At 50.6% G+C, this 62,000-nt stretch overlaps 1 protein-coding gene across 1 annotated transcript; it reads left to right on the forward strand.

The window, feature by feature from the left end:
• Window positions 1-5,590: 5,590 nt before the first annotated feature.
• Window positions 5,591-56,561, forward strand: LOC306955233 (protein phosphatase 1 regulatory subunit 12B-like; the record flags this gene model as incomplete). Its single annotated transcript, XM_079546480.1, has 16 exons — window positions 5,591-5,878; window positions 22,788-22,918; window positions 23,772-23,890; window positions 25,816-25,975; window positions 28,010-28,154; window positions 29,504-29,578; window positions 32,055-32,134; window positions 32,678-32,823; window positions 33,639-33,748; window positions 34,825-35,022; window positions 35,950-36,071; window positions 53,904-53,994; window positions 54,444-54,605; window positions 55,290-55,473; window positions 55,993-56,105; window positions 56,463-56,561. The coding sequence occupies 16 exons, from the start codon at window positions 5,591-5,593 to the stop codon at window positions 56,559-56,561; spliced, it is 2,223 nt and encodes a 740-aa protein (XP_079402606.1).
• Window positions 56,562-62,000: the final 5,439 nt, after the last annotated feature.

The raw sequence follows: 62,000 nt of genomic DNA on the forward strand, positions 1-62,000 counted from the left end.
CCGACGCTGCCTCTCAAAGTGCCCCATTCCACCTGAAGCAGGACAGCTGTCAGGCCCCACTGCTGCATCCCACAGGCTCGATTTCAGGGTCCCATAGCCCTGGATTTGGGGTCCCACAGCCCTGGTTTCAGGTCTCATAGCTCATTTTGTGCTCAGAGAAGATTGCTAGGGAACAGGAGATTCAGGCTGTGTGAAAAGTGGGGAGATTTTTTGCAGTGAAAGTATGAATACAAGGAAAGGCAGGAAAGCACTGGCGCTGCCTGATATTCACTCTTGATGCAGGATTGTTACATGGTCTGGCAAAAGGACAAGCAGTAGGTGGGAATCACAGTTCCTGGGGTGAGATAGCTGCCTTCCACTTCAGAGAGCAGCTGGCACAGCCATGATGTGAGCAGGGAGAGAAGGAGACGCCTGAAGAGAGCAGAAGGAATCAGCTCATGGAGATGGGTGGGAAATGGGCAGGATGGAGCACTGGGAACTGCATTCAGGCCATGGGGATTCAGCCCCAAACAAATGGCATCGTGTATGGAGCAGCTGCCACAGCACCATGCATGGGAACAGCCCTACAAGAGGGGGACTGGCACTGTGCTCCTGTACCCCCATGTCACAGCAGTGACATAAGGAGACTCTGGGATGCCAGTGGTGTAACTGGGGATAAAGGATGATACAGTGATGCTGATCTGGTGAGAGAATGGAGTCCTGAGAGCAGTGAGTGCTGGGATGCAACAAAACACTGAGCATCAGCGCAGACACCAAGGAACAGAGCAGCAGCTGTGCTGGAGCTGAGAACTCCGGGAGCTTTGCCTGAAGAGGAGGGAATCAGGGGGGGATCCGAAGTCAGGAGCGACCCTCACACACACACTGTGCCCCCAGGTCCTGCAGTGGGACGTTGGGGTACCACTGCTGCCCATCTGAGGTCTGTGGCAGGGAGGAGCAGTGCTGTGCCACCCTGCTGCCACGCGCGGGTATCAAGAGCGCAGAGCTGCCTGCTGCTGCCTGATGGCCACATGGCTCCCAGGCTGAGCTTACAAACTGGAAAGCTCCCTATCACAGCTGGGCATTCAGCTCATTTCTCAAAGAAAAGCCCGATTTTATGCAGAACTCTGCAAAGCACTTTCATGGACGCTAAGAAAAGCTCCTGGCTTCCGTGGGGATCAAACCTCCTGCCCGACACAGCTCCCTGCAGCTTTGCAAGGCTTTCTGCCTGATGGAGATGGAGATGCAGGTGGGGGAAGAGGGATGGAATCACGGCGGGGAGGGGACCGCGCTGCCCCTGCTTTTGGCGATGCGCTCTGTGGATGGCAAGCAAGCGCTGAGCCGCAACCACAGCAACGAGGAGCAGCAACAACCCCAGGATCCAACCCCACAGCTGGCAGCTGCTGCACCTCCCGGCCCGGCACAGCCCTCCCTGCATCCCAGCACAGCGCTGCGTCCTCGAGAGGAATTCAAGCGGCTGCTCCGGAGCTTCCCCAGCGATCGCTGCCTCCTGGCAGCATCCGCGCGTGGTGCTCAGCGCTGACCAATGCCCGCTGCCACGCGCGGCCCCGCTGCCACCTGCGGGGTTTGGGGAGCCCGGAGCCGGGGTTTGGGAACCGCTGCGCAGTGATGGGGGCCGCTCTCCCGGTCCCCTCGGCTCCCAAAAGTTATCCGCTCTGAAAGGCAAAACGACGCAGGGCACGGGGAGAAGGAGCGCGGCGCGGCCGTTGGGACTTCCCGATGAGCATCACCGCCAGCACCCGGCCCGGATGGGGAAGTTCTGCGATTCTGTCCCCGGGGCCAAACTTCGCCCTCCTCCTCTGCCTACCCCCCCCAAGTCCCCCGGTGCTCCCCGTGCCCCTCCGCCCACCGAGCAGCATCGACCCTCGCCCACCCGCGGGGCCGCAGCCCTCCGGGAGCGCCGGGCGCGGAGCTCCCCATCCGCGGGCGGGGTGGGATGTTGGGGTCCGGAGGCCCCGGTTCGTACCTGCGGCTGTGGGCCGGGCCGGGCCGGGCGGGTCGGGAGGCGGCGGGTGCGGCGTTGGGGCCCGCAGGGCGCTCGGGGACTTTTGTTGGCGGCGGGGGGAGGCGGCGCTTCGCGCTCAGCGCCAGCACGGCCTGATGTCACTGCCCCGGGCGGAGGAGGAGGAGGAGAAGAAGGAGGAGGAGGAGGAAGGCACGGAGGCCGTCAGCCTCGCGGCGCCCATCACGGCACGATGCCACCCCAGCGCTCCCAGCGTCACCCCCAGCGCCCTCTGCCACCTCGCTGCCACCCGCTGTCTCCTCTGCACCCCGCGCTGCCCAACCATCACCCAGCACTACCGCGTCCCAGCGCTGCACCGCATCCCTCGGTGCCACATCCGCACAGCTCCGACGCGGGGAGCTCCTCCCCATCCTTCATTCAGCCCTTGCCGACGCTCGGCCATCCTCTCTGCAAATAAATGCTCCCTAACATTCAATCTCAACTTCCCATCCAAAGGGACCGGAATGCACTCGAAATGGGGGTCTGTGAACCTTATGGGGTTCAGCAGGACCAAGTGCAGAGTGTTACAGCTGAGCCAGGGCAATCCCAGATATATGTACAGACCGGGAGAACTCCTTGAGAGCAGCCCTGCACAGAAGGACTTGGGGGTCCTGATGGACAAAAGGCTGCAGGTGAGCCAGCACTGCGATCTTGCAGCCAACTGCAGCCTGGGCTGCATCAAAAGAGGGGTGGTAGAGAGCAGGAGCGGATTGCCTCCCCTCTGTTCTGCCCTTGTGAGGCCCCATCTGCAGAGCAGAGTCCAGATCTGAGGCCCTCAGCTCAGGAAAGATTGTGGAGCTTTGAATTTGAGGAGCTGAGAATTTGCTCTATCAAATCGTGTTATTGTGTTCTTTGTATCTATTGTGGTTTCCCTGGAAACAAATAGGAGGCACTACTTATAGAGCAACCCACACGTCACCTGTCCCTTGAGAAAAAAGGCTGATCTCTTCTCACTGCAGCTCCCTGCGGTGGTTGCAGAGCGATGGGTTCTCCCTGCCTCACACAGGGAACCACGTCACTGAGCGGAGCATCCCCAGCTGCCACCACGCAGGTTGACACGAGCACCAGGTGGTCCTGATGGCCACGGATCTCCCTCCAGGCTCTCTGAGTTCCTGCTGAGGGCTGAAGCCTTACCCCAGCTCTGATGCAGCCATGGGGACGTGAGTCCTGCCCCGTGGGGCAGGGAAATGAGATGACTCATAGGAAGTGTGCAATGCTCAGCACTCTGGTGCTGCAGATGGCTGCAGACCTGGACAGAGCCACCCCCTCCTGCTGAGTTCCCAGAGATGTGCAGCAGGGCTGCCGGGTTCTGGAAGCTCACATATCCCCGCTTCCTTCCTCCAAAGATGGAACGGATGAATGAAAAGCTGAGTGACACCTTCAGAAAAGGGCCCAGCATCGTGAAATTTGGGCTCTGCTGCTGCAAATCTCAGCTCTGCTCTTTGCTCCAGGGCTGTTCGCTGCGGGGCTGGAGGAGTGTGCAAGGGTCAGCATCCCTGGGGGAGTTCGGAGCCGCGGAAGTGGCGCTGAGGGATGTGGGCGGTGCGGGGGGACGGGCTGGGGTTGGGCTTGGGGAACTCGAAGGTCTTTCCCAACCTTAACGATCCTAAGGTTCTCTGCCTTGCTGTCCTCGAGGGGGAGGGCTTTGGCTGGCCGGTCCCTTCCATCGAGGGAGCCCTTTAGCGGCCGAGGATGGAGGCGAAGCCGTCCCGCAGCTCGGCAGGTGCCGTGGGTCCCCGCGCCATCTGCTGTCGGGTCGGCGCTGCGATGCTTCGCACCACGGGGCGGGAAAGGCTGCGGTGAAAGGCGAGAGGCACAAATCCGGGCTGTGCCAGAAAGCTTTGTTTGTTTCATAAATAAAGCACTTATTTATCGTGGAGCAGTCAAAGTTCAGGAGAAACTGAAGGGAACGAAAACAGTACTTAAAGATAGCGGCAGCTGGAGGCACACGATGCGGATTTTGTTCTGGATGTGGGGGATGAATGAATGGTGTGTGCTCAAACTGATCATCTTGGGAGCACACCTGCAATAAGAACTTTTTGTTCAAAAGCTTCGTGCTCAAAGACCAGAGCTGGGCTAAATTCGAAAGAGCATCATAGGAAAACAGACAGGGATGTGGTCAGCAGTGTGAGGGACCCCGGGGTGTCAGAAAGATGGGAAGATGGCAGCAGTGTCACAGGCACAGACAGCAGCCCCTTCTTGCAGAGTTGTTCATTCTGCTGAGGATAAATTCCACTATGGAGTCCAACCTGTACACCCAGCTGTGGTTGCTGCAGGGTTTGCACACAGTGCCCATCATAGTGGACGTTGCCAGGAAGGCGCTGTGCTGATTTAGAGGCAGCCAGAGCAGATCCCACAGCTTGGGGAGATGTGAGAATCTGTGCGTGAGCAAAGCGGCGTCCCAGAAGTAACGGCACACATGCCAGAAGTTCGGGGAGCACTGTTTGCATGGATTACTGCCAGTTCTCATGAGCGGTGCCTCTCGGTCTTGTTAGCACTCTGAAGCTCGTTCAGACAGCCAGGAATCCTGGATGTAGAAATCTCTGCAAAGATACTTGGCCAAAATTCCTGAGAGGAAAACCAAAGTCTTGAACACACCGACATCCAATGGCTTTTTCCGGGCGGTTTCCATAGGAGCACTGTGTGCTGCTCCAAAGAGCGCAGGGCAGCCCGCAGCTCCATGGCTGCACTGCACAGCTCACGGGGGCATTAAGTCCATGAGCTGCACCATCGGCGCACAGCAGTGCAGCTCCAGGCCTGGTCCAGCGTGGCTTCAGCTCATCACCGCGACTGCGGATCTCAGCGTCCCTTCCCAGCCCGAAAGATCCGCTGGGATCCGCCTTCAAGACGCGACGGAACGGCACCGGGAAAGCGCCGTGCTGCGCTGCGCCACCAGGGGGCGCCCGAGGACGGCACAGAGGCGGCCAAAGCCGAACCGCGCTGCGCTGCGTTGCATTGCATTGCTTTGCGCTGCATTGCTTTGCGCTGCATTGCATTGCGCTGCATTGCTTTGCGCTGCACGGCACGGCGCCGCACGGGGCGGGCAGAGCCTCGCTGTCCCCTCGGAGCGGTCCGTGAGTTTAACGATGGGGAAAACCGGGCACTGCATCTCCGGGCACACCGCACCGCCTGGCACGGGCGGGGCCTGGCAGGTGCCGCTCGCTCAGCGCGGAGATGGGGAAGGCGCGGAGCCGCCGCTCCTCCTCATCCCCGCCCTCCCCTCGGCCTTCAGAGCCGCGGCCCCCGCGGGCGGCGCTGCCGGCGGGGCGCGGCGATGGCGGCCGGCCCCGCCGGGCGGGAAGGCGGGCGGGGGGCGGGGACGGGCGCGGCGCGCGGGGGATGCCGGGAGTCGTAGTCCGGCGCGCGCCCAGGTGCGGCCGCGCGCGGGGGCTGCCGGGAGCCGCGCGGTGGCGCGGGGCAGGTGCGGCGCCCCCCGCGGGAACTACAAGTCCCGGGATGCCGCGGGGCGCGGGCGCTCGGGGCGCGGCGGCGGCGGCGGCGGCGTAGCGGCGAAGATGGCGGCGGGGGCGCCGCGCCCCGCTCCGGGCTGAGGCTCCGCGCCGCTCCCTGCGCCTCAGTGCGGCGGCGGCGATGTCGGAGCCGGAGCACCTGGGCGGGAAGCGGGCCGAGTCGGCGCGGCTGCGGCGGGCCGAGCAGCTGCGGCGCTGGAAGGGCTCCCTGACCGAGCAGGAGCCGGTGGCGGCGGGGGGCGGCCGAGGGCGGCACCGAGGGGCCGGGGGATCCCGCGTCCGGTTCGAGGAGGGCGCCGTGTTCCTGGCCGCCTGCTCCAGCGGGGACACCGAGGAGGTGAAGCGGCTGCTGGGCCGCGGCGCCCGCGTCGACACCACCAACGTGGATGGGCTGACGGCGCTGCACCAGGTGCGGGCGGGACCGGACGGGTCGGTGGGATCGGATCGGGTCGGGTCGGACGGGACGCGCGGCGCCCCGCGGGCTGTTTGTAAACAGAGCGGTGTCGGAACCGCGCGGAGCGGCGGTGCGGGGCGGGACGGAGCGCCGTGATGAGAGCGGAGCCGGGATGTGCGGGAGCCGCGGCGGTGTCACAGCGCTGCCCTGCGAGCCGCGAACGGCCCCGTGCAGGGCTGTGCTGAGGGCGGGCGGTGCCGCACCGAGCCGCCCGGCTCCCGTTGGGACGCGCGGATTTTGCTCGGGACCCCGCGGCTGCAGAACGGCGAAGCCTGCAGGGAAACCTGCGCTGGGTTTTGCTCGCACGGCGCTGCGCGGTACTGAGGGCTGCCCCTCGGTGCCGGGAAACCGCGGCCGGTTCGGAACCAATAGCAGGGTTGGTGAAATTGCGACCGTAGAACGGCTTTGCTGTTCGTTTCCAACCCTGCTGTGGCTGCGCTGCGCCCACCCGGCCTCGAACGCCTCCACAAATGGGGGCAGCCCGTTGGAATCCCATCCCACAGCACTGCGTCTGACAGCGGGATCGACCTGCCGGCACGCCGCGCAGGAGGAGGGCTTGGTGAGCTGGGGGTGTCGTGGGCTGAGTGTAGCCATAGGATGGGGAGAGCACAGCCTGGGAATAACACCTGTAATAACATCGTTGTAGGCACCGGTGCTTTAATAGCACAAACAACCACCCAACCCGGTTACTGCTCTCTTTTTTGCTTGTTTGGCATCAAACTGAAGCACTGGGATGTCAAAAAGCTCCATTCACAAGCTCACCTGCTTGTGGCTGTCACTGTGCTGGGCAGAGGTCTTCATATTCTACTTGAGCTCCAAAAATAGGCAAATGGCACGGCGTTCACAGTCTGCTCTTCAGTAGTTTGTTGTCATGTAATTAAGCAAACTACAGATGTCAGAGTCAGTAATGGGAGGTGATTGGAACTGGGAGAAGACTGAAGCTAAGGTGGGGTCGTGCGGTGGAGCTGGGATCCCCTGGGGGGGTTTTGCTGCCGGAGCTGTGGTGGATCTGCCCAGAAATGTCAGCACATCCCTGCTGTGCAGCACGGGACGCACAGCCAGGAGCGCATCATGGGGTGCGTTGGATCCGTCAGACATTGATCAATGGGCAATTATTGCTGCAAGGTCACGTTTCTTGAGTGTGTGGCAAGCAGTCATCACCAGGCAGACCACAAATACAGCTCTGTACATGGGAAGAATTTGTGTCTTAGCAGCCATCAAGTGATGGCAGCACCTGGGCCCTGGTGCTCTGCAGAGCCTTCAGGTGAATGAGATGTTGAGCAGATGCTCACCCCCAGAGATGGGCTCTTACCTCTGAAACCTCTCAGGAAGGAAGTTGGTTTTCTCGATCTCATATCAACTTTGTTCCCTTGTCTCACTGAAGTTTTCTCATGTGTGTGTTGTAGCAGTACTGAAGCAATGCGTGGCTGAAGAGAGGCTTTGTGCACCCAAAAGGGGCGGGATGTGTTTGGTGACAGGTTCTGCATGTATCTTAATGCTGTAAGCTTGTGTTGGATGAAAATGTTTGCTGTCACTTTGTTATCTCCGATCAGGTCTGAAATACCTTTGGTCCCGTGTTATGGGGAATTCTGCTATTATGGGAAAGCATTAGCTGAGGTGATTTGACTAGCGGACTGCATGGGAGGATTTTCTTAATATCTCCTCTGAGCATTATGCAGAGTGGAGCAGATGATGGTGAGCATTGACTTTGGTTTAATATTGGTAAAACCAAGCAGCCACGCAGAGAGGTGCAGCTACCAGAAAGAGTTTGCTTTGCAAAAAGGGTGGGTAATCTTTATTTTTTTTCTTTGTTTAAAGAACTTAGTGAGGCTTGCTCTGTCCCAGCGCATGTCCGTGTAGGTAATGGAAGGCTTAATGAAGTCAGTTGTCTTAATTTGTCAGACTCAGCATCTGCTTCTGTTAAACAGGAGGCCGATCTTACAGATGGGAAGTCATCTCCCAACCTTGTAGGCAGTGCTGTTCTGTCTTTAAGGGCTCTTTCAGGGAGGATGACAACATAAAAGATTGTTTATCCTTCGTCTGCCCTTTGATGATGTACCGGTTGTTTTCCTCTTGTGTTTTCCAAGGAGAACTGAACTGCTGATGAATCTGCTCCCAGGGCTGTCATTTGCAGTGCCATTGAAGTAGTCTGGCTCTTCTGATGGCTTTGCAGGACAACGCACAGCCGTTCAGAAGCTGCTCTGTTAGAAGCTGGGTACTTTGCACAGCGATTCTGCCTCAACCAAATGATTCTGGAGCCTCGCTGGCAGTCCCAAATTAACCGAGTCCTGTTCCTGAGTCAGGGCTGTAAAACTGTGAGCGCGTCTGGTTGCTTTGCAGAGCTCACCAAAGCAGTGCCCACGTCAGCGGAAGGCGGCCAGTTGTTGATTGCTGTTAAGCAAATTTGGCCTTTTATTTGCTTTCAGACACAGGGTGTGTAGGCCTGGGGAAGCAAAAGGTAACGCGGTTGCTGACCAAAAAGTCCAGAGGTGGGCTGTGGGCTGCTGGCTTTCCATCCGGGACGGTCCGTGGAGCAGAGGTTTGCTCGTTGCTCTGTAGGAGCTGCAGGGAGGCTGAAGCAGAGTGGGTTTCTTTGCAGGATAACAAGGATGGAGGCAGCATTGCTGGCAGAAGGGCAGTGGCTGCTCACGCAGATCCTGCACAGCAGGTCCTGGGAGGAGTTGGTCACCAAAAGGCAAAAGCCAGCTCGTGCCTTGGAGAGAGCAGTTGTAGCACTGTGCATTGAGTGAGAACTCTCCATCACAGGACGAGCGAGGCTGGCAAAGACCTTCCTGATGTTACAGAGCTGTGTTTGGGGCACCACAGCTGTTCTTTCAGGTAATTCAGCTTCAGGTCTCTTAACGGAGGGCAGCGGTGCCGTACATCAGGCTGTGTTTTTTAGAACTGGGTGGCTGCATTGTCTATAAATACATTAATCCTTAGAAGAGAAGGTTATCTGGGGACAGCCAGACCTTTTCCACTGCGCTCTGCAGAGTTTCTTTCCAAATACGTGCTTCTGTTAATGAAAGTAGAAGTTGCAGCCTGTGCTGTACTTAATATTGCTCATCAATCTGAAATCTGATGCTGTCAGCAGTTGGGTTTATCAATAGGGTAACTGCAGTGCTTTACTTCAGCCTTCCCTCATAAATGGGGTACAACAATGTCCTCTGCCTGACGTGGGGAAGCTCAGGTGCTGACATACAGCACAAACGTGGTGGGCAAATCTGAATTGCAGCTTCACCAACCTAATGCATTTACTCTCCTGCTTTACTCAGTCCCACTTCTGGCTTCATGCTTTGTCCCCATGGGTTCATTCAGCTGTCTGTCCTTTGTGTCTCTGTTTCAAAACAGTCTCCTCAGTGGGCACAATTAACTCCAGACTAAACAAACTAACCTTGAAGCGAAATGAGTCGGAGCTGCTGCTCTCTGCAGCGCTCAGGGAAAGCCTTTATTTTGTTTCAGGGCCGTTCCTCTGTAAGGCTTCTGCAAACCGAAGCCATCAGCAGCAGGACTCAGCTGCTGGGTGCTGGGAGGAAGCAGTGCTTTAGTAAGTAGGTGGGTATTTCTGGTGGGAAATGTGCATCTTCATCATTTCCTTCCTCAGCCTCTATTTGCCCATCTAGAGATCAGGTTGTCGAGCTGTGATCCTTCCACAAGCAGTGAACAAGTGAGCTGGCAGAGGGTTCAGCTGCAGTTTCCTATGTGGCAGCAGGCAGAAGGGATGTGCCTGGTCCTTTGGAGCTGTGCAGGGGCAGCTCCTCGTGTCCACAGCACTGCTGGGCCGTGCAGAGCTCCGCTCCTGTGAGAGGCAAAGGGACCTGGGGGGAAGCTGGTTGTATGCGGGAGGTGCCAGAAGCTTTCTGACTTTGACAAATGCGATTCTCGAGCCTGCATTAGAGATGGAGACACGTCGTTAATGCTGCGTGCTTGTCTGAATCAACATTGTTTGATAAGGTTGAGAGCTGCCTCAGCAAAAACACGGGAATGGGCCACGAATGCAGGGCCTGGAAAGGGCTGCTGCCCCGGGCTCGTGTCTTGCAGCTGATGTTAACGTGGCAGAAACCCACTGAAATGCTAAGGATGGTGTTTATGTGCAGCACTGCGCTGTAGCTGGGCAGCATCCTGGTATTAGCATTGTGATTTCTATCACCTCTTGCATATTTGAACGGTGAGCGTTAGGGGCTGGGAGCTGCTTCTGCTGCCAACAGGTACGGAGACTTTGAATTGAGATGAGGTGCTATGGGACTCGTGAGACCTCTTAACTGCAGCATGTTGTAATATATTGAGATAATAACTGGCTAATATTAAAATATCAGGCTGTGGGGCTGGTGTGCTGCCTCTCAAACGAGGATGATTATTACCGTAAGTCAGAAAGACGTGCCAGGCTGTGTGTATTAGAGCAGTATTTGGCTGTGTGTATTAGAGCAGTATTTTTAAGCTGGCTGGGAGAGGGGAATACTGCGTTGAGTGGCCATATAAATACAGGGCAAGGGGCATTAAATGCTTGGAGGTATCTGCTCTGCTTGTTAACAAGTGGTGTTTCTGCACAGGGCTGGGATGGAGAAACCCCCGCTGTGCTGGGGAGCTGCAGCCCCACGCACACACTGCAGGCTCTGCTCCGTGAGCGATCTGGCTGACCCCCTGCTGGCCGCACGGCCTGAGCGAGGTGAAGGTGCCCGGAAAAATCTCAGGGTCTGAGTCTGCAGTTTATTTTCAGCTGTCCCGAGGGGAGGTGCAACAGCTGTCCCTGCCGTCTCCTTTTTGGGCTGCAGCAAACTGATCTGTGGTGCTCGGAGATGGGAGCTGTGTGCTGAGTGGGGGTGGTTCGGTGGGCTTTGACGTGGGCTCCCCTCAGCACAAATGATGCAGAAGAGCTTTGCAGCTCGCGGGGCCCCGTCTTGTTTTCTGTCGCCTTGCTAGGTGCCAGGTGAGCGCATCTGATCCCCGTGCTGCTTCTGCTGCCTTCTCAAGCTGCTGGAAACGGGGACGTCAGAATCCTGGATTCAGACACCCACGCAGCTCCTCGTGACAGCATTAATTATCATGTACAGTAGTTAAAAGCGAGCAGTGTTTGGGAAAATACACCTAACTGCACTCTTGTTACATTTTTTTGGAAGACCCGTCTCCTTGCAGATCAAATACGGTCCTTTTTCATCTGAAGAACAATCCTTCCTGAAGGATAAATGGTGTGGTTTCTTTCTTGGTGGTTTTCTGTTGGCTTTTATTTTTTGGCACTCTGTTTTTTCTTGGAAGCTGCTCTCCTGTAACTGAGCAAACCAGGGCAGCCTTCGCTTGTCGGTCTCCCTAGGAATGTTTCCGTGGTACGACAAGCTGACCTTGCAGAGGGGCACCAACAATTTCAGCATTGCTTTTCCAGCATTCAGCCTTGCTCATAAATCCTTGTGAGATGTACAGAATGCGGGTGAGCACCTGCCAGTGGCCTTTTATGTGTCACTGCCTTTTCAGGATAGAGCTCAAGCTGGCCCCTCTCTGCCGCTCGGTGCTGGAGCATTGATTTGCCACAGTGGTTGCTCACCATCCATTTCTGGAATCCATCTGAAGCCACCTCCTATTTATAATGTGTCATTCCTTGCTGTCTTAGACAGTTAAGGGTATTTTGTTACAAAGCTTCCTGCTTTCTGCATCTGAAAGTGTGTGATGGCAGCAACCCACGGACGAGGGGCTGCCATGCTGTGTGAGCGCAGTGCTGGTGCAGTGAGGCAGGACTGTGCAGCACATCTGCTGTGTGGCCTCTGCCCATCTAACCTGGGTTGTGTCTGCTTAGCTGGGGCTGGTAAATGCAATGCCACGACCAGGGGATGCCAGGCAATTGGAGCTGGTGGGGCCCGACTGCTTTGTTGGCTGGCTGGATGCATTCTGCAGTACTGCTGCAGCTGTTCTGAGGTCAAAGAGTGACGCAGGTGGATCTTCTTCCAGGATCCGAGTTTGTATGAGCATCAGCTTTATCCAGTACTGTTATCAGTGATGGGTTTTGAGTGGCAGATTGATACTTGGCACAAGGTGTGTTAATAGGGATTTCTTCCCTGGGAAATTGCTGGGGAAGCTGAACTCTGACCCAGCAGTTGTGTGTGATGGGGCTGCTTTTAATTGCTTGGGTACAGATGGGGCAGTGCTCCAGGTCCTGCCACTGCCAACAGAAATGCTGGGGTTCTGGAGGGCTGAACGTTCAACTCTTTGTGTCTAAAAGACCGTTTTGCTGTCCTGTTTGCTCTCTGGTGTTTGTAAGCAGGGTGATGCTCCAGTGTAGGCAGTGCCCTGTGTGGATAGCAGCCTGCTCTGAGCAAGTTGGCTGCACAGCACAGCCCCAGCTGCCAGGCAGGGCTGCACTCTGAGCCCCACAGCTCACTGCCGACATCACAGCCTTGTGGGGAGCTGGATTTCTTTGATTTGTGTTGTAAAGTGATGTGGCCACACCAGCAGAAGTCCCTGCGAGCTCCAATCCTGTGCTGGGGTCTTTAGGTGAGCTTTCCAAATGGTGCTCACACTGTGGGTGTTATCCACGTGTTGCATTCATGCAACGATTTCTGATACCAAAAATGATTACTCTGGCAAAGGTGCTTTCAGCACAGCTGGGCAGCACATGCCCAGTGCTGTGTTACACATATCAGCATGTCTGCATTTTCTGATAGAAGAGCTGGGTTTTAAGCAGCCTGCAGCAATCGTCTCAAGCAGGCTTATGGATACTGAACTTAAATAGCTCTGTCTAGAGAGGGTTAGCAAGTGCTGCTGGCCTTCTTCCAGTGGAGCTGGTACGTGGCTTAAGCCTTTAAAGCCGGTTTTATCACTTGATGTGTGCTTTCGGTTCTTGTCTTGCTTTGGGCTTCTTTGTTGTTCTTTGGAAGCAGTTGAGCTCCGTGCTGCTCCGGGGCAGCTGTGCTGCCTGCTGATGCCCTCCTCAGCTGCCTTAGCTTGCGGGGCGCCCGCTCTCCATGCACAAGCCTCAAAAGGTAAAAGTTGTGCTCATAATCGTTGTTTCACTGATGCAGGAGAAGCAGAAAGTCCATGCTGTGGTTCAGAGCCTCTTCTGATAGCTTACCCGAGCAGTTGCTGTGCCTGCTGCTCACCCTTCTGCTCTGCATCCCTGGGAGCTGGGCAGGTCTCTTTCTGCAGCCAGCACAGGGATGTTGCTGCTCACCAACCGGCTGCACTTCGTGTGGCTGCTCCCCTTCCAAGCCCAACGTTTGGACTGTTCTGTCAGCCAGATCTTGCCAGTTTGCCTGTAACAGACACCTCCAGAAACCATAGCAAAGCTGCACTGTGCCCTCTGTCCCGTTGTACACGAGGGGAGCAGCTCTGCGTGCTGGGGTGCTGGGCCAAGCAGGAACTGGCAAATGAACCTTCTGCTATGAAAAGCTGAAGGACATCAGAATCTTAAAAGGCCAAGTGTCTTCTCAAATATTAAAGCTTTAAAATTAAAACTGGGTGATTTTTAAACAGCCAAATATTATTGCGTTGTGCAAGTCATGAGCAATAACGCTCTGTATTTAGTGGGGAAGCTATTGAATTTGTGGGTGGTTTGCTGCAGCAGCACCAAGATCGTGTTTCTTAGTGTCCTCTAAGCTGTAAAGATGAATGTGTATGGGATATTACCTTGGTAATGCTTGATTTTTGGACCCTTTTTCTGTTCCTAACTTACTGTATCCTGAACGAATGCGCCCAGCTGAGCACAGGATGGAAGTATTCTTGTAAAGGATGCATTTCAGCTTTGCAGTTTGCAGTGGCTTTTCTTGTCTGCCTTGGCTGGCTGACAAACAGAGTGTGACCTTCGTGGCTCTGAATGGTTTGTCTTCTAAATTGATATCACTTGAGTTATTCTGAACAAGCATTCCCTCACGCCGAAAAAGATAAGTGGAACATTTGTCTGCCTCTTGTTGGGAGACTTCAGGGCTGCGCCAGCCTGTGTGCCAGCAGAGCCAAGGTTTAAACTTCAGAGCATATTGCACGAGTTATTTTTGATCCCCGTTAATAGCGACTATAGAAAGAGCCCAGTGCTTATGGCCAAATATTGTCTTATGGCTATTTCAGGTTTTGGCTTCTCTTCCATCTCCGACTCCATCGATAGAGAAATTCCATTCGTTTCCATTTAGTTTAGGTGCTCTTAATCTTTAAGAACATTTTTCAGTGTTGCAGAAAGCGACCGAGGAACAAAGAATCGATTGTGGCCATTGGCAGCAGTTCCACGTGCTGGCATTCCAGCCAGCTTCCTGCACACTGTGCTGCTGCCTGAACAGCCGAGGCCTCATCCACACCAAGAGCTGCGCTGGGGAGAACGAGGTGCTCTGACAGGACGAGACTCCAGGGTTATGTTTCCCATGGCAGTGTTGCATTGGTGGGAGCATCGCAGTTCTGAAGCCTTGGGCTGCCTCGTGCGTCTCCCCTGGGTGCCTCCTGTTGCTTTGCCTTCCAGGACAGTCCTCCCAGTGCTGGAATACTTGCTTATCCTCAACTGCTACACTAAGGCTAGTTCTAATCAACCTTCCCAACCAGCTTGGTGTCTGTTGTATCTCTTTCAATTGGAGCACGCTGGAATTATTCCGGATGCTGGAAGCACAGTGTGCCATCTGTTTATATAGAGGCCCAGTGATATTTTCTGCTTTTGTTCCTCTCTAGACAATTTCTAACGTTTTCTTTGCTTTCTGAGCCTGGAGCTGATGTTTTCCTACAGTTATTTGTTATAATCATAAGAGCTTGTTCCTGGATGGCAGTAATAAGCTCAAAGCCTTTCATTTTGGTGCACGGCTTCATTTCATTAGGTGTATTTTTTTGCCTGTGACTCACTTCACAGTTACCCACATTGAATTTCATCTGTCACTTTCTCAGCAGTCACCCAGCATTGTGAGATTCATCCTTTTCTCTCCTCTCCAGAACAGTCTCAGCAGCCAGCTTTATCACTATTCACCTCATCTTCGAGATCCTTTGTTCATCACATTGGGCAGCACAGAGCTCAGGGCACAAAATCTGCTGTGTATCCTTCAGGGCTGTCCCTGCTGAGCAGGTATTTGTAGCCATGCAGGGACCTTCCATCCTCCCCATGCCAGCTGTGTCTCCAGGAGCTGTGCTGAGGGCCTGGTGAGGAGCTGGTTGGTTTGTGTTGCCCTTCGTGCTCGTTTCTCTCCAAGGAGCTCCAGTGGGTTTGTATATCTTACAACTCCCCTTTGTAAAAGCCTTGCTGCTCTCTTCCAAAATAGCACGACCACCCGTGTGTTTGTTATCCTGTGTTACGCCATCTGCTAATGGCAGTGCCAGCAGCTTGGTTCCTTGGGCTTTTGATCAGATCTCTCTCTATCCCAGGAGTTTCCTCACTTCCTAATGAGCCCTCCTGTCCGTTCCCCAGCCGTGCAGTGAGGCGCATCCTGCTCATCCGACCTAGCCAAGCTCAGATGTCGCTGATTCTTCCTGCAACCTCAGCTCCTCCCCAGTGAGCTGCTGCTCTTCCTTCGTAGCTGGCACTGAGCTGGGGCTGCTCTGTGGCACCCCAAGTCCTGTTGGTGCTCACTGCTTCCCCTCCTCAGCAGAAATGGGTTCAGCTGCCCGGAGGTGAGGTTGTTTCATGGCTCTGACACAGGCCTTGCCCTCTCCTAAATGTTTACCACCTGTATTGTGGCACTCAGTGTGAGGTTTGCCTGCTGCCACCGTCCTGTGGTGCAGCTTGTTGCACAGGTGACACAGTGCAATGAAGGTGGAAATGGCCATCCTCTAGCTGGACTTCCACCTGGGTTTGTTTTACTTGAAGGCTGAGTTCACCTGTTGGCCTAGCTACTGCTTGGCTGCTGCTTCTGCAGATAGCTCTGGAGGTGGAGAGCTTGCTTGCCCTGCAGTCCTCCCTTTGCTTTCTTGCTTTACCCTTTTCTGTCTGTGTCCTTTTTTGGCAGCAGGCACTCTGGGGCTGTGTGACACTTGGAAGTCCTGGCGGAGCACTCAAGAGTTGTTCTGGGCTGCTGCTATCTGAACCACGCAGGGCATCTGCAAGGCACTGGAGCGGGTGTACGTTTCACTTACGGGAGATGTGAAAACTTGGATCAGGTCAGATTCTTTGATCACAGAGACCACAGTTCTCGACGGGTCTCTAAGCGTCATTAATGTCACTGGGGAAGCTGACGCCTTGGCTGTGCCCAACTTCTACAGCTCCTGTCTGGCTCTGTAGGAGCGCTGTCGGAATGGGGTTGGATGGGTGCAGCACTGCTGCTGATGGAGCACCTCCAGAGCTGAAGAGCAGCTCAGCAGAGCATTCTCTTGCTAAGTAAACCTATGGCAAATGAACGTCCGTCTTCAGGAGTGAAACTTGTGAGCTTTTTAATTACGACATGTAGTTGTTTCAGTCAGGGATTAAAATTTCCTTAATTTAAGGGCAGCATTTTGTATTTCATGCCTTGATCGGGTGTCAGCGAGTGCGGGCTGAGTGGAGCAGTGACACACTGAGTGGTCAGAACGGCTGAACTGGTGTGACTTGAAATGCTAATGCTGTTCTGCACCAGTAGGAAACTGGCAGCCCCTGCTTTTCAGTGACAGAAAGACTTTATTTTTAGTGCTGGCACTTCATCAAGCACTGGACTCGCTTCAAGCTCTTCTCAGATGGTATGAAGCCTCCAACTGCTGTGGAAATAATGGGTATTAAATAATGCTGGAAGTAGGGAGACGGAGATGGTGAAAAGAGAGTGAGATGATGATCCAGGTTGGATTTGAAGGAGCGCTGTGAGCATCGCGGTGCTGCAGGAGGGGCAGCAGTGGGAGCGCCGGTGGGAGGCAGCAGGGCTGATCCCAGCAGCTCTGTGCACAGCAGATCACTCACATGGCTGTTGCTGACCCGGCTGGTTTCACCTGAGTGCTGTTTGATGGCGATGCAGGAAGGCTGGCAGTGCTGTGTGCCCTCCCAGGCAGCAGATGGACTGGAGCCATTCAGCTCTGCCCAGCTGTGCTGGGGTGGGCTGGGCAGTGTGTGTATGTGTATGTGTGTGTGTGTGTGTGTGTGTGTGTGTGGCCCTCTGACCTTCTCTTTCTTTAAAGCATCAGTTCCTGTTGCCTAAAGAAGGCAGTGCTGGAAGCTGCAGCACACGAGGGCTGCCCTGCAGGGAGCAGGTGATGCACCACGCAGCAGCAATGAGCTGCTGTGCTCCCAGCAGTGCCGCTGCACAGCCACAACAAATCCTGCTAATTGCCAAGGATTTTACAGGAGTTCAGCTGAGCCATTGGTAGTCTGGTGAGGTGGATCTTTACCTCCTCTCCAATAACTGTTGTAACCCAGACTGCGTATAAAGGTGGGGAGAGTTTCAAAACGTGGCCTCTGTTCCCAGCAGTTTTCTCCATCCGATGTTTTGTGCTGCTATTTCATCTTGAAAATGCTGCGCTGCAGAAGTAATTATGCCTTTGCAGCATCCCTCTTCTCCCTTGTGCTCTTCTGGGTTTTTTTTGTTGTGCTAATCGTTGAAGAGATTTGTTGTTAGCTCCTTTTGATGACTGGCATGGATTGTGCCCAGTGCTGCTTCGTGTTGGGTTTTGTTTTCTTTCTAATGGAAAAATCTGACACAATCCATATCTCTTTTCCTGCCTGCATGAAAGGTATGACTCAGCTGCTGCTTAAAAACAAAAAGCAATGCAGCTAATTGATCAGAGGAGAAAATGAATGATACCCTTTCATTTTGTTTCTCTCCCTTTTCCCTACGTATTTTAGTGCCAAAGCCACCTCTTTCTGCCAGTTCCAATCCTGTTGGTTCAGAGTGAGCCCTGCGTGAGGGTTTGGAACAGAGACTTGCAAGCTGAGTTCCTGGCCCAGCAGTGCCAGCGTGGGACATGGCAGCAGGTGGTGCAGAGGAGGGGTGGGAGGCACAGAGCTGCTCAGCAGGAGCTGCTTTGGTGCTCCTCAGGCTCACAGCCCATGCAGGCAGCGCTGCTGCAGGATGGGGAATTTTTGGTAGTTGTGACGAAAGCCCCCTGAAGTGCAGAGCTGGGATGGTGAGGCACGGAGGCAAGGTCGTCCCTGGGTGCTGGCAGTTGCTGGTGGTGACAGTTGTGAGGCTATTTCAGGAGTGCTTTTCTCTTTGTTTTCTGTGAGCAGCTCTCTCCGTGTTCCCAGATTTAACCCTGACGCTGCTCAGCTGTCATCGAGCTCGCCTTCCTTCAGGGGCTGCTGCCTGTTTGTGATATATGTTGATATTGTATATTTACTCTTCCTTTGCGTTCAGGGGAAGATCGACTCCCTCCAGCTTTGGGCTGGCCTTGTCCCACGTATTTTAGACTTATACCAGGAGAATATAACACAAGTCCTGTCATTTAATCTCTTTGATTGTGACCTGTGTGTCGTCACAGCAGGACACAGCAGCCTGCTGTTCCTCCCAGTCTGGTGTGTTAGCAGGCAATGGCTGCTGCCGTCGGTGCGTTCCTCTGGTTTGCAGTAATTCTGACCGTTTTCAAAGCTGCTCAGTGGCAGCAGCGCTGGGATGTGGGCTGTCCTCTGCCTCTATCTGCTTACTGAAGGCTGATTTACAGTTTGAAATATGGGTGAAGTAAATCCTGTGCATGGGGAGATGTGGGAACATATGGCTGGGGCAGGTGGGGCCGGCAGTCTGCATTTAAACCTCCTTAAGCTGCTGTGGAGTGGGCTCAGATGGAGTTGGGAGAACATTTGGCCTTGAGTTTCGTGCTTCTCATTGCCTGTGAGCAGTCGAGCACTCGAGCTCTTCATTTAGCTGGCAGAAAACCTTTAGATGGGCTTTGATGTGATGTGGCTCTGTCTGATATTGTCACAGATGATCCTGCTGGTAACGTTAGGAAGAAGTCTGAACAAAACCCACTTTTGTTGTCCCATATCTAATGCAGAATCTTTTACAGCTCGGTGGTGGTGCGGCCTCTGCCATCCAAATGAGCCCAGGTTGAGTTTCCAGCATAGAAACATAATTCAGAAGAAGGCTAGAGGTGTGGGCAAGCAAAGTGAGCATCTAAACCTCCAAAATGTCAGTGCTGGAGGGGAATGGCTGCAGACACAGTGTGAATGTGTGCACATTTGCCTGTGCTGGTCTGACAGCCCGAATGCTCGGTGTGATGGCAGCGTCTCTGACCAGGCAGCTTGCACACTGCATTTACTGTGACAAGTGGCATTACCAAGCATGACTTCTATGCAGGAACCATGAGGAGTGTTACCTGAGAAGGTGACACTGTGGGATTATTAGATTTTCACTCTTTCATGCAGCAGGAGTTACCAGGATAGCGCTGTGTCACAGGACTGATGTCTCCATAGCAGAGGCACGCGGCACAGAAGCTGAGTCCCTTCTTTTCCCTTTCTCCATCATACCTCTGCCTCAACAAAATGCAGAAGTTCTCACTTAAATCCTGAACAACGGAGGACGGAGCACCAGAGAATTAAATAGAGCCCAAATTAAAATCACAGGAATTATTACAGGTTTCCTGGCTGACTTTGATTCCGAGCTCTTGATTACTGCTGCTATTCTATTACATGATTTTATGACAGTGGGTGATGGACTGTTTGTAAGCTAAATATTTACTCAGTGGGGCTGCATTTAGAAATGCAGCGTGCTCTCAGCCAGTTCTGTGCTTGTTCAATGTGCTGGTGGACACAGTGCTGCCAGCCCATGCAGGTAACAGCTGTTGAGGTGCTCAAACTGAGCACTGATGAGAGCTGTTCTGCTTGAAAACCACTGCACTGGGTTGTGTTAATGTACCAGCATGGGCCAAATGCGATGCCCTCAGCTGTCCCTCGTGCCCCCCAGACTCCTGCCCACCTTGGCAGCCCTCCTTTGGATGCTCTCTTTCTGTCCTCCTGACAGCATGGCACCCAAACCCGCACACGGGGCTGGAGCTGAGGCTTCCCCAGCGTGGAGCAAGGCAGGCTGTGCTCAATTTGGTGTGTGCCCAGAAAGTGAGCAGGGCTGTGCTGTTTCCAGGCAGTGACACGTGTGAGCTGGGCTGCTCCTGCTGTGACCACCTGGGTCTCAGCCCACCCAGCTCCCTTTGCTCCTGGCGTTCCATCTCCCCTGCAGGCATGCCCAGGAGATAGACAGGCCCAGCCTTGGCAGCTGCTGCATTGCTGATAGCAATCACAAGTCAGAGGCTTGTGTGCTCTGCGTGCTCCGAGGAAGGAGCAAAAGCTAACAATGTTATAATAATGAGGTTTCATTCAAGATAACGATCAGATTGTGTCTGGCTGTTGGATGAGCCTTGCCAGGCAGGCGGAGCTTTGCAGAGCTGTTCTGTGACGTTTCCTGGTGGCCCTTTTCATTACTGTGATGTAAACTTCATGCTTTAAAGAAGAATGTGTCGGTGGTGGCAAAAAGCCATCGGTGGGTGCTGCTGTCCGTGAAGGGCTACAGCTGTTACAGGAGGGGGAAGGCAGTGTCAGATCAGCAGATTTTAGAAACTGAGCGCTTCCTCCCTATGGAAAAACTGCTCAGTGCTGATCCTGTGCCAGGGCAGAAGGGATGTGTGAGTGGGGAGGGCAGCCTGCCCACCGCTGGGCTTTGGGCTCCATCAGCCAGCACTGAGCAGCTCGTGGCTGATCCTGGGCTCTGGGTGCAGTTTGCACCAAAGTGTGCTAAGGCTGGAATAGGTGAGGGCTGTGCCAGAAGGGATTGGGTCTAATCCACTGCCAAGGAAGGTACTGCAATGGCTGGGGATCAGCCAGGTTGGGGTCTCTGGGTAGAGGGAGGGATAGCCCTGTGCGTTCCCACCCTTATCGTCTCCTCGAGGGTTGTGCTGTATCTCTCACAGGTAGAGGACGAGAAGGTCAAGTAGAATTAAAAATGTAAAGGGACAAAACTGCTGTGGTTAACCTTGCTCTTAGCCTCTCTTAGTGTGCCAGCAGCGCTTTGTGCACACGTCACAAAGCTGCTCAGGGTTAGCAGTGCCCAAAATCGAAAGAAAAGAGCCTGTCTGGCTATTTTTTCTCTCTGTAAAGCAAATTCCAGCAGCAAAATGGGAGAAGAGAGTTCCTCACATCAAACACCTCCCTGCTGAGAAGGCAGTGCTCCTCTTTCCTCACTTCTGGGCTGGGAGGCAGGTGTGTGCTTTGTGCTATTGCTGGCTGGTGTGAGTTATTCCTACCACGTCCCGAGGAACGCCGCAGCAAATAAAAGAGGAGAACTGTGCATAGCGGTGGATCCTCTCAGGTTTCTGAACTTACCACTCTCCTAAATTTAAGGCTGGGGGATTAATAGTACTTAAGGCAGGGCGCATCGGCCGCTTCACTTCCTCTCCGACCTCTTCTCCTTCCTCCGTAACCTCAGGAAACCTGCTTTGCTGAAGCAGAACTTTGCCCTCCGGCTCTAGGGGTGGTGTTTGTTTGCTGGGAGCTCGGGCTCCCTGTGCTGCATGGGCAGATGTGAGCTCTGAGATCCGAGGCTGGAGATTCCTCTTCCTTATGGCCTGGTTTGAGGAGCTGTGACTGCATGTGCAAATATGGGATCTGTGCAAACGTGCGAGTGTTACTTAGTTGATCCTTAGCACGATACATAGGAATACATTGCAGCCCCTGGCAGCTGCTGTTCCCTCTGTCCTACCTTGATGATTTATCCCATTATCCCTCCTAGTCCCATAGGAACTGTGCAGGAAAAGCACCAGCAGCAGAGCATGGCCAACAGCAAGTGTAAATTAAAAACATGCATATTTTATTTTGTGTCTAAAGAGACTTTTTAAAGTAATTTTTCTTTTAGTCCAACATATTGTGGCTTGAAGAAGCAAATGTACTGGGTGGCAGCTGCTTGGGTGGCTTTAATGATAAAGAATGTAAATAGAACTGTCTGTCTGCCCAATAAACATGGAGCTCACAGGAGGAAGGAGTCCTTGAGGCTGGACTCAGTCGTGCACCCAGGGCAGGCTGTGCTGTGCTGTGCTGTGCTCCTCCCTGGGCAGATCGGCAGAGCACCAAGCATTGGCCTCCCTGCTTCATAGAGCTGCAGCAATGAAGTTCTTTGTTGTTCTTTGGTGGGCAGAAAGAGCTGGGTTCTGCCTGCAGCTGGACACACATCTGAAACTCCTTTTGCCCCCCAGCCATGCTTGGTGCTCCTTAGCTGAGGCACGTGTGCTTGGACACGTGTTAAGCTGCCAGCTCATCCCTAAATAGCAGCCTCCTTAAATGCAGCACGGAGCATTGCTGTAGCCAGGAATCTGAGGAAGGAGGGATTCCACCTTACAGAACTGCTGAGACCTGAAAATCCAGCTGGGTTTTCGTCTGGCAACTTCAAAGCTAGCAGGTCTCTGTGCGTTCAGGCTCTGCAGTTAATAGAGCAGCTAATAAAGGGTTGTCATTCCCTTCAGGAGAATAAACACTGCTGGATGAAGTTGTACTTTATATGTGCCATTTTGTGTTCTGATTTTTTTTTTTTTAATGCAGTCATGTCTATAAAATTGTGCTGTTGCTGTAATTGTGTCAGCAAAGGGCTCCATCCAGCATGCAGGTGCTCTGCTTGAAGCTGTGCTTCCTCTGCTCGTCCCATCAGCAGTGAGATCTGCTTTCATCACTTGCTCTGCTGTCGGGGGAATGGCATTACCTCAACAGACACACAGCTTGCCCTGCTTCAAGGAATCCAGTGCCAGAGCTGAAAGCAGCAATGGGGAGCGCGGCATGGTGCTGTGCCAGGTTGATGTTGGGTAGAGGAGGGAAATGTGCGTTGGTGTGAAGCGCAGAGCGTGAGTAAATTTAGAGGCTGTCCACCCAGAGACTCATTGAGTTTCTGTTCATTTCTGGAAGTTCTGAAATTAATCTAGTGCTGCCTTACGTTTCCAAGTGTGAGATCAGGAGCTGCCTGCTGCCAATAAGCCGCTGATGGGAGGCGTTCATTTGATTTTACATCGTTGCATTTCTTTCTTTTCTCCAATTCTTCCCTCTCTCCCCCAGGCCTGTATAGATGAGAACCTGGACATGGTGAAGTTCCTTGTGGAAAATGGAGCCAATGTGAACCAGCAAGATAACGAGGGCTGGACCCCCCTGCACGCCGTGGCGTCGTGTGGCTACCTGAACATTGCAGAGTGAGTGAGTTTCAGGCTGTTTGGGTATCAGTAACGCTTTGCACATCCTCCTCTTTGAGTGGGTGCAGCCATGGTTGATGCTCTGAAGCTCATGCAGTGCTTGGAAGCAATGTTAAAAAAAGAAGACGCCTTCCTTCTTCTACTGAATGCAAAATGTCTTACTGTTAGGGTGGAACCTGTAGCTGGTTGTCCTTTACTGATCCCATTAGAGTGGTTTATGAGTTGTTGGGTACTTTGCTAAAACCCCGAGCAGAGGGGAAACGTGAGGCCGGCAGGAGCTGATGAGCACAGAGGAGCAGCAGAGCATGGAGAGTTCTGCCCTGATGTTTGGGGCAAAGCAGAGCTGCCAGTGACTGCAGCTGATCCGCACGTTCATGATGCTCACAGGGGGCAAGATAGTTGTGTTCCTCCCAGAGGAGGTAGTGGTACTGCTTGTGCACCAACAGATTGTTCTGGGATTTGCCCAGATATGGGACCTATGGAATAAGTGGAGCCAAAGAACTGGCAAACACAAGGGGGAGAAGGAGGCATTCATTGTTTTTTGAATGAGATAAGTGAAAAAACTGAGGATAGCTTGGATTAAAGACATCATCTCTCAGGTGAGTGCAAGAACTGGGGATGCTGAAGTAGCTACAGAGAAGCAGAAGTTATTTGCAAGAGCCACTGAGCAGGAACCTTGCACTTAGCAGTGAGCTTTTATACAGCAGAGATTTGATAAGAATGTGAGTGCTTGTTTGGTAAGTGAACTTGATTGAGGAGATTGTATGCTTTGTTCTGCCACTTGATTTCCTGTGTTAGTTGCTCTGAAGCCTTCATGTGAGGTCTGACGTTGGCATGGCTCTCATTGGTGTAGGTACTTAATTAGTCATGGAGCCAACGTGGCTGCTGTGAACAGCGAAGGTGAAGTCCCGTCTGACATTGCAGAGGAGGCAGCCATGAAGGACCTGCTTCTGGAACAAGTGAAGAAACAAGGTAAATCAGCAGTGGGATTGCATGCGTGAGGGGCAGACAGAGAAGGGTTTCTCTGAAGAAATTCTGTGGGCTGCTTTTCTGTGGATAAGGAGATGTGAAGTAGCAGAGAGATTTCTGCTCAGAACACTGGAACGAATGCAGAAGATTTGTGTTGTGCATTCTCTGTCCTTTTTAGTAGGATCCTTGAAAGGGAGACACTGCGGTCCTGAAAGCTGGTTCTTTAGATCCAGTTGTTTTAAAAGTGAGATTTAATTCTGGTCTGGTTTCACTAAGGCTTGGTGATGCAGAATTGAGATTTGCAGCCCTGCTGAGCGTTGGGGCCTGGAGTGCTGTGTGTGTCCTAGAGTGACCTGCTTTATCCTGATCCTTCCCAAGATTTCTGCAGCCCATCTGCTCTGCTATTTCCCCTTTCCTCGTCAGGTGTGTCTGTGTGAGTTGTCCCTGCAAAGCTGTCACTGGTGGAAGTGATTTGGGCAGTGTCTTAATTAAGGGATCCTGTGCCAGTGTAAGATTTTCTCTATACTCACCAAATTCATCTGCAAGTGGTTTGGTGTCTGTATGTATGTGTAAGAGTTTCAAGTCCTACCTATGAAGTTCATCAGCGATGTTCTTGAAGGATGCAAACTGCTTCTCTTTAAAGCAGGTGATGAAAGCCGTGCACTGCAGTAACGTATTGGAGGGGGCATCAAGGCAGTAATTCCAGCTCTGCTGCAGATATTTTGCCTGATGCTTGTTAGGCTTTCGTTTGGCTTTTTCATTGCTTTGCCACGTTAGTAGCATCCTGCTAAGATGCCCTAAAACAACCATCTGGCTCTGCTGAGAAGCTTCCCATTGACACAGTTTAAAGAGTTGATAATTGCTGAAATAAACGTGTTAGAAGCTTCAGATAAGCATCCCTCCAGCTTTGCTTCAGCTGTAGCTGAAAGCAGATGCTTGGAGCAAGCACAAGAGCAGCACAAGTGTGCATGACTTCCCTCCCAAGTACTTTCCCAGCCTGCAGCCTCTGTGCCTCGAGGCGTTCCTGAGCCAGATGGACTTTCTGTGTATTTTCTATGTGAATCTGCCATGGATTTCTGTTTTGTGGACTTGTGCGGTCTCTTTTGGTCTCTGAGCTTGTGGAGCATTGCATTTAACATCTCCAGATGTGCTGCTACTGTTGTGCAAATCTATAATTCTTGTTTTGAAGCCGTTTGCAATGTTAATATTTGCAACATCTCGCAGTGTTTCTCAGCTCACAGACTGAGTTGATAAGTGTTTTCTTTTGTTCTACTGTAGTCTCATGCCGTACAATTTCCTTGGTAATCATGTTGTTACAGTGAAAGAACTGATCTGTAAGCCTGCTGCTTTTCAATATTGATCTTGATTTGTTTTAATTTGACCTTTTATTTCCACCACCTATCATCGAAATGATTTAGGACTGTTTCACCAGCATCTGTGGTTTGCTGCTTGGAGGAGCTGATCAGATACGTCCCTCAGAATGCATGCCAGGAATGGCCCTGGTGCACTCTCTGCATGCAGCTTGCTCACTTCCTGAATTTCCCATGAGAGCAGTGCTGGGGTTGTGCTGTTCTTACAGAGGATGCCTTAGAATCATTTCTGCACGTCCTACACAACTTATTTTTGTTAATTGTTCACGAATTGGTTCTGTTAGGCTGGAATAAAGCATATTGGCAGTGCAGCCCCTCCACCCATGACTGATTCAGTTAAGCCAGCAGTTGACCAGCAGAGTTTATTTTAAGTCAGGCTGCTTTGAAGTTTCTGTCGACGATGCTGGAGATCTCCCAGCTGCTAGAAGCAGCTTCTGCTGATGTTTCTGGGAGATGACAAAAGCTGATAATGTTGCGTAGCAAATGAAAAATAGGGTAAGTTTACAAAGTGCACGAGAGCTTTCACCTGATAATCTCTTCTGTGCATTGCTGTCTTAGGTGTAGACCTAGACCTGGCGAGGAAAGAAGAGGAGCAGCAGATGCTGCAGGATGCCCGGCAGTGGCTGAACAGCGGGAGAATTGAAGATGTAAAGCAGCCTCAGACGGGTGCCACAGCTCTTCACGTGGCTTCAGCAAAGGGCTATTCTGAAGTCATGAGGTAGGAACTCCTTCCTGTGGCTGCTGTGATGAATTGAGCCTGGTTTTCCCGAGGAACGTGCATAGATTTTTAGTTGAGAGAAAAATGTTTCATACCAACATCTTTGGGCTGCTGTCTGTCCAAGTGCTCAGTAGAATTATGTGCCCAGCCGTGGTCATTCACCTAGAAATGCATAGAGGCTGGAAGATTGCCTTTCATACCTGCAGGTCTTTGGAGAAATGAAAGCTTTTCTGAGAGCAGGGCACAAATGAGAAGGTCAGGTTTCACTTAGACTACAAGTTTTAGGGCTAACAAGCCAGGCATATCGGGATGAAAGTATAATTTCAGCCTATGGGGGGACAGTGCATCCTGCATGGCAGTCACAAAAACACCCTGACAGCTGACATGCCCAGAAGGTCAGAGCAGTAGTAAAATGCAGTGTCCACCTCTGCCTCCGTGTCCCAGCACCCAGTGCCACTGCTCTTGTAGCCATCAGCAGAGACAGAAGTCCCACCATGAAACAGTGCTGCTTCTACTGCTTCATCATGGACAGAAGTTTGATCAGTGCAGTGCTTCCTGGCAATGAAGCATTCATATTTTTACAGGTAGAGTCAAGTCAGGATGTCCCAGCAGTAAAGCTTCCTAAATAAGGGATGGATGGAACTAATGATATGCAGGTTGAAATGCTTTCTGGAAACATTCATCCACCTTGATTCCTTATTTCATAGTCCTAAGTGACATGACTTGATGTGTAAGAGCAGCTTCTTATCAAGCTCAAGTAGTTTTGTTAATCTCTCTGTTTCCTCTTAGTATTCATTTGTTAGAGCTTATAATAGAGTTATAAGCTGTCTGTGTCTCTGCTGTGCCCAAGAATGCTAATTCAACACGGATCATATGGAATAGAAATCTGAGATCCCTCTGGACAATGTGGGGTTTGGTCCCAAGGGTTTTTACTGGGAGGTTTTCTCTCCAGTCAATGGAAGCTGTGTTCCCCATTTGCCAGATGTCCACTTCTGCTCAGCTACTCCTTGCCATTAAATGCTGCAGTGATAAACAGATCTCACAGAGAGCTGACACTGTTCCACTCTTGTGTGTTTTACGGCCACCCTGTAAGTTCAAATACGAAGCTTCAGTGCCTTAAACCAAAGGGGCTGAAAGCCAGCAGCTGGCTAACTCAAATGAGATGTGGAATTTCTCTGTGACCTTGAGTATCTTAATAACCATGTTCCTCCCTTTTGCCAGCTGCAGAATGAACATGAAGTCAGCATCCGATTTAAAACTTCTTCTGCAGGGAAGCACGCTGCTGCTGTAGCACCACTGTGTTTTATTTAACCCTGAAACACATCGTGTGAAGTTGCAGGAGTTTCAAAGCTGTGCTGTTCTGGGCTCGTGCTGGATTTCCCCTGAGCTGAAGGAAAGGGGAAACACCACCATGGAAATGTTCAGTGGCAGTTTTACTGGAGCTGCAGAATTCCCCTGGGATGTCCTTCAGTATTTGAGCAGCTGGACAACAGTCAGTTCTGATACGTGAGCTGCTCGCTGCTTTCACCTGATCACCTGTGCACTGTTGTGCCTCTGACGTTTCAGACAATTGTCTCTCTTCTGTTTGTTTTGGTTTTAAATATTCAAGCCCCAGATGCATTGCAGCACAGCGCTTTGGTCTGCTGGAGGGGGCAGCAGGTGGGAGGTGTTCAGCAGTGGATGGGACGCAAGGAGGTTTGCAGGCAGTTGTCTTGGGGACGATTTGCTTCAGCTGTGCAAGCTCTGATCTGCACAAACACTTATTGGAAGTCGCCCATTATTTAACCTACAGATTTAACAGCTGGTGATCGCAGTCAGCAGTGTCTCTGCCTGTTGCCTGGCAGTTCTGCCAGCGCTGTCTCCCTGCAGTATGTGGCCCTGTTTTTCAGTAGAACCACCACCAAACTCGAATTACCAAGTGTCCTTTCCATGCCAGGTGCTGTGCTTGACTCACCTCTTACAGAGATTCCGTTCTGGAGAGAATACAGAAGTCGTTCTTGAGTGGGTAGGAATCGGTGTTGCTTCTCTTCTCAGGCTCTTGATCCAGGCTGGGTTTAATTTGAACGTCCAGGACAACGATGGCTGGACTCCACTGCACGCTGCTGCACACTGGGGGGTGAAGGAGGCCTGCTCCATCTTGGCTGAGGCGCTGTGTGACATGGATGTCAGGAACAAGCTGGTCAGTAAGCACTGCAGGCACAACATGCAGCTTATTTCATTGCAAGATGCAGTTTGACTTCATTGCCATATGCCATTATTGCTCATCAGTTTGATCCAGCAGTGTGACAGGTTGCATGGTGAGCTGTTCTGCATGTGTACTAGAGCACTGAAAAGCAACAGGAGATAAGGACTCTTGGCAGGAGGAAGGATGAAAAGATGTTAGGTATCATTGGAAAACATCAGTGGTGAAACAAGGACCAAGACAGGGGCTGATGTGTGCATTTCTCTTTCAGTATGACCCTAATGTATGGACCAACAAGAGAAAAACAATCATGGAGTGCAAAGTAACGTGCTAATATTAAGCTATGAAGCATTGCAAATTCATGAGCCCTTGAGTCACTGGCAGCATGAAATCTTTCCTACTCTTCTGTCTTGGTCATAAAAAAGGAAATAAAATTCACAATGCTTGTGAGAAATGTGTGAAGAAAAACAGGGCATTTGTGAGGGGGGGGATTAGAAGGGAAGGAAAGCACCCCTACTTCCATGCTAAGAGCTGGAAGTTTGCTTAAAGAGCCCATGGGTATTCAGGAGGTGAAGCCTGCTTGTCCACAGTTGCTCTCTGTGTTCCCCTCCTTGTCTGCACTGGAAACTGATGTGAAAGAGGTCACTGTAGGAGGAGGCACCACTTTAGCATGGTGAGCTCCGTGGCATTCAAAATATGGAGAACTGTTTTTGTTTTTAATGCCATCAGAAGCTTTTCCAAAGTGTTCAGAAGGCGTGTGGGTTTTCTATTTTGATAGACATGAAAAGAAACAGACACAATTGTATTTGCTGCAGTCAGTTGCCAGATATTCCCTGTCAAAGATTATTACCTTGCTAGGTCAGATGGCTGGAGTTATTTGGTCATTAGCCATCGAGTCTCATCGTGGTGTAAATGTAACTTGATTTCCTGTTTTATGCCCCAAAGTGATTTTTTGGGCTTCTTTTATTTGTGAATGTTCATGGATGTGGAAATTAGCACCCAGGTTTTTTGGCCTGCTGATGGTGGGCAGCCCTGCAGGAGGTCCAGGTGCACAATAATGCAGCAGAACAAGTTGTTTGCCATCCTTCTCAGTCCAGGAGTGTGCTTTTCACAACACAGGTAGCTGTGCTGCCCTGATGGAAGCTGCTCTGATGAAGGATTGTGTCAGGAAACCACGACTGCTGTCACTTGGCTTTCTCTACTGCAGAGCGTGACAGAACGTTGCTCAGAATCAAGGCACAGTGGCTGCGGTGCACATTCAGTTTAATTCTTCACTGATAAACAGTGGTTTTTTGAGTGCTGATGGCATGCTGCCCTGAACAGCCTCTTGTTCTCTTTTTCCTCAGGGCCAGACTCCGTTCGACGTGGCCGATGAGGGGCTGGTTGAGCATTTAGAAATGCTGCAGAAGAAACAGACGGTGGTGAGTTCTTGGCAGATCGTTTTCCTCATATCCAGTTCTGTGCACAGGTGTTCTCTGAAGCACAGGGCATCAGCAAAAGCATGATTTTGGGGGTGCAAAAATCACCCCCAAAGGGTGGGTGGAGGAGGTGCAGCTATTTTTTATGTCCATCACTCAAGGATCTCTAAATACACCAGTATTTTGAGTAGATAGGAATGTAGTGATTGTGTGTGATTCTCCCCTGTGACTGTACTGAGTCCTACACAATCAGATCCAGTTTTAAACCATATAGAAGTCAGTCTAATAGACACTAACACATAATTTGTGTCTAGCCTTCCTAAGTCCATCAACAATCTCCCAGGATTAATTTATATTAAGGTGAAAGGTAATTTATAGCTTTGATTTCTGAAGGGGCCTTCAAGCATAAGCGTGTGTCTTCACCAGATGGACAACTCCAGCAGGAACATTGCCACTGTGCTGGTCAGTTTTTCCATATCAACAAACCCTTAGGCACTTACAAACTGCTTTTTAGCTCTCACTGGTCCTTCTGTAAAAGCTGGTTTTATATTTAACATGCAGATGGATTTACATCAATTGTCTCTCATCACTTTACACCAAGAGAGGAATTGTCTCTATTTAGCATCCAGATTTTTAAGAAGACAGCCTAGTTGCCCCCAATGCAGCCAAATGCTCTTGGTTAATTTGTCCATTTTTCCCATTCTCTCTGAGTGCAGAACACTCATCACCTCAATTTTCTTGTGAGGATAGGGAGATTATATCAAAACAGGCAGAGTAGATTATATTCTGTGTGTAGAAAACTGGGTGGCTGACTGCATCCAGGTCTGCTGAGGTGCACAATTCCGTGAGCTGCTGAAGAATTGTAATTCATCTGTGGAGTTGCTCCTTTCGTTGCTTTTGTTTGCTGGCAAAATCTGTCATGTCAAACTGCTCTTTACTTAATGAGCAATTTACCCAAGTCCACACCGTGTTTGTATCTGAGGGGTTACACTGTCACTGTAGAGAAAGATTTCTGATTTCAAAACCATGTTGAACTGCTGCTTCGTGGTGCAGTGGAGATACTGGATGGATTTATTAGCAGAAAGTTGTCATTGAAATGCATCTTGATCAAAGTAAAGGCAGTCATCAGGCCAGAAAGTAGGTTTGGGTTACATGTTTTCCTATTTCACCTGGTTTGTACAATTGTATCGTTTGGGTGCTTCCAAAAAAGCCTGCCCCACATCTTTTCAAATAGAAAATAATGACAAATATCAGAAAATATCATTTAAAATGCTGGATTCAGAAGCAGACATAATGAGAGCATTGCTGGTAAAACCCAGTGGAGTATTTTGAGGAACTGATGATGTGGGTGGTAGAACTCGAGCTCTGATCATAGCACAGCTGCTGTCACCCTTAAATAGCATCCTAAAAATTAATCAGCTTCTCCCTAAATGAGGTGTTGATAAATACTACCAGCACTTTATTGTGGGTTCCCTCCTATGCAGATGCATCAGGATAGTGAGAGAAATGTATTCTTCAGAAGAAAAGCAACAGAAACAGCCACAAGACCTCTTTGGATGTGTGCTAACCCATTTGTAGGCTTGCTTTGCAGGAGATGGTAACCCCCTGCTTCTCTAGATTGGCAGCACTAGATAAAGGCCATCTCCATTTATTAAATGAACGCAGCTAGCTTTAGCAGAACTGGAAAGAAGGGAAGAATCCTCCTCCTATATTCTGAATTTCCAGAGTTCTTCCTTCTTGTGCCATTCTCAGCTCCTTGTATCGAAAAGGAAGAGTAACCCAGCTGGACATGGTACAGAGGAGACAGGCTTCAAAGCGAGCCTCTAATTGTGGTCGTTATTCATTTCTTTCTTTTAACCCCAGCAGTCCCTGTGCTTTTAGTTTTGCTGTTTTTTGTTGCTGTCCATCAGCAGTGACACACTGCTATGATTGCAGTGATCGCAGGTATTCCTGTCCAGTGCTGAATTTTGGCACCGAGGGGTTTAAGAAGGGCCCACCTACATGGGAGATCCACCCTGCCTGTGCTGGGCACACTTGGATGCTTTTCCCTGACTATAAATGCACCATGGGGACACAGGCACAGATTTTAAACCGAATCCAGCCTGATTTCCTGGGTGTCCAACTGCACGTGGATGGGCCTCCAGCACTGCGTCTGGGTGGGCAGGTGCAGAGCAGTGCCGTGAAAGTCACGCTTTGAGTGTCAGCACAGACTGCTGCAGACTCCTGCTGAGCCTCATTGCCTTGCAGCTGCGGGCTGAGGATGGGCTGTGTCTGCAGCTACGTGCTGGTGGAGCCCTGGGAGACCAGGGCATGCAGAGCTCTTGCAGATGTGCAGCTGCAGCAGGAGCTTGCTGGGCAGATCAGTGTTTTTCCTTAACAAGGCTGAGGTGTCCTTGCACCGTGGATGTTGGCGCTGTGCTGAGGTGCCGTGCTCAGATGTCTGTTTCTCTTTCTGCTTTCTGCTTGGACTTTCGGACAGCTGCGAAGTGAGAAGGAGACGAGGAATAAGCTGATTGAAGCTGACATGAATGGCAAACCTCAAAGTGGAGTCTTCATGAAGTACGTTGCTTTCCTCTTCTCTGAAAACAAGCTGCACAGTGCAGCAGGGCAGCATCTGTAAACCGTCAGCTGCCTTTAAAAGGTTTACTGCTGTTTGTGCCTATTTCTTGATTCCTTTCAAATTCAGCCTCATTTAAATGTAGCATCAGATGGTTCTTACTGTACCCAGTGAAAGCCAGGACAAGGAGTTGGGCTGCTGTTTGGTCCCCAAGCTTCTCTTCCTGATCATCATTTTGACCTTTGGGCTGAGAACTGCTTTGCAGCTGCAGAGCCATGCAGCCTTGCTGGTGGATTGTTTTCTTAGGAAAAGACAGGAGACCACATTTCTTCACTCTGAGAAATGCCCACAAAGTTAGGAAATGAGAGACTGGCTTTGGAATCCGTGGGAAACGGGCAGTGCTGGAAGGGCTGGGATGCAGAGCATACAGACTGATTTTTGTCAGTTTGCATCTTCTGTGTATACAAATCATGTCTGTGTGTTTCTGAGAAGCAGAGCTCAGAAAGAACTCGCTTGGTAATCCTTAAATTTCCTGGTTCTTCCAGCAAAGAGAAAATTCTCTATGAGGAAGATAGGCTGAAAACCACAGATATGGAGGAAGAGAACAAAGACTCGAGCAGTTCTAGCTCTGAAGAAGAGGAAGAAGCTGAAGAAGATGAAGTTTCAGAATCAGATGCTGAAAAGGAATCAGGTAAGATGCAGAGCAGTTTGAGGTTTCATAGTTAGCTGGGCAGTGATTGAGTGATTGAATGAGTGCAGGAATTGAATTGGAGAACTGCATTTTTTTTTTTTTTGCTTTGTTGTTAAAGACATCCTGCAAACTCACTTCAAGTCTGTGTACATAGAGGAATACAGCCAGTGTACTAAAAAAACCAACTTTCAGGTCAGCATATTATTTCAGAAAGCATACCATGCGTGGTGTTTCAGTTTCTACTTCCATCTCACTTGCAATAAGGAGCACAAGGCATGCTCTCAAACTGCAGGGTGTTTTTTCCTCATGGGCCATTTTTGGGATGAGCACTTCAGGTGCTGCAGGATGGTAGAAGACAACTGAACGAGAGCTCTATTCACTGCACGTGCCTCATTTGCTGGTGCTGTTTGGATGCTTACACCTATCATTTGTTTCTTCAAAACAATGACTGTGAGAGGCACTCATTGCTGGAGAGGAAAGTATTGCACTGTTGGTGTAGGGAGGGCATTTCCCAGGCGTGTTGAATGTGGCTGTGTTGGGTGAGTGGTCTGACCTGGAGGCAGACCTTGCTCAGAAGATTTTCTTACCATGGGACGAAGTTCTAAAGGTTTGCTTGGCAAACACATCCATCTGGTGACTGTGGAAGTAACTGCTCAGTGAGTGGAAAGCCTCCCTGAAGTAAAGCTTGTTTAGGCTTGGCATCATCTTTGTGATCTAAGGCATGCCTGCGGCACACAGCTCTGAACGTGAGTGCTTGTAAAGAAGGGCCTTGAAAAACGTGATACTGAAACATTTGTGTTTTTTTAAACCTGTAGAAAGGAAGGAAGAGTCCTTTGCCAACGACTCCAGCCACGAAACCAGGCCCAGCGTCACTGAGCAAATACCACCACCAGAGTCCAACTCCTTCACTGCCTCAGCCAGAAGGGTAAGAGAATTGGGGTCAGCGGGGACTGGAACAGAGCTTGGAAGCAGTAGGGTTAGCTGGGAAATGGGATTCTGCATACTATTGGGCTTTCCTGAATTGCCTCTGAGAGTCAGCTTCCATTTTGGCAAAGATGCTGCATTAGCAGCAGTAGAAGTCCAGCACAGAGGAGGATATTTGTGTGATACAGTGCCTCTCCTAGATTCTTACTTTCTGAAACAAATCCTGGTGTTCACAAGGAAACTTGACTTGCTGCTGTCAGTTCTGAGGCAGCTGATGCTGACCTCTTACCAGCAGCTCTTTCACCAAAGGGTTTTGCTGAGGTATCAGAGCTGAATTTGGCATCCTGGTCTGAAGCATCACTTGCCAAATCTGTTTATGCAGTGACACAACGTTACAGCCCAGTAAGCAGAGAAGATAAAGTTTGCCTCTGACTAGATAGCCAGGTGTGAAGGCTTTGCAAATGTGAACCAGTTACTGAAATCTTATCTGGATTCTCCAGCTCATGCATCACTCAGCCAGATGGCACTGGGAGGCTCTGTGTTTTGCCTAGGATGTGCATCTTATGCTCCTGGTTTCTTTTTGCACCAGAATCTGGAGGGCAGCAGGCACTGTTGCAAGGATGAAGTACCAGTTGTATGCCAGAGGGAAAATGATTCTTGCTAAGTCATCTTTTCTTTTTATTTATTTTTAAGTTTTTGCCTCTTACCAAAATCTAACTTCTTGTTCAAGTCAAACTATTGCTCCTCTGTCCATTGCCCAGCTCAAGCTGAAGCTCCTTTATGGGAAGGAATAATGACTAGTGGATTCTGATTCACCCTTCTGTGTGCCCTTGAAGGTTTTGTCAGTCTCATCTCAGCCTGTAGGCTCCTATAGCTCTCTTGCTCTACCTGTTGCCTTTGAATCTCTTCCCCTTCTTCTATGCTGCTTTTGAGCTGTGGAGTCCAAAGTTGTGCCCATTATTAAATATGCAGTCTGGGTGCAGCCCAGCATAAAGCGAGGCCCGCTGAAGCATTTCTCAGAGCTGAAATCCGGCCTTGCAGTGCTCTCACCTCCTGCTGCTCTTGTCCCCGCTGCAGTTCAGTTGGCTCAGCAGGTCGGATGAGCAGAAGGATGAGTCGCCCTCCTCGTGGCGGTTGGGTCTGCGGAAGACGGGCAGCCACAACACCCTGAGCGAAGTCGCTGCCCCCCGTGAGGCGCAGAGGGAGAAGGCAGCTTCTATCTATCGATCCTCGTCCACCCCTCGGATCTCTGCGTTATTGGACAGCAAAGACAAGGTTTGGCTCGTCTTTCACAAGGATTTTGTGGCGTATCCCAGTTGAGATGTTTACCTTGCAGTTTCAAGACAGTTTCCCTTTCATTTTCACGTATTGCTGGGTTTGTATCTATAACAGAATCACAGGATGGCCCAGGTTGGAAGGGACCTCAAGGGTCACAAATCTCCAACCCCTGCCACACGCAGGGCCACCAACCTCCCCATTTCATAGCAGCCCAGGCTGCCCAGGGCCCCATCCAACCTGGCCTTGAACACCTCCAGGGATGGACGGGGCATCACAGCCTCTCTGGGCAGCTGTTCCAGCACCTCATTGTTCTCACAGTAAAGAACTTCCCCCTGACATCCAACATAAATCTTCCCTCCCTCAACTTAAAACCGTTTCCCCTGGTCCTGCTGTTATCTCCCCTTTCAAAGAGTTGAACAGGTTTGGGTGTCTCTGGTTCTTTTTATTGTATGCACACCCGAGCACCTTTTTCTACTGATTGCAATCCTGACACAGCTGTCCTTGCAGGACTGGAGCTCTGTGCCCCTCTGACCTGTTTCCTGCTCAGTTTCAGTTGGGCTGCCAATCTGGCACAGCCCATTCTTCACCAGAAAATAGCAAATCCGGACAGTAGCACATATCTGCAGTGGAAATTCTCCTTCCTCATCACCTAAGTAGATTCCCTCTCTACCCACCAGCTGTATTTGTGAATCTCGTTCCATGTATTCACTAGCTGTAACTGCTGCCCATTTTTAAGTAGTTCTAATTGGAAGCTGCTTACATTTGCTAACATGTTCAGGAAATCATGTTTAAGGTAGATATTTTTATGCTGTCACATTTCTTGCCCAAGAAAAAGCCTCAAACAAGTTATCCTTAGACAGGAAAATTACTTCTGTGATTGAATGAATCTGACAGTGAATTTATCTGTTGCTGAATGTGCTGCAGGTATCTCAGATTTACAGCCAAATTACTTTTGTTTATCAGGATAAAGAGAACAAGAGCTATCTGGCCACAATAGCCCCCAGAAGGCTGAGCAGTGCAAGTGACATAGAGGAGAAAGAAAACAGGTGAGACTGAATGTCAGACTGTTGGCTCAGCTTGAATCCTGCAGGCAGTTCCTTGGGATGTCTTCTTCCTGTGTTAATGCATCATATCTTTTCTGGCAGTCCTGTCTGCACAGGTATTTACAATCAGTTGCCTTTCATTTAGGCAAGCAGGCAACATACAATAGGCAACATACAATAATGTTGCTTTCCATTTAGGCAAGCAGGACAAGTGATTGTTTTCCCCAGCCCTGTATCACTATTTATCTATATCTATGTATTGTCTCCATCTGGGAAACGAGGTAAATGCTTACTTTTTCGTTTATCATTTTGTATGCAAGTGCCTGACTTTGCAGCTCTCACATCTGTACCTGTGTCACTGGCTCTCTAGTTACCTTCAGTTCCTTTTATTCAGGTCTCTGTCACTTTTCGATTCCCTGAGGTTGTGAACTCTCTCGTGCAGAGCTGCATACAGCAGGGGCTGCTTTTGGAGGGTTGTTTGTAGTTGCCTCTGGGCAGAACCACAGTATAAATGGGGTTGAATACCCAGTATACCGAGGTGTATTGTACAGATAAGCCATTCACACCAGTTACTCGTGGCGTGGAGGAGAACTTCAGCTGGCCTCACGTTCAGCCAGTTGCACAGCAGTGGTGAGCAGGCACACAGAGCAGTTCTGTGATCTGCACTTATGGGGGTGTCCCAGGATGTGACACCAGGAGAGCTTCAGCACAGACTGACATTGTTTGCTGATCTTTTGCTGGAACCTCCCTGCTGTGTTCTTACTTAATCTCAGCTGGCGCTGGGATTTGGGCTGTGGCAGACAAATGACTGATAAGCTTGAGTGGTTTTGGCAGTGGCTTGGATTGAGTGGCATCTCCAGCTGAGTGCTGGTGAGTGTCCTTCGCTCTGTAAAGCAGAGAGCAAGGAGGGCTGTGCTGCACAAACAGATGGTGCCCAGATGCACTGTGCAGGGCAGGTTTTGTTCTGATATTCCTTCATTTCAAAACAGCTGAATATCGCTTCTTAGAAGCACGGATGTCTGAAGGGGCATCTGGAAAGGCACTGCAATTGAAAAATGGTCATCAACTGTGGGCTGAAGGTCCTGTCCAAAACTAGAGCAGGACAGGACATTGTGCTGGAGTGTGGTTTGGGAAAGGCAGCCCCAATTTCAGATAAACAGAGAAGTGTGGCTGCTGATAACGTAATGCATAAACTGACAAGTGATTTTAGATATTGCCAAATCTTCTGTCTGTTTTGTACTGCTAAATGTAGCAGAGGATTTGTCATACCATGTGGCTTTTACTTCTATCATTCCATGATAGAGAATTAATGGTTTGATTATAGATATTCTCCTTGTACCTGTTCCACTTGTGCCGTGCTGCTCGACACGAGGTGACGTTGTTTAATGTGTTCCATTACATTTGTGGCCAATCTGAACCTGAGTCGCAAGTCTTGGGACTGGAAAAGGATATTCATGCAAAATATCACATCCTCTTCCGATTCTTAAATAAAGCAGCTAATAATCACAGCAACTGGCAGTGGAAGCGTTTCAGAGTTGCCACCTGTAAGCAGCGATGTCTGTAGGTGGGTGGGAGGGGAGGGTTGGGGCTGGGGGCTGCACGGGAGCTGGAAGAGACTCTGGGAGGTTTCCTAAACAAACCCTGTGCTCTCTGCTGCCTTAGAGAATCAGCTGCTAACATCGTGCGGAGCGGCTCCTACAGCCGGCAGCCGTGGAGGGATGAATCAAAGGGAAATGAAGCTCCCCATTCTGGGGCACCTCCTACCTACGTATCTACGTACTTGAAAAGGTATGCCCAGTTCTCTGCCTGTGCTGTCAGCAGTCGGTTCTGCCCTTAGCGTGCCTCCCTCTGCTCGCTGCAGCAGGCCCTGAGCAGAAAACACAAATCAAGGCTTGTCAGCGTCTGTCGTGCTGAATAACCTCCTTAGAGACCATCGCTTTTGTTGCTTATAAATGGTTGGACTGAATTTAAATACTTTTCTTCGTACGATTCAAACGCAAAATGTTTTGTGTCGATGTTGTGGTTCGATAACAAAAGGGAAATTGGTCATAAAAAGAGAATAAAGCAATTACAGTCTGAACTCAGCATTCACATAGCTGTTAACAGGTAAGTTGTAGCTTAGTGCTAGTTTTGGTTTGCATTAGTACGTGTTTATGGCAGTAATGCTATCGGGACAATGGCAGTGCTCTTATGGGTGATTTAGGGCAGCACGACCGGTGTCTGCAACCTTTTCCTTGTGGCAGTAAGGACGCAGTTTGCACAGTGTATGTGAAATTGTAGAGCAGCTTCCGATTGCTGGTAGCCCAGCAGGGTCAGAAAAGCATCCCGTCTGTGACTTCCATAACTTCAGTGTCTTTTACCCCTCTGGGAGGCAGAGGCTCGGTGTTACTGGAGCAGCAGGTAGTGGCCTCTGAATGAGGTGAACGAATGGCCTCCTGTGATGGGGCAGATAATTCATTTCTGAGCTTTTGTCCACGTTGAGAAAAGGAAGATCGGCCCTCTGTGCAAGTACTGCTCCATCGCATCGCATCGCCTTTCTTGTAGCTGCAGCTGGAAACCAGCAAATCAGCATGTGTAAATGTGTTGTAATGCCATTTGTGCTTCAGGAGAAGAGCAGAAATGTTTCAGGATTTTAGATTATGTTCCACAGAATTCTAGACTCCGAACTAAATAGCTGTGCTGGAGATGGAGCAGTTGCTCGAGGTTTGGGAAGAGGTGCACTTCTGTGTCCTGGTGCTTCTGCTGGTTGAGGTAAGTCCTGCTCTGGAGCGGCCTGTCCAATTGCTGAGAGCACAGAGACCCATTTCCACAAAAGGTGAAACAGCCACTTCAGGCAGCAGACTTTTCCTGATCTGCTGATCCATTCCAGTGACTTCACATCTATCCTGGGACATGATGACAGGTCAGCCTCTGTAGCGTGGCTCTCTGAAGGCACTCCAACCAGCAGCAGCTGATTGCATTGGAAAACTTTGGCCTCCTGCAGCTGGCATGCCTGCTGTTCCCCGATCTGAGGCAGCCCATAACGTCACTGAAATGATTGTCTGCTGAAACTTCACAAGCATTGCCTGTTTGTCTCACCTGATCAGAATCAGATTTAGTGCCACGTTCACATAATTGCGCTGTATTTCCTTGGTTAGACTGCGCAGGGATCAGCAAAGGCTTTGGCTGGCAGCGATGTTTTGCTAATAAAGACATCTTTTCACATAGGCTGAGTTCTGGCCTTCTGTAGGAGGGTGCTGGAATATGAGCAGTTACAGGGAATAGCTTTGCCAACTCGGGAATGAAGCGCAGGGACGCCCGCACTGCTTTACAGACATCAGTTCTGTGTGACTTCACAAACAGTAGAAGTGGGGTGCGTTTGCTCTCTGTCCCCTGATGGTTTTCTGCAGAGGAGCACAGAGAAATGAAACATAATCGTGCCGATTTCTCCTCCCTTTTACATCACCTCTCAGATGAGAAGCAGGGCACGTTGCCTGTTGTAGGCTCTTTGTCAGCAGAGTGTTGTTAGTATTTGGAAAACAATTCTGGAGGATAAAAGCTCATTTTGAAGGAGAGTTAAAGTGAACATGACATACCTGCATGTTGCTGACAGGATGACTGCTTTCCCCTTTACCTTAGTGTTTAACTAATCCCCCTAACGAGACCCAGTTATGTTCTGAGTGCTTTGTGTGACCCCCAAACAAAGGGTAAACGCCATCAACAGATCACATTCAGGTGATGAAAATGGTTTTTCTGCTCTGTGGGAACAAAAGAGCTTGCAGTAATTTTACAAATGCTCTTCAGCTTCAGTGGAAGCAAATGTTAAACCTCTTTCTCTAATGGTAGGGGCTGTCACTCCTGTCTCTGGGTGCAGCACTAAGGAGCAGAGCACAGACCCGTTTTCTGACAGCCCTGTTTTCGTGCATGTTGACCTTTGAGCAGCCAGTTCTCATCAGTTAAAGTGTTGGGAGGAAAACTAACGTTGCAGATTGAATTAATTCAGCATCCTTCCTTTGGCATCAGCTGCAAGAGATGCTTCACACCAAAATGAAATCACTTCTGCAGTTATTTGCTTCATTTTAGATACTTGCAGGCACTCTTTATTGTTTTTGCTGGCATAAAAGCCATCACAGCAAGTCAGGCCTGCAGTCCCAGCTCCCATCAGCAACTGGTTTTGGAGATCCGATTGCTGAAGCTAGAATGGCTTCAGAGCAGCCTCCTCCCCTGCCTTGGCTTTCAGTAATCCTTAATTAAGGAGTGGGGGTCATAGTTAGGTCATCTGTTAGAGACTGAACAGCACTGTGTCAATGCCTTTATTTCTATTGTTGGGTTCTTGAGCATAAATTCCTAATCCTCCTTTTTCAGATGAACATAACTGTTAATAAGTAGATTTTCCAGCTAAACTTTGTGTTGCAATTTTCTGGTCCTGTTTGCTGGAAATGTGACCAATTGAGTCAATGCTTGAGCTGTGTGATGCCACCCCTGCAAGGTGATGGGGAGGGGAGGTGGCTTCCTGCAGGGCTGGCAGTGCTTCAGATCCCTTGTGAGCAGCTCGAGTGATGCCCAGCACCAGCTTCCCCTCGGACCTGAGCCATGTGCATGTATGTTCCCTCTTCCCCTCTCAATTCGCTCACATCTCTGCTCCCCAGGCACCTGGTCTCCTTCCATCCTGTTGTTTCCCATTTCCAGCCACTGCCTTTTCCCTTCTGAAGCACTTATCAGGTCTTATTCCATAACCCTCCCCTTTCCTCCCTTCCCAACCAGGTTTCTCGTCCGCCCTCTGCACCGCAGCCTCTCTGCCTTGTGTTCTCCTAGGATGGTGTCCCACCATCCCTGCTCCCCCAGGACCGCCACCAGCATTTTCCAGGCTCCTCCTCTCACTCCTTCCCCCGGCACATGTTCCACTGCAGTCATCCTCTCAGTACAGCAGGCCCTGATTTCTCCCCCTCATCTCTGCAACGTCACGGCTGCTCTCTCCGCACGCCCACGGCAGCCAGGTTTAGCTCCCTGCTCTCGCTCTCCTTTCAGGCTTTTCCTTTTCCTCTGGTGCAGAGCCCAGAACGGGAGGCAGTTCCTTCCAAAACGACTTCCTGCTCCCCTGTGCTCAGGGCAGGGGCCGGCTTACCAGAGGAAGCTTTGTTTGCGGTCCAGTGGAGGTTGCTACCTGGTGACAATAACTTGCTTGTTCCTTTGTGACCTGGATATGGCAGGCAGCCATCAACCAAAGAGCCCAAATGTAATGCGGCTCCCCATGGAGGCCTTCCAGGGTGCTCCAGTCTCTCTTTGGCTGTGTAGGGACCAGCTGCTTGGCTGGGCTGGCTGGCTGCCTTGGCGTATAAAACTAATTTGCAAATCGAGTGCCTACGTGAATTGGACTGAATCCTTCCTCCGACCTCCTGTCCTTGGCTGTTGTTCTGTCCCTTGCAAGTTTTATTTCAGCCTCGGGCTGCTCTCTCTGACTCTTGCTGTAGTGCTGACTTCCAGTTCCAGCCCATTTACCCTGCCTTTCCCATGCATCTGCAATTCTTTGTCCTGGCTTTTCCTCTCGGTCAGCTTTTCCTCCTGGTGCATTTTGTGTCAACCACTTTTCCTCCATGCGTTCCTGCGTGGGAGTCATTAGGATGCAGGAGGTGAGACGAAACCTTCCCAGCCTTTGATTCATCCTGCAGACAGCCCAGTCTGACCAGGAGCAGCCAGGAATACCAGTTGCTGGGTGTGTCAGGATCCCAGATCACGAATGCGTGCTTGTTTCTCTGTGCCATCAACAAGCAGCCTGGATATGGGGCTGAGCTGCACGTGACGCAGAGATTTTTGCCACGTTTCACCATCTGTTCTTAGAGGTGCACAGCTAATCAAAGCAGAAGGGTGCATCCTCATACTGAAAGCCCTTCAAAGTAGGAGCACTTAGAGCTTTTCAGCAGAAATGGTTTTGAGAGTTTTGCATTAGAATGGCAAAATACGCATTTCCTTTGCTCGTTCTTGAATACTTTAGGACAATTTTGGTAGTGATTGTTCCAGATACAGAGCTTGTGCCATGTGTGCCCCATTGGAGCCTGAACTGATATCTTTAAGCCACTGCAAACAGGTTCTTAAACCTGCAAGTCCCAGGCATCGCTGGGAGGCAATGCAGCCAGGCCTGCTGCTGTCCCTCGCTCCTTCCCTGCTCCCAGCAAAATGATCCTTGCTCATCATCCCCACCATTCCCCATACACAGCATCACTCTGCGTGCAGCTTCTGCCACGGCAGGACTTCTCCCTTCCCCGATCTTCCCTGATCCACTGTTATTGTCTCTGTGGAACTCAGCTGGACTGATCTGCAAGGTGATCTGCAGCATCTCTGGTGTGCCATAATCTCCTTTGCTCAGGAGTAATACTTTGCTAAGATGTAATACTCCCTTTTCAGCTGCGAGCTCAGCTGTGGGGATGTTCTGTTGAATGTTTACTGTGCTCTGAAGGACCTGATTTTGTGATGTTTTACAGTGCTTCATTTGGTAGAAGTAGTGACCTCAGCAGTCCCTACATTTCAGCCAGTCGCAATACATCTCTAGCTACCTCACCCACTGCCATTGGTTCATCTACCTCACTGAGCACCCCGTGGCAACCTGCCTCTGCCTGCCCCACACCTCTCGGTGCGAACACTTCTGCATCCACCTGCCAGCACACCAGGTAACAGCTGAGATAACGCTGCACAAAGTCAGCGCTTGGGTTGGAAGTTCTCAGTTCTGGATTATGGATTGGAAATGTACTTGCATACGGGAACTGCTGATAAGAGATCGCAGCGTGGTCGCAATGGACAGTTTCAGTGGCGTGTTTGCACCAGGATGCAGTTAGCAGCCCACGTGTGAGCTCAGCTTCACACTCCTCCTGCCCTGCTGCGATGACACGGCGCTGCTCGGGCTGCTCTCCAGCATTCAGCATACGAGCTCTGGAGTTCGTTCCTTCTGCCTATTCACCAGTTACGTTTGTAATAATTTTTGCTGCAGACGGGGATGTGGTCATTAACTCTGAATTCTTCCTGCTTATTCTTCTACGCGTTTTTATAAACCGGTTTGAATGTGTGCAGTTCCCTCTGCTACCACCAACCCGGAGCAGGGAGGATGAACTGCCGGTGCTCCCTCGAAGCCGTGGTCTCGGTTAGCAGTTGAGTTGACTTGCTTTGCTTTCCGTTATGTCTTCTCTATTTCAGAGCCCCTTTCAGGCAACAAACTGATTCTGCCGCAGAGAGAAATACAGAGGGCCTCTCTGCTAGCACCCCCCTAGGTGTAATCACAAACCGTGCTGCACGCGGCTCTGCTTACGGTACTGCGAGTGCCGGTGCTGCCTCAACCACAGGAAAGGACTGCTCTGCTGAGGAAGCCAGGGAGCGCAGAAGGTCAGTGGGCAGTGCTGGGGCGTTTGGTTCCTGCTCTGTGGTCGGTGCTGGTGGGGGTGGCAGAGCTGTTCCTCAGGTGCTGCGTGAGGCCGTGGGCTGCCGGCCCTGCTCTGTCTTCAACGGCCAGTTCAGAACCTGAAGGTTGCATTTATTTGGGGCTTTGCCTGCTCGTCCTTTCAGCGTGTCTCAGCCTTTTTCTTCGCTAGTCATCTCTGCTACAGTCTGAGACCTCTGTGTACAGGAACAGGCAGCACTCACAGTGGGTTCTGTAATGCGAGTCCCCTCCTAAAAAGAGCATTGCACTGAGATACGTTCAGACCAAGTGCATCCCTGTGCTAAGACCAGTGGGGATGTCCTTGTACTGCTGTTAGTGGGGGAAAGCAAACGCTGCTGGAGTGTGAGATGTGTGATGCAGTGGAACAGACTGCACTCCAGCAGCATCTGCTGCCTTCTGTTGGCTGTGAAAGAAGACTCAGCATGGAGGCTGAAGTCTGCCCTGTGCAGCCAAGGCTGTTCCAGCAGTAGCAGCACTTTGTGTGGGTCTGAATGTATGATGTTACCTTAAGACTGAGAAGTATAAGCCTGGATCAGTTGATGCTCTTTCCAAAGGAAATTTACCGTGTGCATTTAAGTACAGAGTATCAAGTGATCCTGTTTATTCCTGCGAGCAGGTGAACTTTTGCAGGCTGTCCCTGCAGTCAGCCATGGGACCCTCCAGCACACAGAGGTGTGCTTGCTGTGGGCTTCTCCCTGCTTCAGATGCAGCAGATCCAAGAAAGAAGGCTGCTCTGTGCTGTTGGAAAATACTCAGATTCGTAAGGCTGTCCAGGCCCTTTTTTCTTCCAGAGCTAACCCAGGTAGTGCTTGGAAGGCACTGCAGGCTGAGCCGAGTTCATCAGCTCGGTATGCAGGGAAATAATTGGATGTAGCTACTGCAGCTTATCATTTGGGTCTGTGAGGACGCTGAACATTCACTGCTTGCAGTGCCTCTGCTGCTCCGGGCGTTTTGCTGGCGGTCAGTTGACTCGGTGTCATTTGCAATTGAATTGAGATGAGCTGCCAAAGGATACTTTTAGTGCAGGGAGACCACGGGAGAGCACAGAGCGTGGATTGTGCTCTCTGTTCACTCTTCAGACCTTCTCATGACAGTATCTCTATTCTGGCAAACTCAGAATAACGCTGCAGAGGCTTTGGATTCTTCCCAGGAGAAATGGTCTCTGCAAACCCCCCGACTTCTGGCACCGCCTGCAGACACAGAACCTGACTGACAGTGCTTGTAAATGCCAAACAGAGCATCTATTAATATTACTGCATCGGCATTTATTGCCACATCAGTTCCTATAAATAATACAGGAGATCTGTTTGTCTCCTGTGTTCTTCCTATTAGTGATCCGTCTCTTATGAGTTATGCTAATGCAGAGGTAAAAGCCAAAAAATTCCTCCCACCTTCAAGAGAAGCTTTGAAACTACTGAGCAAAAAATGCAGCAGTGATGCATTGTGCTTAAGGGCAGAGGAAACCTCGTGTGTGCGTCTCTTCTAAGAGCAGGATCTGCTGATGGGGCGACTGCCTGCGTGCACAGAACTAGGAAATGTGCTCTTAGAGAGGCAGGAGAGGTCACCTACATGGGGAAGGCTGATTTTGGAAGGAGTAAAAGCAAATAAAAAAGGAAAATGGCAAGCAGTTGTCAGGGAAGCACTGTATGGATTTCAGTTCCCAGCTGTTGTAGTAGCATTTGGTCCGCTTCAGTGTTTCCAAAGCTCCAGCTTTCTCTTAGCAACAAAAACATAAACAAGCTTATCATCTAATATTAGATCACAGGGATGTCTTAGAACTTGGAGCCTTAAATTATCCGTGTGGAGCCAAAGGTTAAAGCAGAAGACTGTGAGGTTTGGGGAGGAATGAACAGCAGAACGCTCCTGCTGCTGTTTGAGATCCTCTGCCAGCCGGCAGGTTGGCCCTGGCCCACCGTAGCATTTCCTCTGGGGTGTTCCTCCTCCATCTCCTTCCTGCTTTGGTCAGGTAGCTGAAAATCACAGAGTCAAAAAAAAAATTGGGGAGAAGAGAGGAAAAACCAGCAAACAAGAAAGCAGGAGGCAGCAGAGGAGCGATGCTGTGCCTGGCTGAGCGCAGCCCTGCCGGAGCTGGGGGTGCAGCAGCGCAGCCACGCTGCATGCAGGGCTCACGCAGACCCAGCAGCCCCCCGTGCTGCAGCACTGCAGCGTGCTGCGGGCAGCTCGGAAGGTCGCCATCCTCCCCAGCCAATCGTTGTGCACTCGGTCGCTTTCTTCTCTCCTGTAGGCAGCCGGTGCTGAGCGATGCTGCCGGGCCGTTTTGCTGATCTCTTGCCGGGGCAGAGCAGTCTCACCTTCCAAAATCGTTTGTCCAGCTGAGCGCTGAGCAGCCCCGGCTCTGGGGCCGGACACTTGGTTTCTGCACGCTGCCGGGAGCTCAGGGGGTCCTGCTGCCCGCTCTGCCCGATGTCCTTTACGCAAGAGCGGCCTCTAGTGCTGGCAGCCCCTCTGCAGAGATCGCTGTGATCTCATCCTTGCTGGGGCCGCGACCTGGAATGCAGCGTGTGCTGTGCGATGTGCAGCTCTGCGAGGGAGCCCTGGGGGCGCACGGCCTCACCTGAGGGCATCGCACAGCCCGGAGGATCGTAGAATCAGGAAGGCTGGAAAAGATCTGTGAGCTCAGTGAGTGCAACAACCATCGGCCCATCGCCGCCGTGCCTGGATGTGCAGAGCAGGAGCTCTTTACCTGAGGACCGCAGGGCAGTGCTGCCTCTGTGCTCAGTTCTGTGTCCGCTTTAGAAGGAAAAGCTTGAATTGAAGCCTTGTCCGTTTGGGTCAGAATTAGGAATTTAATTTGTCCTTCCTCTTTTTTTCTTTTTTTCTTTTTCCCCCTGCTCACACTGTTTATACAATTGCAGTTGTGTGTGTTCTTCTTGTTGAAAGTTGCATCGAGGTGGCGGTGCTCACCATCAGGAGAGCTGATGGAGATGGGAAGCAATCTCTGCCTTACGTACCCAGGGCAGATTTCCAGGTAGATAAACGTAAGACGAGGTGGGCTCACTTCCTGGGGGCTGAGGGCTGTGCTCAGTTTAGCATCTCGCCCTCTAAAGTTTCGCCTGGAAATGTTTTTGGAGGAAAGTTCACTGACACGCACGGTAAATGTGCCTGGCAAATATTTCTCTTTTCTGCTTTGTTCCCAAGAGGAATCCGTTCTTCATTCTAAGGATCCAGCTGCTAATTATAGTAGTGTATATTAATAATATATTAATAACTAAATCCTCCTCCACCAGCACTACTAGATGAACAGTTTTTGGCGAGTCCTTCGGCCCTTTTGCCTCGTGATTCCTGTCCAAATTCAGAACTTGACTCCTCCAGGGTGAGTGGGGTTCCCTGATACGTTAACCCTTCTTATTTCATAAAACAAAGCCACAGTGAGATCCTGACCTCTTAAAGACTTAAACCGTGGAACTTGAACTCAAGAGGTGCTTAAACATCACTGGAGAGGAACCGATGGAGAAAGCTGTGAGTGCTGTGCTGCTGCCTGTGACAGCAGCGTTTGTCTCCTCATCCTCACTGAGTGCTCACAGTTCCCTGGGCAGCCTGAGTGCTGGGGATGGGGGAAGGGAAGCTCCCATCTGTGCCAGGCCTTGGAAAACGAAAAGTTAAAAGGTCCTGTGAAGAAGTGAGCAATCATGTGGCACCTGCTGCTGAGAGCCTTTATCTGCCGTGCTCCTGCAGCCAATCGCTTTCAGATAAAGTTGTCCTTTTTTTAAAGGGCTGCTGGTGCAGATGATGTGGGAGGGCAGGAATTCTTGGGGCCGCTGGGTTTTCCTTGTTGGGAAGCAGCGCGGCTGCTGCCGCTGTATCAGAAATCAGCCTGCATTTCTATTTGGAAAAAGGTCGGGGTGTGGGATGGGGGTCAGTGCTGAGCCTGCCTTCCTGCAGGGCGAGCGAGCAGGTGTGTGCTCAGCTGCCCACGGCTGGTGCTGTGCTCAGGGCGAGGAAGGGGGGATTTTGGCACTGGAGTTGGGCGGAGGAGCTCGGGGTGGAGGTTGGCCTGCTAACTCTGAGCATCAATATATGTGGGATCCTCCAGGAATGGGCAAGGAAATGAAGCGGGCGCTGCTTGAGCTAAGCAATGTAACAGCAGCCTGACGGCATGGAGCGAGCAGAAGGTAAAGCTGCCTTTTCTCCTCCCTTCCTACGTGCAGAATTTGTGTGCGGTTCCTCCTTCCCTACTAATCCCACCCGCTAATGTGTTTCACAGATTTAATTATTGAATCTAAGAGGAGCTCTGTTCACGGGTTCCGGCTCCATCTGCATACCATCACCTGGACTCCGGGGTGTGGGTGTTTGCTGACCAGGATTCTGACGTGTCACGGTGCCCCAAACTGGCATTAAACTAAAGAGTGAACCTGAAATGGTTGCGGTTGAGCTGGGGGTCCGGCTGGGAGTTTGTGTAGCACAAAGTCAGCTGTTCTGCCAAATCCTTTGCTCCACAGCACCGACCCGTGGATGCTGAAGGTGGAGGAGCAGGCAGAGCCGAGCAGTGACCCAGGGCTGCTACAGAACGAGTTTTTGAGCCAACTTAATAAATCTTCTGCTCCTGAGAACAGCGGAGTCATGAAATTGAACCGGAGACTCTGGCACACGCTAAGAAATTGCAACCTTAGCTCAGTAGGAAATGGGAATTTGTTATGCATTATTAACATTCGGTGATGTTTTCAGTAATTGAGCCGGGGCCGATTCATGCCTGCGTGCATCCCTTGAACCTCTGCAGCAGCAGCTCAGCGCCTCCTTCCACGGGGTGGCAGCCGAAGGCCGTGCAGTGCTGCCAGCCGGCGGAGCGCTTTGCAAAGGCTCCTGTAGCTCAGCAGCTGCGTGCTGCTCACGGCCAGCAAGTTCTGTGGGTTTGGTGGCTGTGAAAGGCAGTGTGGCAGATACTCAGGTTTGTGTTGAGTGCATTTTATTCAAGAACGTCCTGCCTTGCCTCGACACGGAAACCAACTTTTGGGAAGGCTGTCGTAGAACTGCTCGAGGTCGTTTAAAATGTCACATTGCAGTGTTTGACTTGCTGCTTGCTTCAGAATGAGAGAGCAATACCGAGGGAGGTAAAGCACGTGCATCTTTGCCTGCCTGCTGCAGGAGATGGAGTTTCATCCCTTTCTGTTTTGGGCAGCGGTTTCTTAGACATGGAGGTTCATCCTCTGAGCACTGCAGACAGGGGTGCTTGTTCTGCGATGCAGTGATGCACTGCTCAGCAATGGGCATTGGCACCCGGTGTGCTGAACAAACCCAGTTTCCAGGTATTCCAACCTGGAGGGCTTTGCTCTTGTGAGACTGCAGCTAATTGCACTCGATGACTGCAGGGAGGTTCAGCAGGGAGGACGTCTTGCTGGCTTGCTGTGTGTTGGCAGCACTCTTCGCTTTTTTTCTTGCAGAAAAAAAAAATCCTGAATTATTTGTTGTTGTTTCAGACAAAGGGGAAATGTGTCCATTAGAAATGTGTCCATTAGATATCTGGAAGGATCTAGATTCAGAGCACCAGCAAGCCGCCTCCAGACAAGGGTGTCAGTTTCAGGCCCATGATCACCGTGATGCTAAGGGTCCTCCGTTGATACAGAGGGAAAGCATTGATCATCTGAAAGCTTCCAGCCTGTGTGCTGTGTCCCTGTGTCCCTGTGTCCCCCTGCTCCAGACGTGGCTCGAGAGGTGACAGCACTGATTTTCCTTTCCTTGCAGAGGAAACCCAGGGCCCGTGGGGCTCAGAGGAGCAGCAGGGCTCAGTGAGAGCAGCTCTCATTGCTCTGCACCGCTGTGAGCAGCCTGCAGAGGGCTGGCATCGAGCTGTTTGCCCTGCAGGAGCTCCCTGCTTTGTGAGCAGCACACGAGATGAGCGCAGCAGAGTGGAAGTGCTCCTCAAACAGCAGCTGCCGTGCTGTAACCTGGAACCATTGTAAACGTGGCATCAAAGCCGAGTTCTGAGGAGGGATAAAGGGGGCTTGTTGCGATCAGCAGGTGACAAAGATCACCAGCCTCATAATCTCAGATCAGAACCTGCATGCGTTGGGCAAAGCGAAGCTGTCACAGATAGGGAATTTCATCCTGTGCTTGTTAAACTGCAAATCAGACTGTAAAGAGGTGATTGAAATTCAGGCTTTTGAGATTCCGTGAGCTGAAAATTCACAGTCCAGATTGGAACACAGTGACAGCTCTCCCATGCTGGTCCCGGCTGGTGAGGGGAGAGCAAAGGCCTGGAAATGGGAAATCCTCAGGGGAGCCTTTTCAGGACAGCTGCAGAGTGCTTTTAAGAGCGTGGCTCTGAAATCTTGTTATCCTTTTGTCCTCTGCTTATGAAACACCTCAGCGTTGCCTGGCTGTCCCCCCCCATCCCCGTTTCATCGTTTGCAGTCGGATGCGTCGTCCTCTCCTGCCTGTTGAATGCTCTTGCTGCATTATGGCCAGTTTTATGGCGACTTCTGTGACAGAAGTTTCTGTTGGCTGCGTGCTGATGCACACGACGTGTTGGCATGGGGATAAACAGCAAAGAAGAGAAACCCGTTGTTGGATGTGAGTGCAGGAGAGCGTGCTGCCCAGCTGTCCTCGTGTAACTATCAATGATTGATTCGCTGCTTTAACGTCTAACTTAGGGAGCTGTATTTTGGAACCGCTGTCAGCGTTGTTTCCTATGAAACCTGCTCTTGCTGCTCTTCCCTCCCCAGTTTATGGATAGTTCTTTAGCTAATGGCAAGTTTCCAGGCCGTAGGATTGCATTGCTGGGATGCTGTACTTTTCCAGTCCCTTCCAGAGGAGCTGTATCAGTGCTTCAGACTTTCTCTGGGCTTTTCTTCCATCCTTTGATCACCGTACAGCTATAGATAGATCTGTGTGGTAAGGATGTTTGAAATGCCTGCAGGGTTTTGAACAGTGGTCTCGTGCTTTTGCAAAAAGCTTTTCCAAACGTGTTGGTAGGTTGGATGGGATGGATTGCCATCTGTTTGCCAACAAGTCGCCTGTGCCTGGCTCCCCTTACCCATCTCCCCCAGAGCTGGAGGAGTCACAAGCCTCGTCCTGGCTTCTGATACGGCCTCTGGTGTTGTGTCTGGGAATGCAAGTCGAACTCCTGAATTAGGAGGAGGATTTGAACTGAGCAATCAGGGAGTCACCATCACATTATCTGTGTGTCCCTTAGCAGAGATTGGTGCTTCTTATTCTGCACCATTTGCCCTTTACGTGGCAGTTGTCCCTCCATGGCATCTCCTTTCTCTGCAGCACAGATTCTCTATTGCGGGTTTGGTTGCATCCTTGGTTTGCCAGCTTGGATATCCAGGCTGTCATTTGCCCTACTTGGCCTCTCCCTTTCTATTCGTGTTTCATTGCTGCTACTTGAGCTGCTGGTGAGCAGTTGGGATCCGTGTTTGTGTCATAGTGCCCCAATTAAAAGAATTAACAGTGAAAATCGGTGGCTTTTTGCAAGGAAACACAACGTGTTGGGTCATTTCCTTAAAGATCTGCATGGACCGTATGCTTTTTGCTGGCATTAGGATGGCAGAGATAATGCACTTCATTAAGCATCATATTACTTACAAATCAAAATCTCTGTGATTGTTTACACGCCACTTTTGCTGTCTGTCTCCTTCAGCTTGCTGTGATCTGCAGTTCTTCTGCTTTGGAGAGCAGTGCATCGCTCTTCACACAGCACGCAGCCCAGCCCTGCTGTGTGGCTGCATCCCAGCTTGCTGCCTCCTTTCAGTCACTCCTGCAGGTGTGCTGTCTGCTGTCTGCATCTGAAGTGGTGCAGCACAGCCGCCTTCTTCCAGCACTACAGAAACAGGCTGTGGCTGCTTCCTCAGAGGAAGCAGAGCGTCGCTGTGCAGTGGCTCTGCTGATTTGCATCAGAAAATTCGTTCCCCTCATGCTCGTAAAATGGCCTTGGTGAGCTCCGAGCAGCAGGGAGTTGTGTAAATGGAAACCTGAAGTCAGCAGGCAGTTGAGTTCAGCCCGGCTGTGCCGCAAAATGTGCTCACCTGAATGCTAAGTCACTGCTGCAGGTTGGATGCGAAATTGTTAACGGTGCTTTAAAATACTCCTATTTTTTATCAATTCTGGAGGAGCAGAGGGGAGGTGTGGGAAGGAGCAGGAGGCAAGATGTCGTTCCTCTTGCTGTGCTCGCACGTGCTGTCTGAGCTGTGCTGAGTGCAGCAATCTCGCCTTGCTCACACGAAGCAGAGCATCCCTGCAATCCAGTGCTCTCCCAGCACCACGTCGTGGGTGTTGGGTCCTCCTTCTATGGGCACAGAGTTGCTCTCCTTTCTCTGCTTCCTCGCTGCATGCATGTGGCTCCTGTGCCCTCACTGCTGAATCCTTCAGTCCTCCAAAGCATGAGATCCGGGTTCCATCAATGCAAAGCCATTGCAGTAAGCTGCCCGCCATGCTTAGCTACGCCATGACTTGGTAGGTGTGTTTCAGGATTTTTTTTTAGTACTGCTCTGAGTTTAGCTAGCAGTATATTTGACAAATGCACTCTTCCTGTAGGTGGCTTATTGCTTCTGGATGCTCTGCAGAGAGCAGCTATCCTACTTGTGTCAAAACCTGCAGAAAGTGCTTATTGTTTCCTTAATGTGCCATTACCTGGGCAGCCCATTTGCACAGTGTAAAGGGGAGCAAAGAGAGCTACTTGTCTACAAAACTAGGAGCAGCGAAGCTTTTGCACATCAAACAGCAGGTTTTTGTTCACGAAGCTGCAAATTCTTAGGAGGCAATCATCGCTCTGAATTTTAGGCACTTCCACTGTTGGAACATCCATCACAGCTAGTGTTTCTGTCTGGGTAATCAATGGGAAGAAACGAGCTGCTCTGCAATGCATTCACATGATCAGCTCTTGCTGAAGGTGACGAATTGCAGCCTGGAGGTGCAGTTCGGTGTGGGCAGCCCAGCTGAGGACATCTCCACTGCAGCCATCTCTCAGATCACAATTCATCGCCTGCAGCCCCAGCACGGCTGGGCCTTCAGCCTCCTTGTACGCTCAGAGCAGTTCTGGCTTATCAGGTGGAACACACACTGTGGCTGTTGGGTTGGTTTCTTCCAGCTTCCCCATTGACCCATAGGTGCAGAGCACGATTCCCATGGAAGCACCTCTGTGCAGCCAGAGCATTAAGTGATCTGAGCTGGGGGGGACCTGAAACGCCATGGAGCTCCAACCCCTGCCATGCAGGGCTGTCAGCTGCTGGTCACACTGCCCAGGGCCCCGTCCAACCCACCCTGAATGCCTCTGGAGCTGGGGCACCCTCAGCTCTCTGACAGCCTTTGATGGGAGCCTCTGCTCAGCGCTGCCAGCCTCGCGCCTGCTGAATCAGTGCTGGGCGTGAGGTCATGAAGAGGGGCTCAAAGCTGTGGGGCAGATGATTTGGGGATGATTCAGCCTCGAGGATTCATTGGTAGTGCAGCAAAGTCAGTAATCTTTCTAATAAATGGCTGGATCAGATGAAAAATCTGTTCAGCCCATTATGTTACATGGGAAGATGGTCTGCAGAGGGCAAACCAGGCGAAGAATCCCAGGGCAAATGAATTTTTCCTCGATAGATCTTTATCCCTTTCTTGGCTAATTACCTGTCTACATCTTTGATGCTCTGCTAACCTGTGGCAGTGATAGACCCACAAAAGAACATTTCATTTCAGACACTCTGGTTCTTCTGCTCTGAGACGGCGTTAATCATCATTCCCCATTAGCCGGGCTGAACAATCCAATCTAATTAATCTTAGCTAAGATGGAAGCCAATCCACCGGTATGGAAATGAGCCTCACCGCTGTGCTCTGCTGCAGCACTGCTGAATTCCTCTTAAGTTCCTCCTCTGAGCGCCTGTGCAGAGTTCAGTGAAGATATTTTCATGTGAATAATGCTGAGATCTCTGGCGTTTGATGAAATCCAGTGGTGGCACAGCCTCTGAGGCAGCTGTGTGCTTTTCGGTACCAAGGGGCTCACTTTACTCAGTGCTTGGAGGTCACTTCTTTCCTTCCTTAACCCTTTCCACCACGTTCCTCCTTTGTGTGATGCCTGCAGTTCTGCTGCTTTCTGCTGTGATGGGTTTCGTACTGACGAAGGCAGCAGATTGCAGGGATGTGATGGTGAATATAATGTAAGGAGGAATGTGCCAGTGCAGGATTTCTTTCTTGAGATCTGTATCTGAGCAAGAGATGTTTGGTTATTTGCTAATGAGCGTAGTAAGACCTGGATGGGGGTAAATAACACCCCAGATAGGAGGAGGTGATGTGTGCATTTCCCCTGCTCATAGGAAGGATGGCCCAGAGCAGACAGACAACAGCAGCAGTGCTAGCAGACAGAGCTCAAAGGATGTTTGTAGGTACAGAAGAGACCAACAGCTCTGGAGCTCGCTGAGTCGGGAGGGCAGAACGTCCACTTTTATTTCCATGTTAACCTCTTCTGCCTTTTTTTGTCGTCGCTTTCCCTGCAGGTCATACCTGACCCCGGTGCGGGATGAGGAGGCCGAGTCGCTGAGGAAGGCACGATCCAGGCAGGCCCGGCAGACACGCAGATCCACCCAGGTGAGGGATGGAAATGGGTGCGAAGGGCTGCTGCGTGAGGAAGCAGGACTTGTGCTGCTGAGTGACTGCCTGGTGTGAGGGCCTCGGCTGCCCTGACAGCACCGGGGAGACCCTGATAAAAACACACAGGAGGAATTACTATAAAATACTCCTGCGAGCACCTGGAAGTGAGATCACAAAGTCCTCATTCCGTCGGAACAGCAGAATAGCTGCCTGTTAGTTGGTGGCTTGATGGTGAATGTTTGGGTCGCTCTGATGCCGTGCTTACACTGAGAAATGTGGGAAGGGCAGCGAGGCGCTTCTCTCTGGGTCGGCATCACGTTGAGGCCCACGGGCGTCAGGTTGGCCGAGCAGAAGCCCGCTGAGCAACCTTAAATTTGCTGCGCGAGCTGGAAGAGCTGAACGGTAATTGCACAAATGAAGAAATCCTGGCTTTTCTTTGTTTGCAGGGTGTGACGCTGACGGACCTTCAGGAGGCAGAGAGAACCTTCAGCCGCTCCCGGGCAGAACGGCAGGCTCAGGAGCAGCAGAGCGAGAAGGCTGAGAGCGCTGCTGAGGACAGTGAGAGGCCGGAGAGCCGCACACGGTGGAGCAGAAATGCAGATGAGGAGGTGAACTCCTGCCTGGCTCCTCGTTGCTTGTGTTGATGGAGCGTTTAGGCTAGCTGAGAGAAATTCTTAGGGGGTTTCCTGTTTATTTTAAGGGGGCAGATGTGCTGGAAAGATGCTGAGGATTGTCCTTGCCTCAGAGGGGTTGCACATATGAGGGTTAAGGTGTTCCTTTGCTCTCCGCCAAGGATTGCATTCCTCTATTTCTTACCAGAAAGCAGAACTGGAAATCATAGAAGTGGAATGAGAAGACTAATGAGAGCGTTGTTGCCTGGATCCATGCTTACTGTGCAGATTGGGCTGAGGCTTTTTCCTTCCATCATAGCACAGATATTCTGGGTGCAGTGGAAAGCTGGGTAGCCCAGTGCTCTCCACCTTCCATCACTCCTGTTTTTTTTCACTCGAAATCATTTCTGAGTTAACTCATTTGCTGTGTTACTGGCAGTAGGGACAAAGGCAGTAATCCTAGGCTTCCTAGCAAAGGAACTATACAGTGTTTATGTGCATAGCTCCACAGGGCTGTTAATGCTTGTTCCAGTCTGTATCTGACCTGGTGGATGGTACTGGTGGCTTCCAGCAGTGGTGAAGGAAATACAACCCTCTGAAAGGTCATTCAGCTGCCTGAAGTCCCAATCTTCTGCTTCCTTCTCGTTTTGCCAACTTGTTGTCATGTCTGTTTGTTTATAGGCTGTCTATCGGCGATTAAGGTGCCCAGTGCAAGCAGACAAACCCACAACACCTGTATCTCCTTCTACGTCAGCTCCTCTCCTTTATACGAGCTCTTACCTAACTCGAACAAATAAATATCTGGGTCTTGACTCTGTGAATCCAGCAGACTTCACAGCTGCGGCCACAGAGATGGAGAAGAACGGTATGTGCTCAGCAGGAGGACGACTGGAAGCTCGGGGATTTTGATGAGTTTTAGAAGTTGCAGTGCATAAAGTCACAGAGTTTACGTGTTCTGAGGGGCGCAGTGTGGGAAGCTGCCATTCGAAAAACAGATGTTACGTGTTAATAATGTGGGGTAAAGGCCACTGCTTGTAGAAGAGGAGGATAGAAGAGTTTTCCATTTTGAACAACTAACTATCATGAGTCTATGTTGTATTCAGATCTTAGAGCTGGGGTACTGATTCTGCTACTGCAATTTGTCCTGAGAATAGAAGTATGCTGTGGTGATCTGCTGAGAGCTGACAGGCAGTGAAATCCTTTGGTTTTGGATAAGGCCAGGCATAGCAGGGCGCTCTGAGTCCATTTTATCTGCTTTACTCACTCCTCCGTAATGGAACACAAGCCAGAACGACCTTGATTGGCTTGAAAAGAAGCGTAGTGCCTTAGCAGAAGTGCAGATGTAAATCACTGGAACCAAAGCAGTCTTTCTTTGCTTGGCTAGAGTGCGAAGACGCGGATCTGGACGACAGATCTCCAAACAAGCAGTCGATCCGAGAGAGGCGGCGGCCAAAAGAGCGGCGAAGAGGCACTGGCATCATTTTCTCAACAAAAGATGTGAGTTTGGGTTCCTTAGAGAAGTGAAACTTGCTTTGTAATATTTTGAGTGAATTTCCTTCCAGTTCCACCAAGCTTAAGATTTTCTTCCAGATCAGGTGATTCCCCTTTGATCCATCTCTCTCTAGCTCCTGTTTCAGACTGGCGCTTCCAGAGCGATCGCATCACCCTTTGGTCCATGTAAAATCTAAGAAACAGGCTCTTAAAGGCCTGGCTTACTCACTTATTTTGGTAGAAATGTTCGTAGCTGTAACATCAAATCATAAATAACATCTTGCTATGATATTAAAAAAAGAAAAAGAAAGCAACACAACTGTTTCCAAGATGCCTCATGATAGCATCTGCTTTTCATCCTAGGATGATGACGACGTTGATGGAAATGAGGAAGTGAAGGAAAGTCGGGTGAGTGAAAACATCTCCAAACAGTGCTTTGCCCCTGAGTGCTGGTGGCAGTAATTCTCCTGTTGTTCATATGAGAAGCTCAGGAGCCAACTGGCAGGGAGCTGGGAGCAGTTTGCTTACTGAAAGGTGCAGAATATCTGCAGACCGACCCGAGTGCCAAAATCTGCTCCGTGTGGAGAAAGTGTGTGCTATGGAGAGAGCTGTCAGAGCAGTGTCCATAGAGCAGGGCTGCCAGGTGTCTCAAAGAGACACAGCCTGTGACCTTGTGCCTCAGCATCATCCCAGCCACGTTGGTTTGGATTCTGAAATCTGTGCTCGTCTCCTCGTGGATTTGCTTCTGTGCAGGAGATTGTCTTGCCAAGCAGCACACCAGAGATTGTTCTTTGTTCCCCTGTAATTGCAATAGTCTCATGATCCTCCCAGGCCCTCTCTTCGTAATAATTGTTGAGTCCTTCCAAATTGACTTGGTTTCTTTTGTTGCTGTCTGTCTTTGTCTAAAACACATTTGAGCCTGACAACATGACTTAAACATTGTTAAAGCTGAGTGCGTTTCCAAGCTCTCAAAGTGTGATGTGCAAACCTAGGAAAGCAGTGAGCTGAAGGTTGCATGGAGGTCAGCCTGCTTGTGCACATTTAATCTTTGACAGAAACATTCGACTCAGAGCAGCTTCTGGTGTGCTTTGCAAATCAGTGCAGTGATGGAAGCATTTATTGGATCAAAAAGAAAATATTCTTGTTATCTTCTTCCTGCGCTTGGTCCAAATGGAGGGAGGTCGTGGTTGGACTTCTAGGGGTCGGAGCCTCACATGGAGCTGGGATGGCTCTTGGCACATCCGTGTCTTCAGTGCCAGCCTTTGCTTTCCCAGTGCTTGCTTTGCAAGTGTGAAACTCGGGGCATTCCTCGCGTGGTGTGTGCTGGGTTGGGTTACAGCACTCATACCCACTTTTGTTTGCTCTTCCACTGAAATCTGAATCTTTCGTGCAGTGTATCATCCTTAAAATTGTTCAGAGATTTCAGCCATCTCGCCTTGAGACCGAAAGAGATTTAAATGTTTACAAAGTAAAACTAGTAGGGCTGTCCTATTTTGTGCAGTCCTCCAGCGCTGCTGTCTTGGTCACTCGTCCCCAGTTTATTTTACATTGAAGTCACTGACATTTCTGTGCTGCAAACTGCCCCTCGGGTTGCAGGAGTCACAGAGCAGCTGCTGGGACACAATTCTAGCACCAAGCAGCCAATGCAGTTCGTATTCATGAATTTATCAGTAATAACTTGCTGTTGTGGACTGACGAGTGCAGCCATCGTTGCTGTGAATTTGAATGTGGTAAAATGTCCCATTGCAGACCCTCAGATCCCCCTGAGTTTGTGAGCAGCTTTTTTCTCCAGTGTTTGTGTGTTGGCTGCTAAGCAGACAGATTGCATGGGAGCCGAGCAAGGCCCTGCTTCAATTCCCTCTTCCAAATTGTGCAGCAGTGAGGTTCAATAAAGGCAAGGTAGGTGCAGTCTTTGAGGAAGGAGCAAAGGTAAGTTGTTGTAATTCTCAGAAGTGGATGAATTATTTTGGCTGAGATTTGCAAACCCAGCGTGGGAAAGCAGCCCAGACTCTGGCTGAGTGGCAGGCAACTGAGAGCAGCCTCCTAATAGGATGTGTCAGGAAACCTTCATTTGTTTTGCTACCAGCCCTGCCTTTCTCCTGCTGATACAGACTGCTTGAATAGGTTGTGGAAAGTTGGAAGAGCAGACAAAGTTTTATTGTGGAATAAATGTTCAAGGGCAGAAGGGCTTTGGCTGGAAAAAGCCTCTGGGGAAGCAGTTCTAGGAGGGTTTTTTTGCATGGTTCCACTGGGAGGAATGTGTAAAGGGAAGAGCCTTAGTTGGGATTGGGCAGACCTGAGCTCAGAGCGGAGAGAAGGAGGGAGCTTGGCCTCCATTTGGGCTCTGCTTCTCCAAGTGAGAAGTTGTGAGAGTGCAGGGAGAGCTGAGCAAGGGGGGCTGCAGCGGGGTCCCTGGTGGCTGCACTGCTCCCTGTGAGCCAGAGGCTGAGGGGCAGCAGTGAGAACAGCATCACGGGGGGTCAGCGTGTGCCAGCAGTGGGGTGGGCACACATCCATGTTCCGGTGTGATTTTGGAGGGGGTTTCCATATCCCTGGCTCTTTCTGTCTTTGCCTTACACCCGATGTCTGCCAGTGCTGTTAGCTAGCAGGAGAAACTGGGTCCAATCTGGAAGAAAGCTGTTTCCAAATGAGGCACTGGATATAACAGAAGGAGGACGATGTTTGCAATAGTTCAGAGCATTTGTCTACTTGTAGTTCTCTTCAGAGGCATTGCAAGTGAGTCTCACCATGTGGGACGCGGTTTCTCAGGGGAAAGCTTTAAATCCAGCCGAGTGTCGTGTTGGTGACATCCCAGCATTCCAGGCACTAAAAGTGTCAAGGGAAACATCTGTTTCCATGGACTTCCCTTAGGACGGTCTGTATGGCACAGCATAAAACTCAGACACGTAAATGGCGTCAGCTTTGATGCAGGGATGGCACTGGAGCACGCAGTTGTCCTTATGGCCGCAGTAAGGTGCTAAATGAGCCCCATTCTCAGCTCTTTGATTATGAAACATGACTATTCTACGTTCAAACGCCGCCCAAGCCCACTCTGCTTTGTGACTAATTCCTTCTCTGCCTAATTGTGTGACTGACCTGAAATCAGCAGGCTCAGGTGAGGGCTGATAGAAACAACAGCTCTTGTAGAAGGGCTGCGTTTCTGAACTTGTTGCTGTGAGTTCCAAGGGAAGAGCAATGAACTGCAGAGTTCGTTATGCAAACTGAGCGTCCTGATGTTGGAGCTGTTCCACAATGTAGCTCGGGAGCCCTTATTTGGGGATGTCACGGGGATTTCTCTCCTACAGTTTTGCTCTTCGTGGCATTTTATTTCCCATAAAGACTTCCAGTTCAGCTTTTCTATCTGTGCTGTTTATCAAATCCTTCTTTTAAAATAGTTAAACGACCCAAAGGTCAGAAGCAGTTTCAGCTGCTGTTGCTCCTTGCCTGTTACAGCCAGACTGCATCTGCCAGAGCCCTCAAGTCCTACCTTCCTCCATGGACCCCAGCCTCTCTTGCTTCCTTTTCCCAGTCTGGCAGCACAAAGCACAGCACCCTGCGGGCTGTTGTCTTTTTAAGCTAAGAAAGGATCCGAGTCCTCTGCTTTCAGGACTCAGATTGCCTAATATGGTAAGGTATGTCTTCACAGCCTGCTCTGTTTTGCTGAGATCCGAGGGAAAATTGACTCATGAAAGGGAACAAAATAGGTGAATTTCTTGCCAGCTGATAAGAAGGGGAGATCTTTCAACCTGGACAGCGTGATGTGATGCTGCTCACCGTGCTCCTCACTGCTGCCAGCCCAGGGTCCCTGTGGGGCAGTGAGGATGCAGTGTTTCTGCTCTTGAATGTTTACTTCTAACACAGATGTGGTGTGATGGGGGAGCAGAGCCACCTGGCCCACATCCCAGGTAACAGAGGTGTAGCTGTGCATCACTTGTGTGGCTGTGGCTAAATTATAGAGGACTTAATTATGTGTAAAGGGAGACTATGAGAGATTGGCTCTGTTTCGTCCTGTTTATAAACAAAGTGCTGTAATAGGTTGTTATGCTGCAGTGAGACGGGATCTTGAACATGTGCACAGCTAGCAATATAAAGTTGGATCTAAAATAGCAGAAAATTGCTGCAAGAGCATGAGTTAGTGTTTTGGCATAGAGCTGAAATGTGGTGAAGAACATTTTTATTGCATTTGGAGTACCCTGGCTTCCTTGGGAGCTGGAAGGGGAAGGCAGTGTAGACATTAAGATTCATTCTGTGTGCTTCTATAGCATTTGTTTCACATCTGCACAGATGATTCTCCTCTGTTGGTTCTTCTTAACATCAGTGTTTGGAGAGGAGTATCAGACTTGCTGTCTGCCATCCCTGGTGATACAGCATTTAAATCGTCAGCATGGCTGCCCAGTCCCTATTTACGGCTCTGGGAAAACACATTGTTTGTGCTTAAAGGCCAAGCAGTCCAAGTCTGCTATGCAGACTACAGGGTTACAGCTAAATGCGTTCTGGTTAATTCCTGTAATTCACCAAGCTGCTGAATTAGGAAGGTGTAACGTGAAGCAGCGTCCACGATGGAGGTGGGTAACACAAAACCAGCTGATGGGCAGCCTGTGAGTCCCGGGGAGATGAAGCAAAGCAGCGAGTCCTCCAGGAAGGATTCACAAGGTCACGGAGCCATGACTATTCACAGTAACTTTATGCTGTAGCTTCTTGTTTGGTGACTTACTCTCACAATTTCAGTATGGTTCAGGGTGACAGATCTTTCACAGTTGTCAGCAGGTGATTGCTCCCGAAGCTGTGGAGCTGAGGTTAGCAATGGATCGGATGCCCAGCAGATCCCTTGGCTTTTGCTGGCTCTGCTGGGAGCTCTGTGCTGGCAGTTCCAGTCGTCCCATTTCAGCCCAGGGTTCCTTTGCTCACACAGGAGCAGACCCGCATGCTTCCAGGGATCCTTCTTCCTTCCCAGAAGGAGCTGGGAGCAGTGTGATGGTGCCACATGGGCTGGCAGGGGGATCACTGCCATATGTGTGCATCCCTCCTGCGCCGGGTGACGTGGCTCAGGTGCTGCAGAAGCCAGCGCTGGCTGAGGCTGGGCAAACCTAACGACTGTTTTCAGGCTGATTGTGTTCATGATTTTTGATTTTAAGAACTAACAACACCTGTTTATGCTTATACGTATCCGTGACACGCTGAAAATTATGGAAGGGAGCGAGATTTCCAATTCCTGAAGTTCCCATAGCAGCCCTCCATCCTCTGGAGCTGCTGGTTGTACCTCGCTGTCCGTCACCCTGCAGCCCACAGTGCAGACATCTTTCCTGACATCCTCCAGGAAAATCCAGCCTGTGGGATGGATGCTGGTGCCTCAGGTGGGCAGGGCTGTGTGCCTTGGGGTGAGCTTTGTGGGCAACGAGAGATGTCTTCAGGAGATGCAATGCAATTCCTGCCCAGTGCTTCTCCATGCTCTGCTGGCAATGCTTTCCTTGAGGCAGCATCCCTGGAGGTGGGTAATGCTTGTGGCTTGGGAGATGCTGAAGGAGTAAATGGTTCCTCTCCCAGATATGTCCAGAAGGACTGAAAAGCAGAAGCTGCGTTGCCAGATGGCTGGAAAGGAATGAAGAATAAGCTGCGTTTGTTTGGAAAACTGAACTCAGATTCTCTGGCAATAAAATATCCTTTGGAAAATAGCACTGTAGGAAAAATCGCGTGTTCCAGTGACTCAAGGGTGGTGATGCTGTTTGTCACCCTTGTCTTTAAAAGGTCACTTTTTGTTCCTAGTTTATACCCTCCCACATGCTTTTCTTCAGAAAGAAGCCTCCCGTTTGGGAAGTCACCATTTGCTTTTGGTCCTGGACGTGCAGTTTCACTACTAGGAGTAACTCTGTTTGGCAGGAGCCTTCATTGCTTGGTGTGTCA

The sequence above is a fragment of the Tetrao urogallus genome (genome assembly GCF_951394365.1).
Source record: "Tetrao urogallus genome assembly, chromosome: 24".
Classification (NCBI taxonomy): domain Eukaryota; kingdom Metazoa; phylum Chordata; class Aves; order Galliformes; family Phasianidae; genus Tetrao; species Tetrao urogallus.